The following is a 72,089-nucleotide window of genomic DNA, read 5'->3' as shown; positions in this document are numbered from 1 at the left end:
TCTTTTAATGCAAAATAATAGTTATATCAAAGTCTCAGAATCTAATTTTTAACAGTGCCTAGTTGTCTGGAACTGAGTATTTGCTAAGAATTATTTTCTTAGTACAACACAGTTGGCACATCCTGCACTGTCTTACTTGGGTATTCATTGATGTTTGGAAATAATTGCCTGTAAAGCTCCCTAGCTATGCAGCTATTGCTTCTTTCAAACACAAGACCATCTGATTTGGGCTTTTTAAAAGACTTTGAAAGAAAAAAACAAAGTTCCAAAGATTAAAAGTTTGTTGCTTCTGCTCAACATTCCTTTATTTAAATGAAAATGTATTTGAAATGGCATTTCAAATAGATGAAGAGATAGTTGAAGGATAATGCCTACAACCTTGATGGATTTATCAGCTGATGACATTGTGCACACATGCAAGTTTACAAATGATGACTCCCAGCATTTAATAAGATTGTCCTTGTTTAAGGACTCTGTCTTTAGTCACAAGATTGTTATTCCAAAATAAGCCATGGGTCTTAATGAGTGCTAATCACAGAGAAAGCCACAATAGTGTAGGGATTAGAATGCTGTACAAGGATTTTGGAAATCAAGGTTCAGATTCCCATCTGTCACTATTTCTTAGCCTAAACTACCTCATAGGGTTGTTTTGAGAATAATAAGCAGAGGGAATAATGTGCACTGCTTTTTGAGTCTTGGAACAAAGACAGATGATGAAACATCTGTCTCCTACAATTGACCTAGGAATGTTTTGCTATAATGTTGGCTACCTTTTCTGAACACCTAGGCATTGGGTGCTATTCAAGGCCCTGAAAATATTACAGGGTTGAGGTTCAGCACTTGGGACAGCTCCTGTAAAATTCAGGCTAAAATCTGAAGTGGATTTTCCTGGCCCATGAAATTGGAGTTGCTGTCAGGCCAAGAGAAGAAGGAGCGAATTCCCCCCACTTCATGCACCAACTTCCTTGGAACTATCTCCCAATGTTCTGGAACACATCATGAGGATAGGAGACAGAAAAAGCTGTGAATATAGTAAAAGGCTGCTTCTCTTTCCTTTGGTTTTGGAGCATTCATTGTCACAATTAATAGGAATATATTTAACCCATCATAAGGACTCAGGATGGGAATATATGTGCAAACAACCAAAGCACTGGGTCTGGATAGATGAATCTGACACATTCATTTTAAAAAGTCCATTCTGAAAAATGATGAAATCTGCAAATTTAGCTAAATTGATATAAAAACAAACTGAAACAGAACTCTTATACCAAACACACAGAAAGACAATTGTTTCCCATCTTGTTCAGAGCTTCCAAATGGATGATGGAATACATGTGGTTTCTGTTGTTTCTCAGGTAGGAAATGAGTTAGGTAGGACCTGAAGAACTTGCTTTTTCAGTGGTATGAACTTTTTCAGTGGTGGGACAATGGGACAACAGCCTGTCTTAGGAGTGATGGTTTCCACTCTGCTATATTTTAACACAGAGATTGAATGACAGGGGAAGGAAGCAGATAAGTATAGAAAGCTGATGTATAATGAATCAGACCATTGTTCCATCTAGTTCAGCATTGTCAACACAGAATGATAGCAGCTTTCCAGGAATTCAGACAGAAGTTTTTCAAGCCCTACCTGCAGATGATGGGAATGAACTTGGAGACTTCTGCATCAAACATGTGCTCCACCATTGATCTACAGTCCCTCCCTTCCAAAGATGTTTCAGCAGCAACTACTCTTTATCAGTTGAGAGCTGGGCTAGAGAATCTTTGAAGATTCTCCCAACTCACTAATTTTAAGTGCCGCACCTTTAAAGCCATGTTCAATAGAACCATTTGATCTATCTTCTCTGTCTTTTCCCATCTTGAATGATTATTTATACTTGTTTATTTTGTCTGATGTACGCCGCCCAGAGTAGTCGAATGACTAGATGGGCGGGATATAACTATAGCAAACAAACAAATAAATAAATAGAAGAAATACAGAGACAAAAGGGAGAGCAGAATTTCTGTATTTTAACTGTCAAGATCAAAAGTGTAACACTCTAATAATTCATTTATTTATTTACAAGATTTTTTTTAGCTGCACCATTATCAATGGTCTCTGAGCAATATTAAAACTTTAGAACCACATTAAAAACCATTAAAATAATATCCAATATTATATTAATACCCAATATTAGAACAGTCAATTTACCATTAATAAATCCTGCTGCTCATACGGCCAGCTAAAGGATACTATTTAATTAAAATGCTGGCTAAACAGAAAGGTCTTTGCCTAATAATGAGTTCAGAGCACTATAAAACTTTATAACACCTCTTGGTAATTTGAGTCTATGAAGGTCCGCCACAGCTGACATTTCTCCCTGAAAGGGTTAGTTCCAGTGTTATATCAGATAACCCCTATCAATCATTTCAACATTCATCTGGGTATCAAGGACAAGGTATAAATATTTTCGTTGTTGGACTGATGTCAGATAACATCAGCCTGCCTGTTTTTATAAGCTTTATTCATCTCTACATTGCTTCTATGCATAAAGATCCTAGAGTTATTTTAAAAATGTAACTTTCTGAGAGATTGGAGGTACATTTCAATTATACATAAATCAATTTTATAGCTATGAAAAAATGTAGGTACAAATGCTTAAAAGTACATGAAAGCAGGACTTAAGTTGCAGACAAATACTTGAACTGTATTGTAATCAAAAATGCAGGAGCACAAAAGGTACAATAAAAATACTAAAAAGACTGTTTTAATTATGTTCTTAAAATGCAAGGGCTTATAGTCACAAAAGGCACAATCAAAAAGCCACGTACATATTTCTTAAAATATTAAAGTTCCTAAAAGTAAAAATATATACAGTGGTGCCTCACACAACGATGTTAATTGGTTCCAAAAAAATCAACGTTGTGTGAAACATCGTTCTGTGAAACACCATTTCACATAGGAATGAATTGAAAACCGGTTAATCCGTTCCAATTGGAACGGATTGTCATCGTTCAGTGAAAATCCCCATAGGAAACATCGTTGAGTGAAACAATGTTTCCTATATTGGAATGTATTGAAGCCGACTCAATACATTTCAATGCCTTTGCGAAGTCCTTTTTCGCTCCTGTAAAAGTGTCTTACAATGTTTGGACGCTGTTTTAAATGATTGCAATGGTTAGTCCACCTCCTGAAACCTATGCAAACTGATTTTGGTGTTGTTCTGACACTTCGTTAATTTATGATGATTTTTTGTTTTTTCTCCATAGGAAACCATTGGACGGTCTGTCTAATGGTTTCCAATGGAAAAAAGAAGTGGGACAGGTGTGCCAGCCTTTTCGACGTGACCAGCCCATTCTGCTTGGTGGGAAGCAGTGGCGCTCCGGCCTGCCCCTTGTCTACGCAGAGCTCACACGTGCAAACTTGTGCTGTAGTGCCGGTCACAGGGAGATGCAGGGGCGGGCTGGAGGCGCTGCAGCTGCGCTGCGGCCGTACAATGGTGACAATGAATAGCGGCTGTACAATGGTGACAATGAATAGCACCTTCTATTTGGTGTGTGGAAGGTGTGCGGAAGAGGGGGTAGTCTTATACGGCGAGTATATAACGAACGCTGTATTTTGAGCGGAAATGTTGGGGGGTCGTCTTATATGACCAGTCATCTTATACGCCGGCAAATACAGGTAAAGGAAAATACATTTCTTAGCCTTTAAGCATATTCAGACATACAAGAAAATTATTTAACTATCTTGTTACCCAATTATGCCAGCCATGTGTCAGTTTTTGTCTCTGGAGGAAAATTTATGATTTCTTTATCTGTGTGTGTTGCCAGCTGCTGGAAATAACATGAGACCTAGTGAGGTGCAGAGGATAGATTGACAGACTGAGACTCAGGAGACCTTCGTTCAAATCCTGACTGGGCCATGGAAACTCACTGGGGAGCAGCTCTGGTAAAGCCACTCTTTAAATATCTCACATAGTTTGAAAACTCTATTAGGGACACCATAAGTGAGATGGGACTAATAATAATGACGTGTCATCAAGTCACTTCTGGCTTATGGCTACCATTTTCAGGGTTTTCCAGGTAGAGAATATTCACAGGTAATTTGCCATTCTCTTCTTCTGGGGGCGGAGCCTGGGACTGTGCAGTTTGCAAAAGGCCACACTGGCTGGCTCTGTTCATAGGAGGCACAGGGAGGAATCAAACTCCCAATCTCTAACTCTACAGATACCTAAACCACTGACCTAAACAGCCAGTTCCCTAATAAATAGTTGTTTGCCTTCAAGTCAGTTCTAAGTCTGACTCATGATGACTCTTTCCAGGGATTTCCAAGTAGAAGAGGTTTACCATTCCCTTCTCCTGCAGCACCCTGGGATTATGCAGTTTGCCCAAGGCCACACAGGATGGCTTTACTCACTAGAGGCACAGAAGGAATCGAACTTCCAACTTCTAGCTTAGCAGCCGGATACCTAAACCACTGAGCTATCCAGCCATGTGAGATGTGACTTTTTGTTGTTGTTTAGTTGTTAGGTCGTGTCTGACTCTTCATGACCCCATGGACCAGAGCACACCAGGCCCTCCTGTCTTCCACTGCCTCCTGGAGTTTGGTCAAATTCATGTTGGTAGCTTCGATGACACTGTTCAACCATCTCATCCTTTGTCGTCCCCTTTTCCTGGCCTTGTTGTTAGCCATGCTTTCTAAGTCCCACTTGACTTCACTCTTCAGGATGTCTGGCTCAAGGTCAGCAACCACACTATCTGGGTTGTCAGGACATTGAGATCTTTCTGGTATAATTCTTCTGTGTATTCTTGCCACCTCTTCTTGATGTCTTCTGCTTCTGTTAGGTCCCTACCATTTTTGTCCTTTATCATGTCCACCTTTGCACAAAATGTTCCTTTAACAGCTCCAATTTTCTTGAACAGATCTCTGGGTTTTCCCTTTCTATTATTTTCCTCTATTTCTTTGCACTATTCATTTAAGAAGGCCCTCTTGTCTCTCCTTGCTATTCTTTGGAAGTCTGCATTCCATTTTCTATATATTTCCCTATCTCACTGGCATTTTGTCTCTTTTCTCTTCTCTGCTATTTGTAAGGCCTCATTGGACAGCCACTTTGCTTTCTTGCAGTTCCTTTTCTTTGGGATGGTTTTTGTTTCTGCCTCCTTGTACAATGTTACGAGCCTCCATCCATAGTTCTTTAGGCACTCTGTCCACCAAATCGAGTTCATTAAATCTGTTCTTCACTTCTACTGTGTATTCATAAGGGATTTGGTTTGGATTATACCTGACTAGCGCAGTGGTTTTTCTTACCTTCTTCAGTTTAAGCTTGAATTTTGCTATAAGAAGCTGATGATCAGAGCCACAGTCAGCTCCAGGTCTTGTTTTTGCTGACTATATAGAGCATCTCCATCTTTGGCTGTAGAGAATATAATCAATCTAATTTTGGTATTGCCCATCTGGTGATGTCCATGTGTAGACCCGCCTCTTGTGTTGTTGGAAAAGAGTGTTTGTGATGACCAGCTTGTTCTCTTGGCAAAACTCTATTAGCCTTTGTTCTGCTTCGTTTTGAACTCCAAGGCCAAACTTACCTGCTGTTCCTTTTATCTCTTGACTCCCTACTTTAGCATTCTAGTCCCCTAGAATGAGAAGAACATCTTTCTTTGGTGTCAGTTCTAGAAGGTGTGGTAAGTCTTCATAAAATTTGTCAATTTCAGCCTCTTCAGCAGCAGTGGTTGGTGCATAAACTTGGATTGCTGTGATGCTGAAAGGTCTGCCTTGGATTTGTATTGAAATCATTCTATTATTTTTGAGATTGTACAGCTTTTCCCACTATTTTGTTGACTATGAGGGATACTCCATTTCTTCTACAGGATTCTTGCCCACAATAGTCGATATGATAATTGTCTGAATTGAATTCACCCATTCCCATCCATTTTAGTTGACTGATGCCGAGGATGTCAATGTTTATTCTTGCCATCTCCTGTTTGACTACATCCAGCTTCCCAAGGTTCATAGATCTCACATTCCAGGTTCCTATGCAGCATTTTTCTTTGCAGCATCGGACTTTCCTTTCACTTCCAGGCGCGTCCGCAGCTGAGCATCCTTTCGGCTTTGGCCCAACCACTTCATTAGATCTGGAGGTACTTGTACTTGTCCTCCGCTCTTCCTCAGTAGCATGTTGGATGCCTTCCAACCTGAGGGGCTCATTTTCCCGCATTATATCTTTTAGCCTTTTGTTTCTGTCCATGAAGTTTTCTTGGCAAAGATACTGGAGTGGCTTGCCAGTTCCTACTCCAGGTGGGCTGCGTTTAGTCAGAACTCTCGACTATGACCTGTCCATCTTAGGTTTCCCTGCACGGCATAGCCCATAGATTCTCTGAATTACTAAAGCCCCTTCCCAACGACAAGGCAGCAATCCATGAAGGGGAGATGTGACTAGATGGCACATAATGAATAAAAGGTTTATCACCTACCAGTGAAGTAAATTAGAGGATTGGAAAAAACACTGAATTGAAAATGTGCAGATTTCATTCCCAGGCAAGACTTAAAGAAAGAGGAAAGGGAATGGCAGAAAATATGATGGGGGTCGGGAGAGAGAGAGAGAATGAGAAACAGAATTTCATAGTATTGAAGCCTAAAACCTCAAATAAGCCAAAATGCTTACACAAGAAATATTAAACCCATTTGTCATATTGCAATAGTTGTTTTTCCTGTTTTTGCTTCTATGCTACTAAGAAAAATACAACATGCTTAAATTTAATAATGTCCCCATGGGAAATATGCCTAGAAAACATACACTTAAAAATGGGTTCTAAAATAATCCCCCTGTTGGAAATATCCTCAGAAATACTGGGGCACATTGCCAGGGAATGGATTTTTCTGGTTGTCCTTTGATTTCAGAAATGAATTTAAATGCAAGGCTGTTTGACCCACGTAGAACATGTGTGCCCTTACACATATGATGCTGACTCATAGCAGTGCTGCATGGAGCATGTTTGCAGCAAGAACCAGAGAGATTAATAAAGAGGTATATAAGGCAGTCTTTAAGGACCTCTCACACTCAAACGATGTTAATTTTAGCCTTTGAAGCTCAGGTTTTTGTAGATAAATTACTCTAGATCCTATCCTATCTGGAGATACTCTAGATGTATGGGGGAGTGGCTATATCTCTGTCCGTATGGCAAAGAAAGTTAAAGTAGGATGTTTTACAGTTATTAATTCTCTGCAAATACATGGCACCCTGGAACCATGCCCCCTTTCCAAGGTCTTATACATGCTAGGACATGTAAACCTATCAGCCTTACACATGCTGGGTGATGCCAATTAGCCCCCGTCCCACCTTATACAAAGGGATTCAAACCACTGACCTCTGTGCTCCAGTCTGCTGAACTATACCTCGGTATAAATCCTTCCTAATTCCCTTCTCCAATAGTTGTTTCCCAGCAATGGGTTGTATTTAGTAGGGAAAGAGATTCATAACAGGCCTTGAGCTACATTCTTTTTGGACTATTCCATTCCAAATCTCTTAACCAGAATAGTCACTGACCCTGTTGGGTGGGGGATTCTGGGAGTTGTAGTCCAATAAAGTAACTTTGTCACTCTCTGGTTGATAGAAAGTACAAATGTGTTGACAGAAATCCTGTTACAGAAGTTATGCCACATAAGGCTGATATAAAGTCATCTTGGTGGAAACAATTTTTGGTATGTAAAGTCTTCTCCCTCCAATCCCAAGGTCCTCTATGACTCCTGATAATGAAAGGAATTCCAAGATGCTTTGGGACTTTGGGGAAAGAAACTGCAAATATTTTACTTCTGAAAAATTACAACAGCTGATTGACATCATTGGCCTTACGCAGTGTAATTTACAGTAACAGGATTTTATCCAATAATTTCCTATGCACATTTACTGACATGTAAGAGCTATTTAATTTAGCAAGATATATGAGAAGCAGTTCAAAGAGCCATACCACACTCCAGAAACATGGCTCTTCACAGGTTTGTGCATACCTAGGCTTTCTGCCAGAGTCTGGGAAACTGCCTTGCGCAATAAGGTTAGCTTTCTGGGGACTACATAACATGGCAGATCTCAGTTTACATAACACTGGGCCATCAGAAGAAGTGCTCACCACAGGAAAATGGCCACCTAATTTCTTAGTGTGCTGTTTGCATTAGGTCACAAATAAGCATGAGAACTGGGTCTTAGTTGAAACTGATCCTACCCGAATCACCTGACATAGCCAGCAGGGGCGGCTGAGGGGTCTGACGCCGAGAGAGGCCCGGAAGGAAAAAACAAGAAACCGGGTCTTCTCGGCGGTGGCTCCTCGGCTGTGGAACACCCTTCCAACAGAAATTAGGCTGGCACCCTCACTGAGTGTTTTTAAAAGCCAGTTAAAAATTTGGTTATTCAAGCGGGCCTTCCCTCCGGTCAATTAAGTCTTTCTCCTTTTTTCTTTTCTTTGCTATTCCATCTTGGTAATCCTCTCTTTAAATTAATTGTTTTAAATTGAAATTGTAATTATAAGTTTATGATTTTATATATTTTTATACTGTTCAGTTTTATTTTGTAAGCTGCCCCGAGTAGACATGGTCTAGAGGGGCGGGGTAAAAATCAAATCAAATCAAATCAAATAAATAAATAAATAAATAAATCCTGTTACAGCACAAACAGCAATCAAACTGAGGGATGGTAGCAAAACCTCACAACTCTGCATGCTAGTACAATTACTTTTTTAGGAGAGGTAGTTTCCATTTTGGAGGTCTATGAGTTTCTTTCTTCCTCACCATACAGACAAATAGGTTTCCCCTCCTGTCACTTTTACCACTTGCTATTAACCTGGATCGCCATGACTGGAATTGTCACACTATATCAGTGCTGTCTTTGTGAACAAAGCATGTCCTGTCAAAGCTGAGAAAAGCAGAATGAGGGAAAAAATAAACTGTTCTTTTTAATTGTCCTCCATTCAGACTGACAAGGAACCGTTGTCTTTAAAATTCTGGGTTAAAAAATAAAACAAACACCAACTGTTTCCCTTGTAGAGAGAGGAAATTTCTATCTAAGTACAGGTGTAGCTTCTTTCTCTGTCAAGGCCTATTTTCAGTTTAAGAAGATATTCCAAACCAAAATGCTTCCTCCACAGACAATTCTGGCTCGAATATCTTTCTAAGTGGCTTTACATTCTACTACATGGCTTCTTCATTTATTATATTTATGTTAGAGATGGGCACAAATTGATTTGTACACACACCACCAAATCTGCCACACATTCCCTCCTCTACCTGGCTGGCTGGCTAGCCCACTCACAATCTGCTGCATGCCACCTGGATTCTCCTCCTGTCCAGTCTGGTCAGGAGCTCGGGTTTCCCTTCCCTGCCTCCTCTGGCAGCTGACCACTCAACGACTGCAGAGTGAGAATCCCCACCCCGCCTCCTTGTCTGAGTGGCCAGCTGCCAGAGGAGGTGGGGCAGAGAAGCCCGATAACCTGCCTGGGCTGGACAGCTACCTGTGGAAGAGGCACACGGTGATTGTGAGTGGGCTGGTAGGCGGGGAGGGGGAGGAAAGGAAACGTGCAGCAGCTGTGGTTCCATGCATTCAAGTTTAGATGAAGTTGTTGTTTAGTTGTTAAGTCGTGTCCAACTCTTTGTGACCCCCTGGACCGGAGCACGCCAGACTCTCCTGTCTTCCACTGCCTCCCAGAGTTTGGTCAAATTCACGTTGGTAGCTTCGATGACACTGACCAAGCATCTTGTCCTCTGTCGTCCCCTTCTCCTCTTGCCTTCACACTTTCCCAACATCAGGGGCTTTTCCAGGGAGTCTTCTCTTCTCATGAGATGGCCAAAGTATTGGAGCCTCAGCTTCAGGATCTGTCCTTCTAGGATCTGTCCTTCAGGGTTGATTTCCTTTAGAATGGATAGGTTTGTTCTCCTTGCAGTCCTATTTCTTTCTGAGCAGCTCTTCAAAGAGAAGAGTGTTGCTTAGTTCTTCGGTGTAAAGAATACTCCCTCAATTCCTCATTCTCAACTTCATTATAAAACTCTTGTAAAACTCTTCCTAAGCATACACAGCAAGCAGAAAATGGCTAGGTGATTGTTAAGCGAGATGCAAGCAGCCTATCCAGAGCTAAAATAGGCATGAAAAAAAAATTGCAGGCCATTCCAGTTTGCTTCATTTCACTGCTTTATCCTTTACTGTGTTATTACTTCATACTGTATACCCAAAAGCTCATCAGGAGGAGTCTAAAACAATCAGGTACTCCTGGAGGAGCAAGAAACTGATTGGTTTTAAGACACCCTGAATCAGCATAAAGGTGCTTGTATGTGTGTTGTTCTCATTATATCCTATTAGGAGGTTATGCAGGAAATCCACATGGGCTGTTGCCCAACTCAATCACTTAGTTTTCACGTGGAACCCACATGTGATGAAGGAAATAGGCTAACTCCACCCAGTTCCACTCTTAAGCATCTCTTACCATGCGGATGTTCCTGCATTTGTTTAACCCAAATCTATTAAATATCCACACCCTGATTCCAATCACACCTTGTGGAATAACAGAAAACAAGGTTTGTATTCTAATTCTTTTTCTTTTTAGAAATTACATAAACAACACATATATATCCCACAACACATTTGTGCAATATTACCCTCCACCCTCAGGATTATATAACAATACATTTACTAGATGTACCTACAATTGTTTTCAAAATTTTGTTTCTTGTTTTAACTTGTGCAGCCTGTCTCATTCCAAAACTGTATTGATTCTTCTGGTGCGGTATATCCTTTGTGTTTTAAAAATACATGTTCTATAAATTTGCTTCAAATTTATTTTATTTTATTTTATTTATTTACAAGATTTTTTAGCTGCGCCATTTACCAGTGGTCTCTGAGCGGCGTACAACAATATTAAAACTTTAAAAACATTAAAACCATTTAATGTTTTAATATATCCTATACTAAAAACAATCATTTGATTTAAAACATTCTCTTTCACTAGTCCTTTTCTAACTTTCAGTTCACATGTCAGTTTGTCATTGATGGCTAAATTCCACATTTCATCATACCATTCTTCTAAACTCAACTGCTTATTATTTTTCCATTTCTTTGCCATTATTAATCTTGCAGCTGTCACCATAATTATAATCAGTTCCTTTACCCCCCTTTTTCTAATTGACAGTTTCTAACCATGTTTAACAAAGCTATCCTTGGGCATTTTCTATATTTATCCCTATAATTTATTTTATCTTACTAAATACTGTTTTCCATTTCTTTTGTTTTTCTACACAAGTTCATCACATATGATAATATGTTCCTTTTTCCTTCTTACATCTCCAACATAGACATGTTACCTCTTTATTAATCGTATGCAATTTTGCTGGTGTTAAGTACCATCTCCATATAACTTTGTAGCAATTTTCCTTTACTCTCAGTGACATGATTTTCATTATTCTTTTCTCCATATTGTATTTCACATTACTTCCTTGAATTCTTTGTTGAAGTCTTCTTGCCACAACTGTTTTAATGCTGTTATTTTATATTCATCCTCAAGTCACATCTTATATATTACACTTATTATCCTTTTTCTTTGGTAATGATCTTTCATCTCTTCTCAATAATTTCTTTGAATTCTGTCATTGCCCTACATTCTTTTTATTTTTTAATCCAAACCTTAGTCCAGTTATCTAACTGTCTTATGTTTAGCCAAGTAAATCTTTCCTTTCTTAATACAGTACTTCATTTATTCTCATTGTATCAAAGATCTTTACCCAATCTTTAATTTTAATTGCTCTCTGTTCTGTCAAAACCTTGCTTAATTTTTATCCCTCAAATTTTCTGGGAAATTAGGTAAATCTACCACCCTCATTGGTGGGGAAGTCTTTGGACTTAATATTCTTTTATACTTCTTCCAACAGGCCAACATGTTATTTAAAAATGGGTTATCTATATTTTTCATAAATTCTTTTAAATTTTCCTTATAGAACATATTTGCTACACTATCCTGAATCTTAGGAAGTTCTAGGTCACTCTACATTAATCCTTTACTATTTATTATAATTTCTGGGACATGTCTTAATTGGTTAGCTATAAAGTATACAGTGGTGCCTCGCTTTATGATTGCCCCGCATTATGACGAATCTGCATTATGACAATGGTCTAAATGGGGGAATTTCTCTTAGCGATTATCAGTTCCCTGCTTCGGGAACCGATTCTTTGCAAAATGACGTTTTTTAAAAAGCTGATCGGTGGTTTCAAAATGGCTGCTGGGTAAATAAAATGGCTCCCACTGTGTTTAAGGACGGATTCCACGCTATACAGGCAGCGAAAATAGCTGCCGTATGGAGGATCTTCGCTGGACTGTGAGTTTTAAGCCCATTGGAACACATTGAAAGGTTTTCAATGCGTTTCAATGGGCTTTTTATTTTCGCTTTACGATGTTTTCGCTTAACGGCGATTTTCCTGGAATGGATTATCACTGTTAAGCAAGGCACCACTGTAATTTAATATCAGGTATACCCAATCCTCCTTTCTTTTGAGGTATATACCATAATTTTTAATTTATTCTTGCTCTTTTATTTTCAGTACAATATCTATTAATCAAATCCTGCAATTCTTTTAATTCCTTATCACTTATCTTTATGAGCAGCATCTGTTCAGATTTTGATATGAAAATGTATTCAATGTTAATGTTGTATAGTTAAATGTAAAATAGCTGATTTTATCTGAGTCACTGTACTGATTGTATTCAGGTGTGGGTATCAAGGATTTTTCCATGTATAAGATGCCCCCATGTATAAGACACCCCTGACTTTTCTTTTTAATTCCATTTTCATAGTCCATACACCCACTAGAATGATGCTCTGGGCTTCATGGTTGAGTAGAAGATGAACTGGCACTTCACGTCTGCCTTGCAGGGTCTAGTACAAACAGTTCTACATCCAGTTTATTCAATGCCGTGGACTATGCAATCAGGCTGTTAAGAGTACCAAAAATTGCCATTAAAAGCTACCGTACTTTTAGACCCGTTCTCAAATATTTTCCAAATTGCCCATCAGTGGTGCTTAAAGTGTGTAGTGAAAAGTGTGAGATATTAAAGCAATTTTGCATTGATCTTAAACACTAGAAAATAAATTTGCCCTAAAATCATCTAGTTACAGCATGCTTTTAGTGCTTTCTGAGAAATTAACCATGTATGTGCATGACCTTTTGCCAAGCGAAGAAAAAAAAAAAGCAGGAGTAGCATGAGGAAAAAGGCACAAGACGTTAGTTTCTTCAGAGCAGAGGTAATGAAATATTCAACAGGAAAAGGAATTCAACTACATTTGATAGGCCCTTTCTGGGTAGTGCTTAGTGACAGACTGAGGACATCTTGGTTCAACATTCCAGTTGTCCATGAAGCTCATGGACATGACTTGAGAGTTGGGTCAAACCACCTACCTAAGATCATTTTGAAGATAAAAGGGACAAGCAGTTGGAATGGTGGTAGCAGAAAACCAAATATACCCCGTTGGCCAGGAAATATAATGAAGTCTAGCTTTACAGTCTTCTGACTTGAAAACAATTGTCTTTCTTTGTACAGAAGGACCCCGTATCCACAAGATCAGTATCTGCAGATTCACTCACCCTCTGTCAAAACACATTAAATTAAAACACACACACACACACACACACACACACACACACACACACACACACACACACACACACAAATCTGTATTCATACATATTCCCAGGCTGTATTTACCTGAACTGGCCACTAGCGGTAGCCAGAGACCATGTTACACATACTGTTTGTTAATTCTGTTATTCACCATCCATGGTGGGGAGGGTCTTGGAAGTGATCCCCTGCAGATACAGTCTTACTATACAGCTCACAGTAGGGGTAAGCACCATGTGGTCCATGATCCACACAGTGTCTCCATGGGACAAAAGGCAGACCCTGAGCACTCATACACACACTTGAAAATGATGGGGGGAGGGGGCATTTTTGGCTCAAAATCCCCTTATGTCCTTTTTCTAGCATAGAGGATAATTCTACCATATTCTGAAGACCCTCCTGCATATCTTAGGCTCCTCCCCCATTTAAAATATTTTTGCCACTAGGGGGAGCAAGAAGCCTTCTTCAATGTTAGCTTTTTAAAAACAATAATATTTTTGTAAAAATTTGGAGGAGGGCGTTACAGCAGTGGTCCCCAACCTTGGGCCTCCAGATGTTCTTGGACTACAACTCCCAGAAGCCTTTACTGCCACCTCTGCTGGCCAGGATTTCTGGGAGTTGAAGTCCAAGAACATCTGGAGGCCCAAGGTTGGGGACCACTGTGTTACAGGAATGGGTGCAGCCCTCCAAGGTCCAGGCATTTAAGGGCCCTGGACCTCTGGGGATTGCCCACCACTGGCTTATAGAAACCTTGAAGGTGACTAAGGCTACCTCAGCCATTAAATTTGGTGGGCAGCGTCAAATGGCTGGATGCCAAGAATAGCAATTGTAGTCTTATTCCTGCACCCACATCTCTGCTGTTCCCACTCATCTGTTTATGCAGCTGCTCCTCCTTACTTTGGTTTCTGTGTAAAGAAGTCGCTGGGACATCTTAAGAGGGAGTTGGCAGGAGTAGGAACGTGACAAAAGGAGGCAAAATGGAGGAGGTAGAGAAGGTAGCAGTAATGGGTGGTGCTTCTTGGGAGGAAAGCTTGGGTCGCTGCCAGGAGTTGACGAAAGGTGGCGCTACACGATGTTGAGCATCTCATGGCATGAGACGTCATGTGTTTATGAATCATAATAATGGGTGAAGAGGATGGATGACTATAACAGCCATCCTGAGGGTTATGCACGATCAAAAGCCTCTTCAGGTCTATCTGTAAGGAACAGCTCTTGGATCTAACTAAGGTACGGGATTCTCTTCTACAATGGTTGGCAATTAATTTAGGCATCGCTTCTCACAGAAGATTTGTGTGCTGCAGGAATCCATTCTGCCCCTGTAAACAACATTTCTAATTTGATTCACAACTATGAAACAGCTGTTCCCAATCGGAAAACAGGTCTTCCGCTGATTCATTTTTTTTCTCCCTACATTCCGTTCAGCTCATTATACAGTATCAAACCTCTTGTTTTAGAAAAGTCTTCCTTCTACAGAAGGTGTTTGGTGCTCTCTTTGCTGCTCTTCAGAGATGAGGATGTAGTTTTTTTTCAGATGGGCTTCAATATAGAAGATTATGCTGTGACTTTGCCTTCAAGAGATGCCTTTGCTCTTTGTTCTGTGGTCTACCCACATGGGCTACCACATGTTGTAACCAATATATGTAGTCCTAAACGGCTTGGGTCCAAGCTATCTAAAAGACTGTATTTCCCATTATAAGCCATTAGGAGAGGTATTAATTAATTAATTAATTAATTAATTAATTAATTAATTAATTAATTAATTAATTAATCAATCAATCAATCAATCTATCTATCTATCTATCTATCTATCTATCTATCTATCTATCTATCTATCTATCTATCTATTTATTTATTTTATTTTATTTTATTTTATTTATTTTTTTTATTTATGTCTTGCCTATCTAGCCACTTAAGGCCACTCTAGGCGGCTTACATCAAGGATAATACAATATAATTAAAACAATTTGAAGTAAGGGAAAAACTTAGAAAAATTGAAGCGAAAATAAGGAGAGGAAAAAAAAAACAAAATAGGAAAGGTCAGGGATTGGCTGAGGGGAAGGCATGCCAGAACATCAGTGTTTTTAATTGATTTTTAAAAGTACCCAGTGAGGGAGCCGCGTGAATGTCAGGGGGGAGGTTATTCCAGAGTCTTTCTCTTGGTACTGCCACCTTCACAGGTGTGTTCAGTTGGGACACAAGAGAAGACAAAGATCTGTTTCTTCAGGCATGCATTCCTTTAGATAACTGGTTGACCAATGGGTTTTTTTTAAAAAAGGAAGCATTTTATTTTGTTTTACTTCTATTTCATTTGTGTTTTTAATATTCTTACAGTGGATTTTAATGTGATATTTGTTTAATACGATACAGCGGTACCTTGACTTACGAACTTAATCCGTATTTGAACAGCGTTCATACATCAAAAAGTTCATAAGTCGAGGTAAAGTTTCCCATAGGAATGCATTGAAAACCATTTAATTCCTACTGGTTGTTTTTCGTTCTTATGTTGAGGCACTGTTCGCAAGTAGAGGCATTAGTTCCCATAGGAACTAATGTGAAGCTGCTTAGTCCATACTCTACCACTAGGGGGAGAATTATTTATTTTTTCTTATTTTGACCTAAGATGAACTTAGGTCAAAAAAAGGGCAGGAAAGTTTTTTTTCGTTTGTAAGTCGGAGCTCCGTTTGGAAGTTGAAGCAACATTTTGCAAACGGAGCTGTTCGTCACTCAAAATGTTCGTAAGTGGAGACGTTCGTAAGTCAAGATACCACTGTATTTGACAAATATATTTCTTTTAATATTGTAATTTATTATTTGGTTTTGAACTTTGTTTCTTTTAATACTGTATTTGTGTTTTCAATGTCGTAAGCTGCCTTGGGTCCTTTTCAAGGAGAAAGGTGGGATAAAAATAATTTAAATAAAGAAATACGAATATATGTATTCTGTTTTTCTTAATGGCTCTTATTGATTTTAAAATATTGATATGTTTTAATATTGTTTTTATTCTACTCTGGTATTACAAGAGGCAAGTCAAAACATATGTGTGATCTAACAAAAATAATTGATAAAAGAAATGTTCTGGCATCTATTCTGTTTTTTTTAATAAATCATATATTTGAATATATTTGAGTATTACTCCTTCCGCTGCACAGGAGAAGCACCACAATAGTAGGTTCAAGATCCCAACACTTAGGGGGCTTTTTGTGTATAACACCATATATGTGGGACTCCGGTGATGTCAAAAGGGGGGATCCTGTGACATCACAGAGGGAGTTCCTCCTTATGTCACAGAGGCAGGATAGGCAGGGGTATCAAGGACAATACATGAACAAAGTAACTTCGTTTTGGTACTAGTGAGCCTTGGAGTGAGATGGAATTTGGGAGTCCAGGAGGAAGCCAACATATGTTGGAGTTATTGCAACCTCACATGCTGCCTCTAGTAGGTGTGGCTGATAGGGATATGGGGTGACTGTCAATCTAGCAGTAACCAATCGTTCTTTCTCTGTCTCTGACTTCAGAGACACGCCTCTCTGCTCTGTATTTCCCCCCTCTCAGCAGTCTGTTGAAAGCAGTTAGTCTGTTGAGGTCTGTTGCTCAAAGCAGTCCTGTTTTGGCCTCAGTTATCTTTTGTTGTAAGTCATGTAACATTGTATTATTTCCATCATTCTATCTCAGAGTGAATTACCGAGACTGTAAGTGCCAGCTGATGAGTAAAAAGGAGATGACCTAAATCTGAGGAGCCTGAAGCTCTTCTGCTCTGTCACTTCCTGCACGTCTGCTGCACAACTGGAGGAATTAAACAAACCTTCAAAACTCTGCAACACCACACACAGCAGAATTAAACCACCTCCTCCTTGAACACCCCTTGCTCTGAGATTTGTCTCCCCACCTGGCGACCTAAAAAAAACACACGAATCTTTGAGGTTATGGTCACTGTCTGAGATCTAGCACTCATGGTGGCAACAGAACTGATGGCATGGGCATGTTTGATGCTGATCTCACACATCCAAGTGGCACAGGCATCATCGGCATGCTGTTTAGCTCTCTAACCTAATTTAACCCAATATTAACCAGATGCAGGCAGTGTTTGGAATGGCAAGGGACCAATCACAGAGACAACTTAACACGGAAGGTAACGCGCAAACGAAGCCTAGCTAGGAAATGCATAGCAAGTTCAAGCGGCTAGAGATTTTGGCTAAGTAAAAGTCAATTAACGGCAGTTTTACTGTAATCCTCTGTCAGAGATGTAAGGCAAGGGGGAGGGAAAGATCAAAGCATCCTCTCTCACAAGATGCTTGAAAGTCTACCGGAAATTATATTTCTGCAGTCATTTATGACCACTGAGCAACCTTGGGAATTCAAGTAGAAAATCAATTTCAGGCGTTTGCAGATGAATGCATAAGACTTTCTGTTAGCCACATTAAATAGCCTTGCATTCTGGAAGAAAATAACATTTAGGAAGAAGAAGAAGAGACTGTAACCTTCAATTGTACAAAAAATTATTCATGTGGTTAAAGCAGGATTTTACCACTGACCTTTTAATGTGGAAGCAGGAGTATGGAGAACACCTGATGGGGGAAGAACAATGGGGTGCAGTGTGCTCATATCACATGCCATTTAAATCTCTCCATTACCTGCTCGTAGTAAATCAAACCTACAGAAAACAACTCGTACTCTCTAAAAACAAAGTCACCATTTATTTTCCTAGACCAGATTGTTATTCCTTTGTGTGTTGAAATTAGTCTTTGAAATTAGTTCATGAAAATTACTGACCTAGAAAATGTTTTGCTGTTCTGAGCTACAGTATGTGCATTATCTATGACTGCATTTTTATAGTTTGGCACCTCTTCCTGTGACATCCAGGGAACACAAATAGTTCTTCACCCCCTTTTATCCACACAACCCTGTAAGGATGTATGGTTTGAAACCATACTCTAGGGCCTTTTTAAGGAGAAGGGGGTGGTAGAGATGTAAGGAATAAATAAATAAATAAATAAATATGTAAATAAATGGAACTGATCCAAAATTGCCTTGTGGACTTCATGTCTCAGTATAGACTTGAACCAGAGACCTACATTCCAGTCCAACAATTTAATCACTACAATACACTTTGTCTCATATCCCTGTGTTAGTTATGATACAGTGAAGGACCAGAACTCAAGAGACCTGGATTCGAATCCCTGCTCAGCTATGGAAACTCACTGCTAGGAGGGAGAAGTGGCACTCATAAAACCACTTCTTAAATATCTCACTTTCCTTGAAAACCCTATTCGGGTTCCTAGATGTCAGATGCAACTTGAGGACACATGACATGTAAAAGAATAAATCAATGGTCTCAAATTTCAAACTCTTCCTGCCTTTCATTCTGAAGATTTTAAAAAACAACACACAGTTACTTTGTTTTGGAGAGTTACATCTGACGTTTAGGAACCCTAATTCCCACTTTCCAGAGTTTGGGAACACAGGTTTTTTTTTTAATGATAACCTCTACATTTTTCAGCCATCATGAACAGAGGTGTGCTTTTTATTCCCCCCCCCCCTTACTAGGTGATTCTTGGATTATTTATTTATTTATTTATTTATTTATTTATTTCATTTCTATCCCGCCTATCTGGCCAAATTCGACCACTCTAGGCGGCTTACAATCAGCAGTAGTAAATATTAAAAACATTACAAATACACGAAAATAAAGACCATAGGAGTATAGAAGAAAAAGTCGTCAGGAATTAACTGTTGGAATTAGCTGTTGGGAAGGCCTGCTTATACATAAATGTTTTTAGTTGTTTTTAAAAAGTGCCCAGCGAGGGGGCCGCACGAATCTCAGGAGGTAAGTTGTTCCATAGGCGAGGAGCCACCGCCGAGAAGGCCCGATTTCTGGTCTTTTCCTTCCGGGCCTCTCTCGGCGTCAGGCTCCTCAGCCTTACCTCCTGGCTTGCGCGAGTGACACGGGTAGATCTTGGTGGGAGGAGGCGTTCCGCCAGATATTGAGGTCCTAAACCGTTTAGGGCTTTATAAGTAAGCATCAGTACTTTGAAGTCGATGCGGAATCGGATGGGCAGCCAATGCAATGCGGCCAGAGTGGGGGAGATATGTTGGTATCTTCTCACTCCACTGAGTAGTCTGGCCGCAGCATTCTGCACCACCTGAAGTTTCCGCAGCAGCCTCAAAGGTAGCCCCACGTAGAGCGCATTACAGTGGTCTAATCTTGAGATTACAAGCGCATGTACCAAAGTGGTGAGGGCCCCCACGTCAAGGTAGGGTCGCAGCTGGGCTATCCGCCTGAGATGGAAAAATGCGGTACGGACCACAGACGCCACCTGGTTTTCCATAGTGAGCGCCGGGTCCAGATGGATACCCAAGCTGCGAACCCCATCGCTGACAGGCAGGGTCACGCCCCCAAAAATGAGGGAATCACCCAAATCCCCAGCTGTGGGAGCGCCCACCCTCAGTACCTCCGTCTTGTCCGGGTTCAGCCTCAGCCCGTTCTCCTGCATCCATTCCCGTACGGTCTCCAGGCAACGCTGAAGGGACAGAACGGCATCTCCTGCAGTTGGAAAAAAGGAGATGTAGAGCTGCGTGTCATCAGCATATTGATGGCACCGAGCTCCACACCCCCTGATGATCCTCCCCAGCGGCCTCATGTAGATGTTAAACAGCATTGGGGAGATGATCGACCCCTGTGGAACCCCACAATTGAGGCTCCACGGGGCTGAGACATTCTCCCCGAGCTGGACTCTCTGGGGTCGGTCCTCCAAGAAGGAACGGAGCCAGGCAAATGCCCGGCCACCTATTCCTAACTCGGAGAGCCTCCCCAGGAGGATACCGTGGTCAACGGTATCGAAGGCCGCTGAGATGTCGAGGAGGACCAGCAGAGACATTTTGCCCCTGTCGGCCTCCCTCAACAGGTCATCGCACAGGGCGACCAATGCCGTTTCTGTTCCATGGCGCGGCCTGAATCCCGACTGGAATGGATCCAGGGCATCTGTTTCATCCAGGAACGCCTGAAGCTGATCGGCCACCACCCTCTCAACTACCTTGCTTAAGAAAGAAACATTGGCGACGGGCCTATAATTGCCAATTTCGTCCGCCGCCAAGCTCGGTTTCTTTCTTATGGGCCTAATGAGTGTGTCCTTGAGGGCAGAGGGAAATCTGCCCTCAAGGAAAGACCCATTAATTATTACAGTGGCCCATTCCGTTGTTGAGGACCTGGCTGCCTTGATTAGCCAGGCCGGGCAAGGGTCTAAAGAGGAGGTGGTGGCACGACAGCGGTCAAGCGTCCTGGCCACAGTGTCGGGCGAAACGGGCTGAAAAGAGTCAAAAGTCACCGGGCAAGACGGAGCGCTGGACATCTCAGCTCGACTCACTGTGTTCAAAAAAGGGGAGAGGTCCCGGCGGATGGCCTCCACTTTAGATTTAAAAAATGCTGCAAATTGGCCTGGTGTAAAACTAGGGGGAGGCCTATCTCCCGGGCCAACTCCGGATAGGTCACGTACTATACGGAATAGTTCCGCCTGCTGATTGGACGCCTCGCTTATCCGGTTAGCGAGGTATGTTCGATTGGCAGCCTTTACCTTAGCCTGGTAAAGGTTAGTAGCGACCTTAACAGCTATACGATTAAAAACCGTCGGGTCCTTTCTCCATTTGCGCTCTAGCCGTCTCCTGACCCGCTTCGACGTCCGGAGGTCCTGGGTAAACCAGGGCGCCGGGCGATCTCTGCGGCGGAGAGGGCGTTTAGGTGCGATCATGTCTACGGCACTAGTCGCGGCAGTGGACCAAGCCTCGACCAGAGCCTCGACAGGAGCGCCAGCCAGGTCAGCCGTAATCCCTCTCATGGCATCCTGGAATCCAGTCGGATCCAGTAGCCTTCGAGGGCGGACCATAACAATAGGTCCGGGCTCCCTGCGAGGGGGGAGAGCCATCTTGGTGGTACATCTTATTAGGTGGTGATCCGACCATGACAAGGGTACCGACTCAAGGTCAGTCACCATCGGACCACTCTCGCTCCCATTGGTAGAAAAGACCAGATCTAATGTATGGCCGCCCACGTGTGTAGGGCCGTTAACATGCTGGGACATGTTCAAGAAGGCCATGGTCTCCAAGAACTCAAGAGCTGGACCGGAAGACTCTGCCCCCGCACGCACGTTGAAGTCCCCCAGTACCAATAGCCTCGGGGAGCCCAACAGTGCCGCGGAGACAAAGTCCACCAGCTCCGGTAGGGAGGTGGCTGGGTCGCGGGGAGCACGGTAACCCAGCAAGATCCCAATACCGTCCCTAGCCCCAATCCACACGTGGAGAGCCTCAAGACCCGGTCTTACCACCGAGGAGCGCCTAATTACCTCTAAGGTGGACTTATAAACAATGGCAACTCCCCCCCCGTCCCTCCAGTCTACCCTGGTGTTGAACAGCATAACCGGGCGGACAGATGAGAGCTAGGGGGGGACCCCCCTCTCCGCCAATCCATGTTTCGGTTATACAGGCCAGGTCTGCATCTTCCTCCAGAATAAGGTCATAAATCAGTTGGGTTTTATTAGATACAGACCTGGCGTTCAACAACACCAGGCGTAGAGTGGAGGGCTGGCTGCTCTGGCTACCTCGATACTGGGGGTTGATCTCCGTCTCAGAACAAGGAACAGCCTTTAGACATCTGTTCGTAGTTCTTCTGACACGTGTAGGGATGGAGTCAACGCCATATCGCCCTCTACCCGTTATCACAGAAATGTTTTGTGGCCCCTCGCTGGGAAGGCAGGCCCCCCATTCCATGACGAAGAAGAGAAGAGAAAGAGAGAGAGAAAAAATAATAATAATAATAATAAATTAAATAGAAAGAAAAAAGGAACTAATAACTTAATACAAATATACTAAAAAAAAAAAAATTATACAGTACAATACTAAAATAAATTTACCAATAAAGAACATATAAACCGACAATATCAAACTTAATAATAAATAAAATTAAATAGTTAGTAAAAAAAAGAAAAATTATTAATAACAGAGGATCATAATAGCTGTCCCCCCCATATGTTCAAGTTTTTCAATCTTCCAACCTGTGGCCTTATCGTTGGTCTCGTTGGTGGAGCTAATTTGTAGTTCTTATGCATGGGATGAAACTTGCAGTTTTTAAGTATTAGTTCTGGGCCCACATTGATGATGTTTCCAGGCCTGGACTGAAGCACCAGTAGCGCCAGAAGCCAAGGTGGAAAAAGCTTGGTCTGAGAAAGCTACTTTTCTGCCTGACAATGCCCAGAATCTTATGACTTGTGCCCCCAAATGCAAGGTCATTGATGTAAATCACAGTTGTGAATGGCCACAAGTTAAGAAGTCAACATAGGCATTTGCTATCACTCACCAGTCATATGACTCAATGTGTGACAGCAAATGCCTACACTGACATCTTATTTTAGGATAATCTCCAGCTGAGATCAATGAGATGGATTTATGCCAGCATACATTTTCAACTAGAGTCTGGCTGTTGTCAAAAGGGTGAACAAATGATTATAACTATTTTAATTTGTAATTCACATGACTTGAATTTCAGTACAAAACATCTCATCAAGAATTTGGAAGTGATACCTGGATGGTTATAGAAAAAGGCTCAAGAAGATTCTCGGTAAATGGTCCTGAAATCTGGGTAAAACCCAGCTAACTGTACAGCAATCCACAGCCAGAGTCAGGTATAAAAACACTGTTCTTCAGTGACTGCCCATGGTAGCAAAAAGTGCTTAGCAGTTTCAGTGGTTGTCACCCTTTCTGCTAGGGCTCACATTCTGCACTACCCCAGCTCCAGCATATGGGGAGTTTTCCCAAGCTCTGCATTGCTGCTAGGACCTCCAGAAAGCTCATCCCCAGCCCCTAGGGGATTTGCCCCACTGCTGCTGCACAACAAGGGGATCCATGAGTTCAAATGCTAGTGCTCCACTCGCTGCCTTGCTCAAAATGGCATTTCTCCCCAGTCTGCTCCTCCCTCTCCTGGCATTTCAATGTGCTCTGTTGCACAAATATAACATGGGTTTTTAACAAAAGGTTTCTTACTGAACCAGTGATCTCCTAATGCCAACTGGGACTGGATGGAAATGGGCCTCAGACCATCACCAGCTCATGCACCAATATCAGACTTTTTGCTCTTCAGCCACTTACCTTGAGGTTTATCTTTCCAGCCTGGAGAAGCATAGCAATTCCCCTGGACTCCAGCTGGTGCTCTGAGACCTGGCACTTCTAAACCTAAGCTATCTCGTATTCTGCACGTGTCAAGCGAATGAGCTACGATGCCTTGGCTTTTGTCAATAGACGCCTGTAAGTCTCTTTAGAAAACAGTTGCATTTGGGCATGAATACATTTAATCTGTTTGGCCTGATAACATTTTAAAGCTGACCTTGCGTTTCTTCATTAATGGCCTCAGCTCCTGGGTACATAAAGGCAAACAGACTTTTTCGAACTTTGTTGTAGTTGGGGTAAGGGAAAGCTGATGAATTGAGGAGCCCGTAGACTATTTAGATAAGCACTTTTCATTCCGTTATAGCTGCTGTCCCATAAATGATGCATACAACTTTTTATGAATTAGGCACTTTCAATGTGCAATATTTATAACCCAAATGGTGAAATCGTCCTTTTTTGCACATCTGCTTGCGCAGGGACAAAAAATGACACATTTTGGAACACATTTATTAGGAGAACCTGCAGGCCTTTCCCCAGCTCAGCTGATTGCTTTAGAGTAAGGATTTGCACAAATGAGATTGCATGAAATTTACATCTTCAGTATGGCTTTTCAGTGCATTCATTTTCTCCACATCTGCTTTACATAATTACATTCCATGTAGAACACAATAGCAAGCTCATACGGTGCCATGATTCATTCATATTACTGTAGATGCCAGAAATGAGAACACTATTTTTTGGGACTACAACACCCAAAATCTCACAGGCAGCACAGCCAGTGCCATATTGGCTATATCATTCTGGGAGCTGGTCCAAAATAAAAGCAACTTTACCCATTTCTGGTAGATGCTGTGGGTTCATAATTTAATGTAAGTTTGCCGCTTCTCCCTTTGGATGGCTTTCCAACAATATGGCCATCAGGTTTGATGGACAAACGTACACCTATCTGTTGAAAAGGATACTCGTCTGTCAAATTGTTCTTCGGAAGGTCTTGTTCTTCTCTTTTCTCCATTCTATACAACAGGGACAGCTTGAAATATCTAGTTTCTCTTTCTTCAGTCTAGGCAACAAGGCCAGTTTAAGGCATCCTGCTGTCAGAAGCAGAGAAGTAAATAGTGTACCTTCTTGTCCGCCATATGGAACCCAGTTAGATTGGCACTTGAATCTTATTTAAAGATTGGTGATGTAACACCATGAAGGCTGGGGAGCTAAGTGAGGGCTTATCTACACGTGGCAATTGGAGCAGGATGGAGTGGACTGAATAGGAAGTCTTGAGTATTCCATTTGCTGCAATCCTCACATCCAAATGACGTATGCAACATTAAGTAACCCTCTTTGGTCCACCCACTGCTGTCAATTTGCCAGTGTCACTAAGCTGCTTAAGAAGAGAGACACTTCACAATATCGGCAAATTAAACACTTTCTTGGAGGTGTAAAAAAGTGCATACAAAAAAGTGAGGAAGTGTAAAAAAAGTGTAAAGAAAAAGGTAAATGTGTAATTTTTTTGTTTATTATTGTTTTTTAAATAGAGGAGCAAACATATGCTGTATCACTTTAACATCTGTTCCAGCAGACGTGTCTCTGCCAGATCTTAAAGATCTGATATTTCAATCACATTGCCAACGAGGAGGTGCTCCTAAGGAGCAACTCATGTAAACGTCATAACACTGTCAAACGGAGAAGACTCCAACTGCCTGGCCATATTTTTCATTTGGAGAACAATTAGATCCCTGAGATAGCAATTAGTTTCCGCCCCCCTCGTGCCGAACGACAATGAGGACACAATTGAGTAACATGGCAGAGAACACTGGACGTGCATCATCAAGATCAAGTATCGCTTTAGGTATGTGTATTACAAGTTACCATAGTTTTGTGTATATAAAATGATGCTTTTTCCTTAAATAATTAGACCAAAAAAATGAGGGTCGCTTTATACATGGAAGGCAGCTGCTTTTCCTTGCCTTTTGCAAAGCTACGGGGCTTAGCAAAAATGGAAAGAGGGCTCCCTTCAGATAAAGCAGAGATGAAAGGGCTGCATGATACCCTTCGGGTAAAGCAGCCATGAAAGGGCTTCAGGATCAAAGTGCTGCGATTGTGCAGCCCTTTCAGGGCTCCTTTAGCTGAAGGGAGCCTTCCCTTCCTTTATGGTAAGCCCCATGGCTTCGCAAAAGGCAAGGAAAAGGGGTGGTCAAAGGGAGCGCTTTGATCCCTGTTTTCCCTTCCTTTTGCTAGGATCCATGGCTTAGCAAAAGGAAGAGAAAAGCAGTGATCAAATGTTCTAATCTGGGGTTGGAAAAAAAAGGGGGGGTGTCGTCTTATAAATGGAAAAATACGTTGGTTATGTTTATTAGGTAATAATAATTGTGTGCTGTCTGACTTGTTTTAATTATGACTTATGACAGCCCTTTCCAGGGTTTTTTAGGTAGAGAACACAAATACAATGGTTTGCCATTCCCTTCCTCTGGGGGCACCTGGGACTGTGTAGGGTTGGCTCTTCTCCCAGGAGGCACAGTGGGGAATCAAATTTCCAACCCTGGTTCCACAACCAGATATTTAAGACCACTGAGCTATCTAGCCTTCTGTATTAGGTGTATGTACTTAATATACACACCTAACTCATAATACACCTACCTAATGCTGGTTATAAACTGACACAGTGCATAATTACTGTTTTAATACACACTTAATTTTGTTTATCAGGCTCAGTTTGGTTCATTTCCCATGATCACACATGCTGGAAATGGACCAAAACCAACCTATCCTCACCAAAAAAGTAAAAGCCCCCATAGAAGCTAGAAAGGTCTAGGTAGGAACATTCTTGCAATTACATCATGAGATCACTGTCAAAAAGAGCAAACCATCCTGTCTAGCCATGCTGAGACATTCAGTCTTAACTGCAATCTCTAGCAATGATAAGATTTTCTCACATCACTAGAGAACAATGGCAGATTTGCAGTTTATGGTCCAGGGCTAACTTTAAATGTTGCCTGTTATTCTTTACCTATATGCCTATTTCTCATCTCCTCATTATCCTTTCCTTCCCTAACAGCTCTTTTTTCCTTCCGTTTCTCTTCCTCTTTTATTAAGAGCCTCTTCTGGTGCTGCTAGCATACCCGCTATGGATCAGAATCTGACCCTGGTTTGGTGGACTATGATTGACTAGAATCATAGAATCTTTGAGTGATTTGGAAGGAGCCTGTAAGGCCATTGAGTCCACCCTGCTCAATGAAGGAATCCAATCAAAGCAGATCTGATAGATTGTTGTCCAATTTTCTCTTGAAGGCCTCTTGCGTTGGAGCACTGACCATCTCCCAAGGTAATTGGTTCCATTGTTGTACTGCTCTAACTGTTAAGATGTTTTTCCTGATATTCAGCCCAAATCTGGCTTCCTGTAGCTTAAGCCCATTATTATGTGTCCTGCATTCTGTTGACTAGTTGAGGACGACAACACTGACAACTGAACAAATGGAACAAATCCTACCAGCCATGCATGGTTACTGACCAGAAGCTTTGTAGACTTCCTGTCCTGATGTAAGAGAAAAATAAGAGCTGGATTATCAAACTCTTTGCCACAGTGTATGACTGTATTCAACTTTGGATGAAGATAGCTTGAACAAGCCCTGCACTATCTGAAGACCAGTGGATTAAATTCATGTTTTCAATTTTGGTTCCCTAGGTGTTGTTGAACTTCAACTCCCAGAAGCCCCAGCTAGTAACAATCTATGGGAATCTAGAAGTTGAAAACCATTGAAGTAAATTGCTGGAGAGATGAGACATGATTACTAACTTCAGCCACTTCCAGAGATATGGAAGTGGATTATATTACATTTTTCGATTATAACTCCCAGAATAAGTGGAAGTCAGAATCCAAAAAATTTGGCTTTTGTCAGAGTCCTCTTACTGACTGAGTCTATAGTGCTTTTCAGATGAATAAACATATTGAACACCCTAACTTATTCTGTTCTGAATAAAAGGTGCACAAATCAGAGAAAACTTACCTTGTGTCCCTTTGGAGACTCTGAGACACGATCTTTGTCCAGGTCAATGACGGTATTTGTGCTGGTCTCATTCTTCATTTCTTCAAAAAGAAAAAGGCAAACCCGGAAAGTGGCAAACATAACAGCAAGGCTGTGTCATATACTGAATGGTGCAGGCAGGGCAGAAAGGCAGACCTGGAGCTGGATAATTTATTTTTATTTTTATTTTTCCTCTTTGTTTTTCCAGATGAAGGGAGGAAGTCCCGAAGTAGCTTCTTAAGACAGCAAATTGTTGGTGTTCAATATTTTCTGGTAGGTCTAGTTTTACCTGAGAGGAGGGAGGGAAGGTACCACACAAACCACAATAACCTAAGTCCAGAAATGTTTAATTAGCTTGCAAGATAAGAAGAACATAATGGACTAATGTTCAAAGCTTATGTCTCCTCAGATACCACATTGCATCCATTTTATGCAAGGTTTCTGTTACGTACACTGGTTAATCATTGTCTTTGCAGGCAACCAGACAAAAATGTTTCTTGTAATTAGTATTTGTTCTTGCCTACCAGGAGGCCGCACATCTACACTGGCTGTCTTTCTCTCTTCCCCCACCCTTCCTGTTCCTCAGACTGAAAATTAGTGGTGCCTTGACCGCAAGACTGTGATGATTTAATGAACCACTCTGCAGCATGAAAGACAAGGCAAGGCCATTTCTTAAGAACTTACTCTGCTTTGTTTTCCTAAGTTTTTTTCTTTATGTTTTCCCAGTACTAACAGCAGCATGTAAATGCTGGGTTTAATTCAAAGGATCCATGGGTATGCGGGTCTGCCTCATTACTGTTTCTGGCTTCTTTGCTCTGCCCTGTTTTGGCCTTGAAAATACACAGTTATCCTTGTGATTCAGTTCATTTTTACACATTAGAAAGAAGAGAGCACGCAGGCTTTGCCACAGCCTTCAGAGTTATGAACCATTTTTACCTCAGTGAAAAATTATTTTACAACTTCGAATACCGCAAATAACAAGGCAGTGTCTGAAAACAAATCTATTGCCTGAGAATCTTCTTAAAAAGCAGCGCTTAGCAACACAAAAACCATTCGAACGGCCCCACCGGCTGAACCTTCCTTTCGGTGATTGCTTTGGATCTCCAAGACATGTCAATATTTCTCTTAGGAATAGATCAGGAAAGATCAACTTGTAAAGCCCTTTGTCATTGAACAGATAAGATGCAGGCAAATAACTCCACTTGTACGATCAATCGCACATGCGCTGTCACCCTGCAAAATAAGCAGGAAGGTCAGAGGTCATCCCTTCTTTCCTTCCCTCACATTTGAAAAGGAATTGTTTACTTACAACAGTATACATAGCTCTTGTTTGCAACCAACCTTCCAAGGCAAAAACAAATGGCTTCTCCAAAGAGGTGTGAGTAAGATACGTAAGCACTCTGTTTCCAAGCTCCTTGCCCCGTGTTTCAAAGGCATTTCACTGACAGTAAATTTGAGTTATGATCATCTTCTCAATAGTGTTGACTAGCAGCTGTTTCCGGATCAGCAAAAGGAGCAATATCTTCACACAGTGTATAATCAATTAATGGGAGCCACCAAAACAATAAAGCAGTGAAGGCTGCTTGCATAGGTCACAATGAAGGAGGATGATTAGGAGCCCAGAGCATGTTCTGCTGTAATCCATGGTGTGCACATTCTCTGCCACCTGCCTCTTTTCCATTCCTACAACTCACTAAAGGTAGGATAGATTTTTGGTTTTGGTTAGACTTTTGGTCTGGAATTCGGGAGATCCAAGTTTGAGCTCCATTCAGCTTATTGGGTGATATCAATCACTTTTTCTCACCCTGTCCTATATTATAGAGCTGCTGGGAGGATAAAATGGCGCAGAGAGAGGAGCAATGTATATTGCTGTAAGCAATTTAGAGCAAAAGTGAATATAAATGTAATTCTTGTTGTTGATGCTGTTGCCACCGCTTCAATTTATATATACCACCCCATTATGCTTAGTGGCTATATCCACTCATGGAAAAGGCTTCAGGAGTTAACCTCGAGGCAAAATCCGGAGCTGGAGTCCCGAAGGCAGCATGTGTCGTTCTGCCAACTCCTGTGACATTGCTGGAACCAGTTGTATTGGCTCTTGCCTTTCCATTGGACCATTTCAGCAATGTGGAGAGAGGGGATCTGCTGCTTGGGTAACAGCCTATCCTCCATATTACCTTACCCGGGCTTCATGCTCTGGAGAGGACACTCCTCAATTCAGAGCATGTTACCATAGTCTCTCGAGACTGAAGGATGCCTATGCCTATGCCTATGTCTCTGGGTGGTTTACAACATAATTATGCAAGCAACATTTTGCCCCCCATCAAGCTGGATACCAAGTTTACTGACCTCAGAAGGATGGAAGGCCGAATCAACCTTCAGCTGATTATCTGATTCCATTGTGATCAAACTCATGTTGTGCATAGAGGTTTGATTGCACTACTGCAGTTTAACCCCTGTGCTATGAGTCCCTATAATAGCTTTCAAGCGAACTAGTCTGCCTTCTCTTCCTACTATGGACAACGGAAAGCAAAGGATACTTGAAATTACCAAATAGGACCCACCAACATGGGTGGAGGGGTGTGGCTAACTCCAGCTCTCTCTTCTTATTTCCCTTGTCATTACCATCCTCACATCTCTGCCCATTAAGAAAAGTGGTTCGAAAATATTTTTAATAAGTAAAGTTCCATGCACAGTCAAATCTTGATGGCCTCAACATCTCAGTTGTTCATCAGAAGACACCCAAGGACAAACAGAGGAAGAGTTTTGTAGGAAATTGGTTTCCAGATAATTAGCTTCTCTGCTCATACAACCTTATATGATTTGTACTTTTTGCAATTATTAATGATGTTCATAGAACCTGATGAGCAAATTGTTCAGCCAATTCTTCCACTTCCCTCCCGCCCCGTGCCACTTTGTTTCTGCTCTACAAAGTGTGGGAAAATAAATAAGGGGGAAGAAAAATGATTGTATCATTTAGATGGTAAACAATCTTGCCATTTGATGAATAAATTATTCTGCTATTCTTATATGTCACCTTCCTCTTCTGGGTCAGTGTTGGTGAGTTAATGATGGTGATCTATGTGTGAAGCAACTCTCCACACAACAGGACACAAAGGACATTTTCTCACACCTTCTGATGCAAAACAAAGCAATCAGCCCAAGGAAGTGCTGCTTAAAGGCTCATCTAAGAGTCTCCCTCCAACGCAACCACAGGGCTGATCTTTTTTATTCATGCTTCCTTTGGAGTTTCTGATCTGTTGAGCCACATCTTGTATTTGCCTCATTGTATTTGGCTTCTACACCCAAATACCAGACCTAATTTGGCCTAGATGGGGACTTTATTCTCCAAACATCCATTCGCAGAAGAAATAGTACTTTCTCCTGGATGTAACAAGGGCAGAGTGTCCAAATGTCTTCTTTTAGAGAGGGCTCTCTTCCATTTGAAGTACTTTCAGAGAACAGTCCTCCTTTTGAGGGTGCCCTGCACTTGAAGGGCTGTCTATTCCAAGTCTGACTCAAAGATTTTGAAAAATGCATGGAAGGAGAATAAAGATTCAGGAGAATAAAGATTCAGGATCACACAAAACTCAACCGGGCACACAGGTTTCCTGGTCTCAGTTTTTCCCCACTCAGGTGTGATGCACAGTAATTCTCTCAGGGTAGGGACAACCTCTAGAGGTTCTGGGTCCACACATTCCTGTTCATGGATGTTGGAGCTCCAACACCCACTTCCATGATCCCGTTTCTTCCCTTTAAAAATGATTTTTTTTAAAAAATTGAAAATGCCCTCTTGCATGCCCAAACTTAAAAAAAATCAATAAAGATTATTTTATTCATGGGGGGTTGGGGGGAACTCAAGACTCTCTCTCTCTGTGTGTGTGTGTGTGTGTGTGTGTGTGTGTGTGTGTGTGTGTGTGCGCGCGTGTGCGTGTGTTGTTCAAAAATGACAAAATTGCCATCCATATCTTCTAGAAAGCACAATATGACTTTAAAGTCTTTTTAAAAATGGAGGGAAGAGGTGCTGAAAAGAACCAGGGATATTTATGCTTCATTGGAGCCCTGAACCTTATGGTTTATATGTAATATCATTTTTAATTTCACATGCTAGCAAGGTTATGCTCAAAATCCGACAAGGTAGGCTTCAGCAGTATATGGATCGAGAACTCCCAGAAGTACAAGCTGGATTTCGAAGGGGCAGAGGAACTCGACACTAAATTGCTAACATGCTCTGGATTATGGAGAAAGCCAGAGAGTTCCAGAAAAATATCTACTTCTGCTTCATTGACTACACAAAAGCCTTTGACTGTGTGAACCACAACAAAGTATGGCAAGTTCTTAAAGAAATGGGAGTGCCTGACCACCTTATCTATCTCCTGAGAAATCTATATGTAGGACAGGAAGCAACAGTTAGAACTGGATAATTTTGAACTGATTGATTGGTTCAAAATTGGGAAAGGAGTATGACAAGGCTGTATAATGTCCCCCGGCTTATTTAACTTATATGCAGAATACATCATGCGAAAGGCTGGACTGGAGGAATCCCAAGCCGGAATTAAGATCGCCGGAAGAAATATCAACAACCTCCAACATGCAGACGATACCACTCTGATAGCAGAAAGTGAGGAGGAATTAAAGAACCTCTTAATGAGGGTGAAAGAAGAGAGTGCAAAAAATGGCCTGAAGCTGAACATCAAAGTAACTAAGATCATGGCCACTGGTCCCACCCAAAAAATACTAAGATCATGGCCACTGGTCCCATCAAAAAAACCTAAGATCATGGCCACTGGTCCCATCACCTCCTGTCCTATATTATAGGGCTGCTGGGAGGATATGGAAGATATGGAGGCAGTGACAGTGCATGATCACTGCAGATGGTGACAGCAGCCATGAAATTAAAAGATGCATGCTTCTTGGGAGGAAAGTGATGACAAACCTAGACAGCATCTTAAAAAGCAGAGACATCTTCACATCCCGCTGTCTGAGGAAGTCACACAGCATCCTGAGAGACTCTTCCCATCCTGCTTATAACTTTTTTGAACTGTTACCGTCTGGCAGAAGATATAGAACAATTAAGACTCGGACCACACGTTTTCTAAATAGTTTTTATCCTAGAGCTATAATTGCAATTAATAATGAGCTTAAAGACCACCAGTAGTGAATAATTAGTCGGACTGTGTTACTTGGCCTGAGGTGTAGATGTTTGTATTTTTAGTGGGGGACTTCTAGTGGGTGGGGAGTGTTTGGGGAATGTTATTTGTGTGCATGTGTCTGGTCTCTGGGTGTCTGTGAATTTCATTGTATGGTATACTGTGTATATACTTACAATGACAATAAATTATATTATTATATTATTATTATTATTATTATATTATTATTATTATCACCTTGCCGACAAAAGTCCACATAGTCAAAGCTATGGTTTGTCCAGTAGCGATGTATGGAAGTGAGAGCTGGAACATAAAGAAAGCAGACCGCAGAAAAATTGATGCTTTTGAATTGTGGGGCTGGAGGAGACTCTTGAGAGTCCCCTGGATGGCAAAGAGAACAAACCTATCCATTTTGAAAGAAATCAACCCTGAATGTTCACTGGAAGGACAGATCCTGAAGCTGAGGCTCCAATACTTTGGCCATCTCATGAGAAAAGAAGACTCCCTGGAAAAGACCCTGATTTGGGGAAAGTGTGAAGACATGAGGAGAAGGGGACAAGACAGCGGACAAGATGGTTGGGCAGTGTCACCGAAGCTACCAGCATGAATTTGACCCAACTCTGGGAGGCAGTGGAAGATAGGAGGGCCTGGAATGCTCAGGTCCATGGGGTCACAAAGAGTCGTACATGACTTAATGACTAAACAACAACAACAACAACAACATATTTTTGCATCTTTATGCACAAATCAGGGATTTCATGCAAATCAATAAAATCCTTCCTCCGTCTTGTGGTACATCTCTTCTTTTGGGGTGATGTGTGAGTAGCTGCTCTAAACAAGTATGCCTGAAGCAGTTAAGGATGATGGTAAAGACACCAGAACCAGTAACTCTAAATATTTCATATAAGAGAGATGTACTGCTTGTGTTTCAAATTCATGTGTTTACACTGGGATGTGTCAGGCCATCTTTTCCTCATGGACCTGTCCTACTAAATTCATAAACCATTTCAAGGACTGCTGAAAGAAGCTGAATGCAATTGCCATTTCATGGTGACAAGAGAAGGAAATCATGCCCCGAACATTTAATTAATTACAAAGCATTTTCTTATACAAATCCCACTGATCTGATGGCTCTGTTGTACGTGGAAATCTGGTTGAAATCCATACTATAACTTGGAGCAAGAATATAGAGTACATATACAAAATCAGACCATTACTGGGAACTAGTTCTCCATGGTTTCACAAAGAATTCTTATATGGAGATGAGGAGGCTTAAGCTTGAAACTAATGCAAAGTAGGTACTTTATCATTTTGCTGCATTCCTTGTTGCCAAATGCCACACTCCAGCTTTCGAGTGTTTTCAAGGGCTACTTTAAAAGGTAAAGGTTCCCCTTGACAATTTTTGTCCAGTCGTGTTCAACTCTAGGGGGTGGTGCTCATCCCCGTTTCCAAGCCATAGAGCCAGCGTTTTGTACAAAGACAATCTTCTGTGGTCACATGGCCAGTGCGACTTAGACACAGGACGCTGTTACCTTCCCACCGAGGTGGTCCCTATTTTTCTACTCGCATTTTTACATGATTTCGAACCGCTAGGTTGGCGGGAGCTGGGACAAGCGACGGGCGCTCAATCTGTTGCGTGGATTCGATCTTACAACTGCTTGGTCTTCTGACCCTGCAGCACAGGCTTCTGCAGTTTAGCCCACAGCGCCACCACATCCCTCTAAAGGGCTACTTTAGTGGGGACTAAAACATCATCCCCATTGCTACTGTTGCTATCCTGACTGACAAGTAAATAAAAGGAAGGGTGAGTTGGGTACATTAGGAGATCCTGAACCTTCCATCACCTAAATAGTCCAGATTGGCTCTGTTAAATCATCCAATCTTATTCCACTTTTTAAAAACAATTTTGCTGGAGAGGTTGTAGGAGCAGAGTTTCATTGCACTGCATGTGGTTGGAATAACCCCTAATACTTAACTTTTTAGATTAAGTAATTAATCCTCTTGGGTAAATGAAGGGGCAACAAGTAATTGATCAAGAGCTAGCTTTACCGCCATATGTTTTGGCTGGAAACAATGAAGTCATGGAGATAAAGTGGAAAAACTTGGAGGCTTTCTGTATGTTCTTGGCTAAACAGGGCTTGGCAGATGATCCTAATGGAAAAGATGACTTATCAAGTCAAACCACAGGTCATGAAGTGCTCCAGAAATGTGATGCGTCTGAAGTTTGGTACTCCTTTATTTCATAAATGAAGAGAGTCTCTGTGTCCACTGGCCAGCCAGCATGATGTGCAAACTTTCAGAATTTGGTTTTTAAAGCCACTGAAACAATGAGCAACACATTTCTAGATTAAAAAAAACTTTCAATAGTCATCATGCCTTTTGTGATCCCTATTTGTTAATTATTGAACTATTTGTTAATTCTAGGGTACTCTCACACTGACTTACATTAACTCTTATTCCTTGTGATGCTTATTTCTGTTCTGTTTTTTCTCCTCCCATACTATTTTGAAGTAATTTTGGTAAAGAAGAAGAGGAGGAAGAGGAGGAGAAGGAGGCGGGAGGAAGAGGAAGAGGAAGAAGAAATTCCAAATTTTTGGATCAGTCCAAATATTTACTTCTCAGGAGAGTCTACCTTCTTCCATTGTTGTAGTGCATGCAATGAAATGTGGCATGGTAAGCTTCAATGGTCTGTGGTGTAAGAGAGGCAGGCCCCCTTTGCACCACAGTTCATATAGATTTGGGTTTAGAATAAATTATTTGATTGCACTCTTCAGTTCATCTGTACTAGGTCAAAGCTGTACCTTTGTTCTCCTCAAGTAAGCAGCCAACTTTGCAATTTGTTGTTTAGTCGTTAAGTCATGTCCGACTCTTCGTGACCTCGTGGACCAGAGCACACTAGGCCCTCCTGTCTTCCACTGCCTCCCGGAGTTGGGTCAAATTCACACCAAAGCATATTTGCGCAAACCCCCACACACTTTGTCATCATTTTCCGTTGCTTTGTTTTTCAAGCAATATTTCTTGTTCATGCTAGTATGGCATGATGAATTCTCATGTTATTTATGTGAAATTCTTTTTATATATAGAAAGTTGCAATATGCAGAGCAGTGGGATGCATCAGCACATTACTGAGTCATTTTTCATAGGACTGAAAAGAAGGGAGCCAGAAAGGCTGGAGCATTGCGGGGCTGCTGATAAAGATTCCTAATCCTCATAGCTTGGAAGAAACTTCCTCAGTTGTTTAATTCCCATGTCATCTTCTGATTAAAGAATGCAGCTGATCTGCTGCCAAGCTCTGAACGTTCACACCTGATAAAAACAAGATTGGTTTCAAAAAGACCTAGGAAATGAAATGCTTATGATTCAGGAAGCTCAGTTCTGTGATTTCTCTTCAGTTGAAAATCCTGAGCAATTCCCATTTGGAAATTTAATGAATGCATCCTGGTGGTTCTTTCTTGAATTAACCCTTCACTATAATATTGGGAGCTGGCTGGATAGCTCAGTGGTTTAGATACCTGTATAGGGTCATGGTGGCACTGTGGGGTAAACCGCAGAAGCCTGTGCTGCAGGGTCAGAAGACCAGCAGTCATAAGATCGAATCCACGCAATGGAGTGAGCTCCCATCACTTTCTCCCAGCTCCTCGCCAACCTAGCAGTTTGAAAGCACGTAAATGCGAGTAGATAAATAGGTACCATCTCAGTGAAAAGGTAAAACAGCGTTCCCTAGTCACGCTGGCCACATGACAACGGAAACTGTCTTCGGACAAGCGCTGGCTCTATGGCTTGAAAAGCGGGATGAGCGCCGCCCCCTAGAGTCGGACACGACTGGACTAAAAATGTCAAGGGGAATCTTTACCTTTACCTTTCTGTGAAGTCAGAGGTTGGGAGTTTGATTTCCCATTTTGCCTGGTAGAGAAGAGTCAGCCTGTGTGACCTTGGGCAAGCTGCAGAGTCCCAGGGCACCCCCAGAAGAAGGGAATGGTGAATCCTGAATACTCTCTACCTGGAAAACCCCAAAAAAGGTAGCTATAAGTCAGAATTGACTTGACTAAACATGATGATGATGTTGGAAACATGGTATTGCAATATTATTCATGGGTAAAGAGAGTGAATGAAGCTGAGAAAAAAAATAAATTGTATGGTGTCACTCTGACAAAGTTCACTAGTTTCAGTGAACTTGCTTTCAGTCTTCAAATGTGCTTCTGATTTCATGTGTTGATCGTGGTCTATGGGAGTACAGAACTCTTACTGTCTTCTTAAACTTCATTTGTCTTTCTTTAGAATCCCACAGATATTTAATCTCATGAGAAATCATACATTTTCTTCTGATATACTGATGAAGTGGAAGCAACATGCTAACAATGAAAAGGCACTGTGTAGTTTTTCCATCTTTTTCTTCTTAATACCACTGTAATAAAAAGGATAGCAGAAGTAGATGGAAAGCAAGGGATGGCTATGATATCACAGGGATAATTGTACAGACGTTTCATCTGGAACCAGGAAAAGCCATTGCTAAATCCTTGGCTCACGATCTATCATGAGGATAGCAACACAAACGTTTCATCTAGAGTAATCATAAATCATTACTCAAGTACACAGGAAGGGGGAAAAGATGACGTAACTGCACAGGACCAAAAAGAAGGTTCTAGAGAATGCCCAGAAAATGTGTTGGTTGAAACAGTCCTTCTAGGCAGAAAGATCCCTTTTTTTTTGGTTAGCATCTCCCAGAATCCTCCAGCCAACATGGTCCAGATGTAAAGGTCTTCTGGAACACAAATGGTGGTGGTGGGATAGTAGGAACGTGCTTCTGATTAAGCCAAACCCCAACCTGAATCAATGTCCACTTCCTAGTCAGATGAACTCAAGTGGTAGTGTCAGTCATGTCTGGGGTTAGAAAAGGCTAGACAAGAAACTCAATTCCTATTCCAGAAGAGGGCAATCCAGAGAGACCAGCACAGATCAAAAGCAAGTCCAACCAGACAACTTGTCAGTTCCAACAGGGGATTCCATGGTTGGCATTAAAACAGTCCAAAGCCTATGCCAGCAGAACAGAACCATAACATGACAAAGAGTAGATCTCTTGAGAGAGGGAGAAGACAAGAAAGTGGACCCTCTCGGTGGTTGCTCCTTGGCTATGGAATGAGCTCATTTCTGCAATTCATTTGGCCTCTTTGCCGTCAATTTTTAAAAAGTCATTAAAAAGCTGACTGTTTAGGTAGGCATTGCAGAACCTTATACCTGTGGATCAAGCTGAGCCTAGAGAGGCTACTTGATTAAGTCTGTCATTTTAAATGCTTTAAATGTTCTAAAGGCTCCCCCCCCCAATATATGCTTTGATGGCACTGTTCCTTTGTATTTTATTGTTTTTATTTTAATTTTTCTTTTGTCAAATTGTATTTATATGTTGCAAACTGCCCAAAGGGACCTTCGGCCAATTGAACGAATGAACGAATAAATGAATGAACAAATGAATGAATGAATGAATGAACAAATGAACGAATGAACGAATGAACGAATGAATGAATAGAGCTCTAGACCTGGGCTCTCAGTTTCTTCAGGAAGAGATTAGACCACCCTTTCTGAAGGCCAAAGGTCTTCAAAGGGAGGGTGCTCCTCTGTGCCATCTGGTGCTAGTGGGTCTGTATCATCTTCCGAAGATGATCCCTCAAGCAGGAGCATGCCAAGCCAGCTGGATTGTTCTAAATAAGAGTGGGGCTTCACTAAAGTGGGACAAATCACAAGCTAAGCCTTCTTCTTCATATTCGGAGGGACTCAGAGATGCAGAGAGTGTTCACCTCCAAAATGTGATTTCTCTTAATAAAAAAGTAATGTTGTGATTTTGTGCACTCAGATCCCTAGTGGTCAAACCAATAACATATTACAGTGAGACTTTGATCAGAACTGGAAGAAAGGTTGATATGAAGAATCCCTGGAGTCTCCACACTGGCCAAATAACAAATGGGTCCACTCCCTTGTCTGTGTCTTCTGCAAAACCCAAAACATTTTGGCCTGACTAGTTGTATCTCTGTAAGCTCAACTTTCTGTATAAAATAGGACTTTTTGAGCAACAGCTTCTATGGGGACCATGTACAGTTAAAATAAATGATGTCTGCTATGTCACTGAGTGGTCAATCCACTCCAGATGTCAGCCTGAATGTTAACAGAGCTATCCAAAATGCTGAATCAATTTGTGAGATATGCTTCAGGACCTTGGATAGTTCCTATAAACCCTGCAATCTATCCCCAATTCTACTGACTACAGAGACAACAGTCTCCACTGAGAACACATGAAACTGCAGTGGCACCTTGCTGTCTTGCAACAGCTATCTAAACAGAGAATTGAAAATACTCAGCTGGCTAGATAGTTCAGTAAGTTAAGTATCTGGTGGGGAGTCCAAGATTGGGAGTTCAATTTCCCACTGTGCCTCATGGGGGCAGAGCCAACCTGTGTAGCCACTTCTGATTATTCTGTATCTAGAAAACCTTGGAAAGGATCACAATAAGTCAGAACTGGCTTGATGGCGCATAATTACTTAATCTTTTGATAGTTCCAGGCAAGGAGAAAAATAGATCAAATTTATGTCAGGCTGTGATGCATGGTAGTGCTTGTGTTTAGCCAGATGTATCATAAACTCTACGAGACCAGAGGATGACAGAATGGTTTCTCACATGGGCCATGTTCAGGCATTGTATAAACTACTTAAGGTAAACTCATGAGAAGAGCAGTGCAGTGGCCCCACCTTCTCTGCCATTTACTCTCCTCATATGGGGAGACATGTTTCAAAAGGAGAATTTTCTCCACCTATGAAGATTCTCTACACAGAGACAGTGATGGCAAAAAGGTGTGGTTAATATGACATACATATGCAGCTGTAGGGGATGTGGTGGGGATGTGGTGGTGCTGCAGGTTAAACTGCAGAAGCCTCTGTGCTGCAAGGTCAGAAGACCAGCAGTCATAAGATCAAATCCATATGACGGAGTGAGCTCCCGTCACTTGTCCCAGCTCCTACCAACCTAGCAGTTTGAAAGCATATAAATGCAAGTAGATAAATAGGTACCACCTCGGTGGGAAGGTAATGGTGTTCTTTGTCTAGTCGTGCTGGCCATGTGACCATGGAAACCATCTTCAGACAAACGCTGGCTCTATGGCTTGGAAACGGGGATGAGCACTGTGCCCTAGAGTCGGACACAACTGGACTAAATTTCAAGGGGAACCTTTACCTTTACCTATGCAGCTGTGGTGCAAGCCTTTGCAAATGGAGGTATGTTTAGAAAGTGACAAGCTTAGTGCATGGAAACACCCTCCTTCAGTTCATTATATGATTTAACCAAATTTAGCAAAAATGCTAGGCTTTAACTGTGGGAATTATACAAAAATTTAAATCCCTATAAAAATTCTTCTGCTCTACACGGTTGCTGCATTTTTTAGAAGACGTTATAAAGGGAATCAGAGAGAAGGTTGAAAGTTAATGTTTTCCCCTAAATAGAAGAGTGATCAAAATGATGCAGAGGCCTATTTTGAAAAGTGAGGCAATGAAATAAAAATTGCATTCATATTGCACACTTTGCTGTGATAGCTGTACAGGGAATTCAGTACCGCACTGAGTGATATAACTGTGCTTGCCAGAAGAATTTCATACCAAATCTCTCCATCATGTGTGTGTGAGAGAGATATCCCATATGTTTTATAGAACAGGCATTCTTGAAATGTGTCCAATATTAGAAATGCACTAAAACGTTTTAAACTTACGATAAACTCAAATGCTCTAATATTATTTAGAAGAATTAAGTGGCAGAATGAACACTGAACTCCACTTAATCAAAGACATGTAATTGTGTTCCACTATTTTTGAGCAGGCTGGTCTTTTCACTGCATTTCTCAATGCAGCTTTATTGTGAGCCACTGGAAACAAAGACCAAGATCATTCATTCTTGTATTTCCGATTATGATGTATGGGTGTGAAAGCTGAAGAGTAAAGAAAGCTGTCAGGAAAAAAACAACACACATTCATTTGAAATGTGGTGCTGGAGGAGAGCTTTGTGGATACTCTGGACTGCCAGAAAGACAAACAAGTGGGTCCTAGATCAAATCAAGCCTGAACTATATCTGTAGACAAACACGTTGAAGCTCAGGCTGGCCTACTTTGGCCACGTCATGAGAAGGCAGGATTCTTTGGAATACACAAAGATGCTGGGGAAGTTTGAAAGCAGCAGGATAAGAGGAAGACCAAATAGAAGATGGATTGGCTCTCTAAAGGAAGTCACAGGATTGAGTTCGCAAGAGCTGAGCAGGTGAGGACAGGACATTTTGGAGTCTGCTCATTCATAGGGTCACCATGAGTTGGAGGCAACTCTATGGCACCTAACAACAAGAACATCTTTGGTCTTGTTTCTGAGAAAAGGACAGGGGGAAATCAACTAAAAAGACAAACAAAACATGCGTCTGGCCAGCTAATGATGGAGATAACGCCCCGCTGATGCTGTTGAGCTCCCGTATCCATCAGCCTGAGCTTGCCTAGCCAATGCCACTGTACAATGGAAGTAGCAGTTTACCAACATGTGAAGGCCCAAAGGTTTTCCCACCAGTCGTATGCCAAGTGGAAGTTTGGAAGAAATATCTTTGTATTATCAGAAGCTGAGAAAAAAAAAATCTCTTTGCCTGAAGGTAACAAAATGCATTTAGAGACAATGTGGGTGTCCATGTGGCTCCCTGCTAGGCCTTATCAACTGGCAACTTACAAGCTGTTTATAGACAGGCAATTTATTCTTCCTGTTCATTACTGTCTCTACTCCAGGATTTTAAACCAGAGATTTTTTTTCAGCTGTGTAAAGATGTTACAGGTTTTACCAGAGGTCTTATGCATGCCATACGTGGAGCTGACTTCAAAACTGTGGAGAAGGATGCTATTATATCCAGCTACAAAGATGCTGGATAGCTCAGTGATGTAGGTCTTTGGCAATGGAGTCAGAGGTTGGGTTGTCGATTCCTCACTGTAACTCCCTGACAGGAGCCAGACTTGATGGTCCATAGGTTTCTTTCCAGCTTTTCAGTTCTAAGATTACAGTGGTGCCTCGCTAGACAGTTACCCCGCATGACAGTGTTTTTGCTAGACATTGACTTTTTGCAATAGCTATAGCGATTCGCAAAAGTGATTCCTATGGGGGAATTTCGCTGGACAATGTTTGGTCGCTGCTTCGCAAACCAATTTTCGCTAGACAACAATTTTGACAGCTCCCTCCGCGCTTGCAAAACGGGTGTTTTGGGGACCTAAGCTTCGCAAGACAGCTATTTAAACAGCTGATCGGCGGTTTGCAAAGCGGCTTTCCTATGGCCGATCTTCACTAGACAAAGACAATTCTTCCCCATTGGAATGCATTAAACAGGTTTCAATTCATTCCAATAGGGAAATGCTTTTCGCTAGATGATGATTTCGCTAAACAGTTATTTCAGTGGAACGGATTATCATCGTCTAGCAAGGCACCACTGTATAATGCCTCCTATTTCTAGTGAGTTGGGTATTTGCCTACGTGATTTCTGACTAGGCAGAATTGTCCTTCCTGTTTGTCTCGTGCCTGCCTTATTTTGTTATATAACTTGACAGGATGGCCTCAATAATATGGCATGAAAGTGAACAGGGGGCCATTTGATCGTCTAAATAACTAAATGCTAAATAGGTGCTTTAATTCAGGGATAGATATATTGCACTCAGATGTATGTATGTGATCCGACACAGCTACAGCGGATGTTGAGGGATTCCGCGTGGCTCCTTCCGCATATACAGCACACACTCTAGCACAGTGTTTTTACTCCTTCCTTATCTGTGCTGCTAAACAGATCAAGGTGGGCACAAATTAAAGCAGATATAGTGGATATAAAAAGTTTACACACTCCTGTTAAAATGTCAAGTGTCTTGATGTAAAAAAAATGAGACAAAGAACTTTTTCCACCTTTAATGAGAGCTATGAACTGTACAACTCAGTTGAACAACAAACTGAAATCTTTTAGGAGGAGGGAAGTAAAAAATAAAAAACTGAAATAATATGGTTGCAGATGTGTGCACACCCTCTTATAACTGGGGATGTAGCTCAGTAGTAAACAATCACATTCAAACTCATTTTGAATCTTTGTCTCTTTTTTTTTACATCAAGACACTTGACATTTTAACAGAGGTGTGTAAACTTTTTATATCCACTGTACATGAAAAATTCTTTTGGATGATCACTGAAAGAATTCCTAAGCCACCTCTGTGATTACTTTGTCATTATTGTTATATGCCATTCAGTGACCTCCGACTTATGGCAACCCTATGAAAGAGTCGTGTCCTCAATGGCCCTGCGCAGGCCTGATAACTCAACCCTGTGGCATCCCTTAAGGAGTCAATCCATCTCCTATTTGGTCTTCCTCTTTTCCTACTGTCTTCAATCTTTCCCAGCATTATTAGGATTCTTTTACCTCATGGCATTTACTCCACAGCTCAGCATCTGCTGAAAGTGTACTGAGAATGTCTGGTTATCTGGCTTGAAAAACAACACGGTTTCTCAGCGCTCAGGAAATTAGGAAGAACAGTGTTATAAAATAAAACATGAGGAAGATTCAGGGAAAGAAAAAAACAGGACTGGGAGCTTGGTTCATACTGAAAGAAATTACTACATGCTGTATCTGTAGGATAAGAAAGGCCTTGAAGAAAAACTGTTTCTTCTCTAAACAATGCAGCTGATGCTCTCCTTCCTTGAAAACATATAATTTAGATACTTGGCTTTTGGGAAAGTATACATATATCTGGCATCTGTGTATCCTGAAAAATACTTGTCTTGAGGCAATTTAGCAGTCACTTTTGTCTCCCTCCAGAGAGTAAGAGAGACTGAAGAAGAAAATGGTCGGGGGAAGGGCATTGGGAAAAGATGAAGTTACCACAGTGCTTTGGTCAAAATGAAAAACAGATGAGACAAGATTTATGACTTTTCATTTAAAAGGAACAATTTGGGTGCTGTGGAAAAGGCTGTGTGTGTTACTGAAATTAAGCTACTGATCTCCCAAGGCTACAAAGAACATCTGCTTGGATATTTTGAGTGAAACAGGATGTAAAATGAAACATATATAGAGAAGATATTCTGCAGGGACCAAGATAAATTTGTTGCAATCATGCTAGAGATCCTAGATAGCTGGGAGGGAGGGGCAATCAGACCTTAGAAAAGTTAAATTTGGTACTACAAGCCCTACAATCCCCAGCCAGACTGGTCTTCTATTTATTATAAAATATCTATTTATTTATTTAAATATGTATTTATTTCCAAACTGTTGATAGGCAACCTTGAGTCCATTCCTTTCTTTACCTAGTCATTAAGATGCTATTACGGTAACTAAAGACCAAACTATGAAAAATAAATAAGACTTAGAGAAATCAGGTCTAGCAACAGATTGGTGGTCAATGCTGAAATTAGAATCATGATATTAAAAGGACAAAAATATGGGCTTTTTAGAGGGGTAGATCTACACAAATGAGAAAATAACAATAATAAAAATGTATACATATCTATTAGAGTATGACCTAGAAGATGAGAGGGTGCAGGAGGTGATGGTCGAATAGGTACAAAACTTTGGTTATAATATCGATATTAATGACTGGACAAAAATGTGGAAAGATAATTAGGTGCTGATTAAACCAGTCAATCTTAGAGAAAACAACCTTAAAATGTTTCATAGATGGCATTTCACTCTGGTAAGATTGGCAAAAATGTCAGAAGGGATCAGCAATATTTGTTGGAAATGTAAAAAAAAATCCATACATTATCATCTATGGTGGTCATGTGAAAAAGCAAAAATAAAAAAAAAATTAAAAAAGGGTTACAGGTTTACGAAACGTCACAAGGAATTGTTCAGACGAAATTAAGTTTTAAACCTGAAATGTTATTATTGAATATAATACCAGAGATTATTGATAAAAAAATATTAAAATATAGTCTACTGTATATATACACAGCAGCGAGGTAACTCTGGGCCCAAAAATGGAAGAATGAAGAAGTACCAACGATGGAGGAGCTATTAAAGAAGCTACTGGATTTTCCAGCACTAGATATGCTTTTAGAGGCAGTACGGGATCAACCAAGATACTTTGTGGCTGGAAGCTGATATATAATTGGGCCCAGAAACAAACAGGAACTCAGGGGAAGAAACAGCCATGGCGAATCAATGCTCACAAGAACCATTTGATGATATTAAATGACCCAGACGATGGCAAAATCTCTGGTCCATATATGTAGTATGAATGCTTAGCTTTGTTATCTTTTATTATTTGTATTTTTGTTAGGTCTTATTATTGTCATTGTGTATGTATGTATGTATGTATGTATGTATGTATGTATGTATGTATGTATGTATGAATAATAACAATAACAATAATAACAACAACAATAACAATAATAATAACAACAACAACAATAATAATAGAATATATAAAAAAGAAAAAAGATGCTATGACTCTTCTGTTTTTATTTTTATTATATTTTTGTACATTTTTTTGCTGTATATCATCACCGTAGGGAAGAGGAAATAGATGTATTCCTGCTTTGCTGAAGCCATTTGGGGTTGAACTAAGTGATGTCATGATGGCTCTATGGCTGTTGAGCCGAAGAGTGACAAATGAAAGAATGAGGGGTGCATGTGCTTGGACGCATCACAGCTGGCAATGAGAGAGGTTATGTTACATAGAGTTAGAAGAGAATCCACAAGGCAAATAGAAAATCCAATCAATCAATCAATCAATCAATCAATCAATCAATCAATCAATCAATCAATCAATAAAAAATTGAAGGACTTGTTCTTGTGATGGTTGTTCCCAGGCATAGTGATTTTTGGCAGGGGATCTCCTTGCTCCCTTACGGGTGGTTTGCAGCTTCATCATTTTTGAAGCTTTATCAGGCTGTTTCTTTTTACCACATATGAACTCAAGAACTTTTCCACTGTAAATGATGAGATCACATCTTCCATTCCTTTTGTTTCCACTGTGTTGCTTTTGAAACCGATGGTGAAGTTTTCTTTGGAGCCCATGCTAATGTCTATTTGCTATTTCAAGAGCATGTGAGTGCAAGCTGTAAAGAATTATAGCTGGGAGCAACTCTTCCAAGGAGTTGCCACTTGCTACATTTCAAGTTTATCAAGAGACATAGCAGCAGGGACATCGACAAATGTCCTCATCTAACTCAGCGGGGAGCAAGATCCGAACCTGACAGCTTTAAAATAGCCCGCCTGCTAAAAGAAAGAAAACAAGAAAGAAATGTAACACACTCTGTAAGCAATGTGTTCTAATTGATGGAAGTTATAATTTCCTTTTTTAAAGACTGGATGATATGTGACATAGATGATAGGATAGGGTGGGAAAGAGCTTCAGCTAATCTGCATTACATTATGGGAAACAGAAATGTCACACCTCTTGAGACTGACAACAAGGTGGAGCCCATCATGCTTTGGAAATCTGTACATTTGGTAGGTCTGTGATACTTTTTGGTCAAGCAAAGGCACCAAAGAGTACTACATTAGAAAAAAAAATATTGATTAGCTAAAAATGTTGATTGAATGAAATGTGTATATTGGAAAAATGTACACAAATATGTTTTAATGGAAAAGGTGTATAAGCATGCACCATCTGATATTGGGAAACCGATAGACCTCTATACATATTTATGTGTTTCCAGGTTTTACCCAGAAGATATTACAAAAGGTTGTGTCCCCATCAAGCCTTATGATACAGCCTGGTCTCTTTGGACCCTCGAAAAGCCTCTTAAATAATGCATCTCTCAAACTACAATAATCACTCAACAAAGTGTGTGTGTGTGGGGGGACCAGATCAGCAGGGCTAAACTCTGGAACAATTTTCTACAGCAGTACTTCCCAACCTTGGGTAATCTAGGTGTTCTTGGACTGCAACTCCCAGAAACACTGTCCAAGACAGCTCTTGATGAAGGCTTCTAGGAATTGCAGTCCAGGAACACCTGAATTACCCAAGGTTGAGAACCACTGTTCTACAGGACAAACATAGAACACACCTTCTGAGAGGGGCATCCAGAACTCACAGTAGATGGCCCCTCTCTTGAACTGATAGAGGCACATGCAGGATCAATCTCCTTCAGATAACTTCAGCAGAATTTAAGGCTTGTACTAAGCACATATGAGGCAATGTCTAAAGAGGCAAAGTAGAAGTTCTGAGATACAAAAGAGGGCTCATCAGCCTAGAGCAGTGGTTCTTAACCTTTGTTACTCAGGTGTTTTTGAACTGCAACTCCCAGAAACTCCAGCCAGCAGAGCTGATGGTGAAGGCTTCTGGGAGTTGCAGTCCGAAAACATCTGAGTAACAAAGGTTAAGAACCAGTGGCCTAAAGGACTCCTTGTGAGAACTCTTTCTAGAAATCTCTGATTTGCTACAGCTGGAAACTGAGGGAGCTTGGCAACCACTTCATAAAAAGGATTACTTGGCAGCTTGAAAAACTGGTGAAACTAGCTATTCCTTACTTAATATCTGTCATTTCCTTCAATTCCTGAAATATCTGATTGCCTGATATGTGTGTTCGGCTGGGCATCAATCAATTTATTGCACTTTATATTTATTTTATTTATTTATTTTATTTATTTAACTTATATGCCGCCCACACTACCCGAAGGTCTCTGGGCAGCTTACAGCATTTAAAATACAATAAAAAGGCAAAATAAAAGGGCAAAATATTTATATTTATTTATTTATTTATTGAATTTATATCCCGCCTATCTGGATATAAATTTTAATGCAATTAAAATATATATTCTAAAAATTGCCATCAGACCTACAGCTGATATTATTTCAGTTAAAAGCCATTTGAAACAGGAAGGTTTTGACCTGGCGCCAAAATGTCATCAGCATCGGCGCCAAACGAATCTCAGTCGGGAGGGCATTCCATAGTCTGGTGGCAGCTGCCGAAAAGGCCCTTTCTCTACAAGCCCTCCCTCTTATCTCCTTAAGGGATGGCTTTTTCTAAAGGGCCCCCTGGTTAGATCTTAACTGCCGGGTAGGTTCATATGGAAGGAGGCGGTCCTTCAGGTATCCAGGGCCCAAGCCGTTTAGGGCTTTATATGTCAAAACAAGCACTTTGAATTGGGCCCGGGCAGCAACTGGTAACCAATGTAAATTAAACAGAATCGGCTTGATGTGATCTCTAGCAGCTCCACCACTCACCAGCCAAGCAGCTCGATTCTGGACCAGTTGCAGTCGCCGGACCGTCTTCAAAGGCAGCTGCACGTAGAGCGCATTGCAATAAACTATATGAGATGTTACCAGTGAAGCATGCTGTGTGGCACCGTCCTCACCCCCCCCCCCGGCTGACTGGCCCACTCACCATGCATTGCACTCAACTGGGTCTACTTTCTCTGGCAGTGATCCAGTCCGGACTGGAGCTCGGCCTGCTCCTCCTAGCCTCCTCCAGCAGCTGACCACTCCAATGAGGAGGCAGTTTGGGGGTTCCCCTTGCACAGCCAGGGAGTGGTTGTCTGCTAGAGGGGGCGGGAAAGGGCAGGCTGAACTCCTGGCCGGACTGGAGCACCACTGGAGAAGGAAGACTCTGGCAGGTCATGACACATGGTGAGTGGGCCAGTCAGCTGGGGTGGGAGTAGGCGATGGTGCTGCACGGCAGCACGACAGAGTGATTCATGCCCATCTCTACTTCTGACCCTCAGCTCATAACACATCTTTGACCTGGCTCCCTTGCCCTTGGCCTGTTGATTTATCCACTAGGATGTTAGCTGCTTGGCTAATTGGCTTTCTTTTTCACACACGACTGTGGATACTTCTCCACTGATTAGTTTGCAGGCTGTGTGTGGTGGTGATTCTGGTGTGAGGAAGGAGCTTTCGTGGTTGGACTTCAGACAAACTACTGCCTGGACTTGCCCACTTGAAATACTTGGCTTTAACAAAGACTTGTCTCCATCATTTATTTATTTATTTATTTATTTATTTATTTATTTATTTATTTATTTATTTATTTATTTATTTATTTATTTATTTATTTATTCATTCATTCATTCATTTATTCATTTATTCATTTATTTATTTATTTATTTTGATTTTTATCCCACCCTTCTAGACAGGAGTCTACTCAGGACGGTTCACAATATATAATATACAAAACAGATTTCAAAACAACAATTAAAATCTACAATAATAACACACGTGCTAATTGTTATGTTTATGGGTAGCAACTGCTGGGCTATATCCTCAAAGCCAGTATAGTTCCAAAGAACTGTAATCAGTGTCCGTGGGTCAAGCCCAAAATGTCTGGTGCTGGTATTTTTTACCTGAAATTGCAGAGACAAAGCTGAAGCCTGTTGTCAGATAGTCCAGGTTGTAAATTGTTCAGAGGAATGCAAGCAAGCAGTTAATGAGTTTCTTTCTAGAAACTAACCGATGAAGCCCATAGAATTTACAGTTCTAAGCATGTCTATACAGGTTTTCACTTGTTTCCAAACAGGTATGAACAGACCTTGAGACACTGATGCTGCTTTGGCTTATATCTTCTGAGCCTTCATCTTGCTCTCACATCTGCCAGACTTTCCTCATTTTCTGACACCTTTGTGGCAGAACTGTCTTCAGCCTTTCTCCCTGAGGCTCTGTCAGTGGGATCACTGAATTCCTCCTGTTCCTTGGTACCCTCCAACTGTAAGATATTCTCTTACTCTTCTGAAGATGACTGATCAAGTTGAGTCTTGACATTAGTTTACTCACGTATGCTCAAATTACTTGTTGCCCACTAATGAAGAGAAGTCACATCCATGAGTTTGCAAGACCTGAGCAAGGCTATTGATGATAGGGCCACTCTGAGGCCAGTAATCCATAGGGTTGCCATAACGTGGAAGTGTTTTGATGGCACATAACAATAACTATGACTTTTGATGTATCACCAGTAAGATCTGAAATTGTTACTTCGCAAAGACTTGTAAACATCTTTTAATGATTGTTAAGACTATCACCAGAGTAAACCTTAAAACTTATATCCCATCTACTTTCTGGGTATGTGTTTAAGTATCCATTGTTCAGAGAAATTCATGCAAAGAGTATCCAAGTATTGGGGATAAGAAAAACATATCAGAAATTTTTATCAGAAATGTATCTTCTGATTTCATTGGAATCACCTGACGGGAAGGAGAAATATTCAAATTGCTGTCGCATCGGAACGACTCTTTGATTGCTCCCACAGCTGCCCATCCTCTGTTTCCCTCTAGGCTGCTTTTTATCAGGAACATTGGCAAGTCTTTGGTTCCATGTTCCAAATCTGAATCTTTGGTCCCAAGTCCTGAATTCCAAGCCCCAAGCCTGAGTCCCTGTTAAAAACAAGCTCTCTTCCCCAGAAAAAAGAAAAGGGTGGGTGGGTTCTGAGTCACAAGTCAATTCTGAGTTATTGAAAACAACAAACAAACAAAAACCACTGAGTCAAGTATTAGCCAAGTCCCTGGTGAGACTTAAGCCCAACTTGATAGCGACTCAAGTCCCCATCCTTGCTTTTTATGAAACCAGCCAGGCCCAAGCATCTGGCTCTGTGGGTTCCTTCCATTACCACATCTAGAGATCCATGTTCTGGTTGTTGTGGGACTCTTTGGGTTAAGAGTGGGCCTCACAGTGGGGTATAAGTATGACTTGTCACCCCTTACTCTTTACTGCCTCATACAGGAGCTCCACACTAGCCCTCCTGGTGAGAAATTTTGCCTCAGTTCTAAGCCAACTCGACCTGCCTCAGCATACCAGAGTGTCCACTATTTTATATGCAGCACTGCCCACACGCTGACTCAGATAGGAACATTTGTTCAGGGCATAATCTCACCAAGTTAATGGTAAAAAGGGAGGAAGAATATCCTGTGGTAGAAATGAATATCAATTCTCAAGGAATTAATGAAACAGAGTTACAAATTGCTGAGCAATTAGAGATCAATGAATACGTTAATTACCAAACAGAGAAAAAGGAATATTTGTATCAAAATGGCTTCTTCGAAGCCTTTCAAGTGTAAGGCTGTGAAAAAGTGATTAACCAGTTAAGGTCAAAGCTTGCTAACTCAGTGATACTGGAAGAGTAACAAATAGAATAATTAATTTCTTGCCACTGGTAGTGCAGCCTGGCATGGAAATCTGTTTTTCTGAAGAACAGAATGGGGGTGGCGGAGAGTATGCTAACTTGAATTGACCTCCTTTAGCTCCTTTTTATATTATTATAGAGTTTTTTGTGGTTAAACCTCTGCCAGCATGAATGACTCGCAGCTTGGAAAATTTCCTTTTTGGGTGGCCATGATGGCTGGGGGAGTCTTAGCTCAAGAAGTAACTTAGGTGACTCCAGGTAGGGCAGGCTGGGGTAGAACTCTGATGTTACTGTAGCTAAGGCTATAGGGCAAACTTGGATTACATCATCCACTACCTCTAGTCTCTTGGAGATCTCCCAAAGCTTCATGAAGAAACTCTGATATGGCACAGCTTCTTAACTATGAAGACTTAGAAGCTTCCTTGAGCTGATTTCTCAAGCTGTATAGTCCCAGAGCACCACCAGAAGGAGGAAGTGGTAAACCTAGTGCTGAGTACTTTATACCCATAAAGCACTGTGAGGGACACTGTACACTGTTGAATAAAAAGGTAAAGGTAAAGGTTCCCCTTGACAATTTTTGTCCAGTTGTGTTCGACTCTAGGGGGCAGTGCTCATCCCCGTTTCCAAGCCATAGAGCCAGCGTTTTGTCCAAAGACAATCTTCCGTGGCCACATGGCCAGTGCGACTTAGACACGGAACGTTGTTTCCTTCCCACCGAGGTGGTCCCTATTTATCTACTTGCATTTGCATGCTTTCGAACCGCTAGGTTGGCGGGAACTGGAACAAGCGACAGGCGCTCACTCCGTCATGTGAATTTGATCTTACGACTACTTGGTCTTCTGACCCTGCAGCACAGGCTTCTGCGGTTTAGCCCGCAGTGCCACCACGTCCCTTGAATATTGAACACTGTTGAATACTTGATGTCAAATAATTATTATTATACTCATTAAATTCCATTTTCTTATTCATTTCAGCTGCCTTGACATGATGCAGCACCTCAGTGAGAAAATTTAAACCACTGCAAAATTTCTTGTTTCCAGCTGAGAAATAGGCCTCTTTATCCTGAGGTTAATACGTGTAAAATATCTCTAGTACTCTTTCTTTTTGAGAAGCAAAGCACAGAGAGGGAGAGCAAGATTGTATGGTTGCTAAGAAAGAACACTTCACATCCTTAAATAAATTCACATCTACTGCTCCAAATTCTTAAATAAGATACCAGTCATCCTAGCTGGGCTATTCACACATGAATTGCTACAATTTTGTACTGAACATTGTTCTCACCAGTGAATAAACGCTAATTCTTTTTTTTTTAACTGCCAAAATTCCTCACCGTTTTCATGAGTGGAAGAATCAGGTTTTCCCTGCCCCATCTTACCTGTGAACCCCCTGCAAAATGACTAATTTCAACTGAAATTTGAAAAGAAATAATATTTAGTATGACCTTCATGATAACTAGCAAAAACATGAGAAGGAAAAACCTGGAATCATATGTATGAATGCTGAATAAAAGGCAGTCCATTGCATATAGGCAGTGATACAGGCAGTCCATTGCATATTATTTTTTACTCTATGGAGCTGAAAAAAGGGAATAGAACAGACACACTGGAGCTATCAATAACTACTAATCACAGAATCATAGAAAAGTGAAGTTGGAAGGGGCCTATAAGGCCATCAAGTCCAACCCCCTGCTCAGTGCAGGAATACAATCAAAGCATATCTGCCAGGTGATTATCTAAATTTTTCTTGAATGCCTCCAGTGTTGGAGCACTCACCAAATCCCAAGGTAACTCGTTCCACTGTCGTACTGCTCTAACAGGATGTTTTTCCTGATATTCAACCAAAATCTGGCTTCCTTTAACTAGAGCCCATTGTTGCATGTCCTGCACTCTTGGATGATCGAGAACAGATCTTGGCCCTCTTCTGTATGACAGCCTTTCTAATATTTGAAAAGTGCTATCATATCACCCCTCAGTCTTCTTTTCTCAAGGCTAAACATCCCCAATTCTTTCAGTCTGTCCTCATAAGGCTTGGTTTCCAGCCCCCTGATCATCCTTGTCGCCCTCCTCTGAACTTGTGCCATTTTTTTAGCATTCTTCTTGAAGTGTGGTGTCCAGAACTGGCCATGCTACTCAAGGTAAGGCCTAACCAGTGCTGAATAGATGGGGACCAGCATCTTGTGAGATTTGGAAACTATACTTCTATTAATGCAGCCTAAAATAGCATTAGCCATTTTTGTAGCCACATCACACTGTTGGCTCATATTTAACTTGGGATCTACGACAATTCCATGATCCTTCTCGCTTGTAGTTTTGCTGAGCCAGGTATCCCCCATCTTGTATCTATACAATTGGTTTATTTTTCCAAGGTGCAGTACTTTGAACTTATCCCTGTTGTATTTCATTCTATTGCTTTCAGCCCAGTGTTCCATCCTATCAAGGTCAGTTTGAATTTTGTTTCTGTCTTCTAAGGTATTACCTATTCCACCCAATTTGGTATCATCTGCAAATTTGACAAGGATTCCCTGCACTATTGAAGAGCGCCAGGCCCAGGACTGAGCGTTGCGTTACCCAACTAATTACTTCCTCCCAGTTAGAGAAGAACCCATTAACCATCACCCTCTGAGTACACTTCTGTAGCCAGTTGTGTATCCACTTGATCTATCCAGCCCACATCTAGTTAGCTTGCTAATCAGGATATCATGGGGCACTTTATCAAAAGTTTTGCTAAAGTCAAGATATACTATGTCTACAGCATTCCCTCTGTCTATCTGGGAGGTGACTTGATAAAAAAACAAGATCAAATTAGTTTGGCAGGATTTCTTCTTGACAAATCCATGTTGTCTTCCAGCTAATACCGCATTGTTTTCTAAGTGCTTGCAGAATGACTGCTTTATGATCTGTTCCAGAATTTGGCCTGGGACTGATGTCAGGCTGACTGGCCTGTAGTTCCCAGGTTCCTCTTTGTTTGCCCTTTTTGAAAATAGGGACAACATTGGCCCTCCTCCAATCCTCTGGCACCTCACTCGTTTCCCATGATTTCAAGAAAATAATGGATAGCGGTTCTGAGAGTTCTTCAGCCAGTTCTTTCAGTACTCTAGGATGCAGTTGATCCGGCCCTGGAGATTTGAACTTGTTCAAGGTGGTAAGGTATTCCTTGACTATTTTTATCTATCTCCAGCTACAATCCTGTCCCCCCCACTTGCACTTCCAAATTGTTTGGAAGTTCATAGTCTGTCTTATGGGAAAAGACTGAACTAAAATAGGAATTGAGCACCTCTGCCTTATCTTTGTCCTCTGTTATCATTTTTCCATCTCCATTGTGGAGCTGTGCCACTATGTCTTTTGTTTGTCTTTTGCTACTTATATACCTGAATAATGCTTTTTGGTTGTTTTTAGTATCTCTAGCTAACCTCAGCTCATTCTCAGCTTTTTCCCTACTAATGCCATTCCCGAATTTCCTTGCTACTTGTCTGTACTCTTCCTTGGTGGCCTGGCCTTCTTTCCATTTCCTGTACATCTCTTTTTTGGTTTCCAGGTCCTCCCTGAGCTTTTTGTGAAGCCACACTGGCCTTTTTTGCCATCTACCCCCTTTTTTTGTTGGAATTGTTTGTAGTTGTGCCTTTAGAATTGCTCTTTTTAAAGAAATTCCCACCCTTCTTGGACTCCCTTTCTTATTATGATCTCCTGACAAGGGACCTTACTTATCCTTGTTTTGAGATTATTAAAATTGGATTTTAAAAAATCCAGCAGACCTGTGTGACTACACTCTGCTTTCGTTTCCTTTGAAATCAAGAATTCTAGAAGGACATGGTCACTCTCACCTAGAGTTCCCCTTACTGCCACTTCCCCCATCAAGTCATCTTTGTTGGTCAGAATCAAGTCAAAGATAGCAAATCCTCTTGTTTCTTTTTCCACTTTTTGTAGGAGAAAATTATCAGTCACACAAACCAGGAATTTCTTGGAAGGGCCATACTTGGCAGAATTTGCCTCCCAACATATATCTGGATAATTGAAATCTCCCATCACTACTACATCATGTCTCTTTGAAAACCCTGCAATTTGTTTTTCAAAAGTTTCCTCCACTTCCTCTCTTTGATTAGGCAGTGGGTAATAGACTCCAACTACCAAGTTCTTTTGTTTTTTGCCCCAGCTAGATTGATCCAAATGCTCTCAATGGGACAGCAACTCTCCTACTCACCCTGTATTTCTGTGTAGGAATTTGTATTTTTATATATATATACTGCAACCCCATCTCCCTTTATATGTTCTTTTTGATAAGTTTATATCCCTCAACTTCTGTATTCCAGTCATGGGAGTCATCCCACCAAGTTCCAGTTATTCCTATAAAGTCACACTTACCCTCCTGAATTAAAATTTCCAGTTCGTCTTGTTTGTTTCCCATACTCCTGGCATTTGTATACAGACACTGAAGATTGTGTGATTTGCGACCTGTTTGTCTTTGTACATTTTAATGAATATTTTAATGAATATTATTATGAATATTATGATGATTATTATTGTTGTTGCTGCTGTTATGTTTGTTACTGTGGTTTTTATTGTTCATGTTATTATTGTTGCCCTTTTGATAAATTTGGTCCATTTCTCTTATTGTGTGCAAGGCTTCATCTACCCTTAACTCTGTGCTTGCATCTCCCTCCCCCTTTCAATTCAGTTTATGATGAATGTTGACTCCATATTGCACCACAGAGAGGACGCTTCTGTGTATCACTTGCTGGGAAAGAGTTGGAGGAGACTCTTGCACTCTTGTCTTGCTTGTGGGCCTCCCATGAGTATCTGGTTGGTCACCATGGCAGCAGGTAGTGCTAGGTAGAGTGTTTGGCATAATCCAGCAGTGTTTTGCTTATCCTTCTCTTCTCATCCCTTACAGCTCAGGATCTGGGGTGAGGGGAAACACAGGTTCCCACCCTGAAGTTGCCCTGGGATAAATACTCTTTCCTTGGTCTAGTAGCTGTCCATGGTACTCATGTTTTATGATCATACATTGTTCATACGGTACATTTTCTAAATATTTATGCTCCATCAAGCTGATTCTGACTTACAAGAACCCTTTCCACTGTGGTATTTTTAACTTCACATTTTATTATATTTATTTGGCTGTTTTCTTTTCCCTCTTCCATATCTGTGACTGTATGGCCATGATTTTCTGTCTCTCCCTTGCTGGTCTTGATTCCAGTTATAATTCAAGCACTTTGATATCTTCAAAATGCTTTTCTAAAAAGTCTATATTCACCATGATGGCAAGCACAGTTTAAGGCTGTACTTAAAAGGCAAGCATACATGCTTTCATGGGTAAAAAAGCGTGATCTTAAAATAGTCCCGGCAATTTCAGAGGCATCTTTTAATAAAATTGTTCTGCTCCTAAAGTGATTGGATATCATGCTGATGGGTGTCATAAGAGTCCCTCCATGGATAGACAGAGAAGTAATCAGCATCCTGTCGTTTTACTTTAAATCTTCTACATGCAGTTGCTGAGCAATATCCACTCTTGATGTTAGTTAAGAAGTAGTTAGGAAATTAAAATGTGCACTGTCTTTGGATTAATAGACAAGAGTAAACCAATTCAGGGTATTCTGGCATGAAGCAAAGAGCGCAGGGGTAGAGATGGGCATGAACCACAGAATCAGCAGATTATGCCAATCGGTTTTCCGGTCAAACAGGTGTTCGGTGCTTCCCAGCACTGCCTACTCTGGCAGGTATCAATTGAGAGGCAGCACCTAGAGGAGATGACGCAGGGAAGCTGAGCCTCTGAGTGGGTGCCAACTGAGGCACGGCCGGGAAGAGTTGAACACCTGTTCGGCTGAAAAATGATGGTTCATGCCCATCTCTGCCAAGGGGCACTAATGAGGGTACAGCAGCACCCCTAACAGATCTCTTGTGTTAAATCTGACATTCACACATTCCACCTAGAGGTAGGGAAAGGGAAAGGAAAACTAAAGATGCTCAGGAGGAATGGAGGAGAAATGCACTTTCCTTGCCTTTCCTGCGGTAATGTCATTACAGTCTTATGGCTGCAGACTATTTATTTATTTATTTATTCCATTTCTATCCTGCCTATCTGGTCATATTCGACCACTCTAGGCGGCTTACAATCCGACAACAATAAATTTAAAAAACATTACAAGTAAACAAAGATAAAGATAAAAGAATATAAGAAGAAAAAAGATCGTCAGGGATTAGCTGTTGGGAAGGCCTGCCTATACATAAGTGTTTTTAATTGTTTCTTAAAAATGCCCAGCGAGGGAGCCACGCGAATCTCAGAAGGTAAGTTGTTCCATAGGCGAGGAGCCACCGCCGAGAAGGCCCGATTTCTGGTCTTCTCATTCCGGGCCTCTCTCGGCGTCAGGCTCCTCAGCCTCACCTCCTGGCTCGCATGAGTGACACGGGTAGATCTTGGTGGGAGAAGGCGTTCCACCAGGTATTGAGGTCCTAAACCGTTTAGGGCTTTATAAGTAAGCATCAGTACTTTGAAGTCGATGCAGAATCGGATGGGCAGCCAATGCAATGCGGCCAGAGTGGGGGAGATACAGTATGTTGGTATCTTCTCACTCCACTAAGTAGTCTGGGCGCAGCATTCTGCACCACCTGTAGTTTCCGCAGCAGCCTCAAAGGTAGCCCCACGTAGAGCGCATTACAGTGGTCTAATCTTGAGATTACAAGCACATGTACCAAAGTAAAGATAGCAGCTGGGCTATCCGCCTAAGATGGAAAAATGTGGTACGGACCACGGACGCCACCTGAGATTCCATGGTGAGCGCCAGGTTCAAATGAATACCCAAGCTGCGAACCCCATCGCTGGCAGGCAGGGTCACACCCCCCAAAATGAGGGAATTTCCCAAATCCCCAGCTGTGGGAGTGCCCGCCGTCAGTACCTCCGTCTTGTCCGGGTTCAGCCTCAGCCCGTTCTCCTGCATCCATTCCTGTATGGTCTCCAGGCAGCGCTGAAGGGACAGAACGGCATCTCCTGTAGTTGGAGAAAAGGAGATGTAGAGCTGCGTGTCATCAGCATATTGATGGCACAGAGCCCCACACCCCCTGATGACCCCCCCCAGCGGCCTCATATAGATGTTAAACAGCATTGGGGAGATGATCGACCCCTGTGGGACCCCACAATTGAGGCTCCATGGGGCTGAGACATTCTCCCCAAACTGTACTCTCTGGGGGCGGTCCTCCAAGAAGGAACAGAGCCAGGCAAATGCCCGGCCACCTATTCCCAGCTCGGTGAGCCAGGAGGATACCGTGGTCAATGGTATCGAAGGCCGCTGAGATATCGAGGAGGACCAGCAGAGACACTTTGCCCCTGTCGGCCTCCCTCAATAGGTCATCACACAGGGTGACCAATGCTGTTTCTGTTCCATGGCGCGGCCTGAAGCCCGACTGGAATGGATCCAGGGCATCTGTTTCATCCAGGAACGCCTGAAGCTGATCGGCCACCACCCTCTCGACTACCTTGCTTAAGAAAGAAACATTGGCGACAGGCCTATAATTGCCAATTTCGTCCGCCGCCAAGCTAGGTTTCTTTCTCATGGGCCTAATGAGTATATCCTTGAGGGCAGAAGGAAATCTGCCCTCAAGGAAAGACGCATTAATTATTACAGTAGCCCATTCCGTTGTTGAAGGCCTGTTAATATCAAACTGACGGAAGGCTGGGAGCAAAGAGAAAAAGTAGTACGTGTAGAAGAGCAGGCTCTTTGGATTGCGGCTTGAAGTGCTGGAACGCACAGTTTGGGACCTCAAAACCTAGACCTCAAAGCCTTCTTCCAATGAGTTCTCCTCTCCCTACTTTCTCATCCCAGTCAGGTGGTTGAGGCCAAAAGAATTCTGGAAGGAAAAGACCAGAAATTGCACCTTCTTGGTGGTTGCACAATGTCTGTGGAATCAACTCCCACCTGATATCAACCTGGCCCTATCACTGGCTACCTTTAAGGGGTAATTAAAAACCTGGTTATTTAGACAGGCCTTTGAAAATGTTACACCAACATTACACAGAGTACTTTTTTTGTTTTTGATTAGTTGTTAAGTCATGTCCGGCTCTTTGTGACTCCATGGACCAGAGCATGCCAGGCCCTCCTATCTTCCACTGCCTCCCGGAGCTGGGTCAGATTCATGTTGGTTGCTTCGGTGACACTGTCCAACCATCTCATCCTCTGTCGTCCCCTTCTCCTCTTGCCTTCACACTTTCCCAACATTAAGGTCTTTTCCAGAGAGTCCTCTCTTCTCGTGAGATGGTCAAAGTATTGGAGCCTCAGCTTCAGGATCTGTCTTTCCAGTGCACACAGAGTACTTACCAACCCCTAAGTCAGAGATTCCACCATCCTGATGGCTTTTATTAAATGTTATTTTTCGTGCGGCATTTTTACGTTTCTAATTTATGTTAAGTGTATTTTACTCTTTTATATCACTTTGATGTTACTTTATTTTAATTTATCATTGTTGACTATTGTTTTATTTTCTGTTGTGAACTGCCAAGTAGCCAAATGGGTGGTATACAAAAGAAAGAAAGAAAGAAAGAAAGAAAGAAAGAAAGAAAGAAAGAAAGAAAGAAAGAAAGAAAGAAAGAAAGAAAGAAAGAAAGAAAGAAAGAAAGAAAGAAAGACAGACAGACAGACAGACAGACAGACAGACAGACAGACAGACAGACTGGTATACCAACCTTGCAAGGTAGAACTACCACTGCATCCACAAAAATACCAAAGCTGGTCAAGGCAAGACCTGATTTTAGTACCATAAACTGTCTTAACTGAGATCCCAGACAACTGGATGGACATTTTAAAAAATATTTTATTAAATATAGTAAAAAAGACAAAAAGACAAAAGTTCCAAAATGTTTCCCAAAAAGATTATAAAAAATACTCTGAGCAAACTATCAGTTTGAGACTGAGGCAGTAAAGAGAAACACACTAGGGAAAAAAAGGCAGCTAATCTACCTAATATTTTCACATTAAAATAGCATCAGCATGGTCTGAGAGCAAGCACAGAGTGCATCCATGCCAATACAGCATAAGACAGCAACTGAGCAAAGTACCTCCTAAGAGGTAGGCTAAGTCAACTAAAGCAACTTTTGAGTCCCTTTTATACACCAGGCTTCACATTCTGGACCCTTCCAGATGGTGTGCCAACTGGGCTTCGAGTTCACTTGAATGCTCACAAGACAAGAGAATTTTCTGCCTCTCAATTCACACAGCTGAAGTCATTTTCAATAAGCACAGTTCCAGGGAACAAGCCAACTTAGCCTTTAGGCTCTGTTTGGAAAAGAAAAGCTGCAGGAGATACTCCCTTCTTGTTACTGGCAAAGACTTCCCTCCCCTCTCCAAGACAGCTGTTCCCAGTCACTGAATGAAAATCCTGATTTTTTCAGAAAAGCCCATATCCTATGGTCCCCAATTTCTCAGTTTCACAGTTTTGTTTTTCTTTGTTTCACTTCCATGGAATTAGCTTGAGGGAGTAAAAGGAGAATGTCTATAAATTTATTAAAACTTACAGGAAAAGCACAACAGTTGCACATTCCCAGAAGAAAGGAAGAGCACCCAAAGACGTGCCCTAAATAGGGAAAACAAAGAATTAACTGAAGAATTAACAGGGAAAAGAAAGACTTAATTGAAGAATTAATTCATCAGTTTTAATTCGTATTTATTTAACTATAAAATCAAACGGGAAGTCAATGCTTGTATCATCTTGAACTCATTCGACTCGCTTTATTTTAGAAGTTAAACCTCAGCTGAGCCTAGAACTTGGAAAGGAGATCATCAGGAAATATCTCCAGCCTGTTATAGAATAATTCCATCTGAAACTCTGAGCAGCTGCTGCCAGTCAGAGTCTACAATGCTGATTTAGGAGAACCAAGTCTCTGACTTAGTATAAAGTAAGTTGCAGCTAGAGTAGGCTCGATGGAATTAATGGAACTTACAGAAGAGCGGGCTCACTGGATATCCACTGAATCTATGGGCCTACTCTAGTGTGACCTGCTACACTATGCAACAGGACCAGAGATACTCATGAACCACTTCATCCCAGTTTGTCCCAGTTCATAAAGGTGGCAACACAGATGGTGCTGCACCCATCCCCATCTCCTCTGGCTCAAACAGCCATTCACTAGACCCAGCTTGCTTGTTTTTTTTCCCACCTCCTTGGCTAATCTCCCAGTCAAAAGCAAGAGCACAGATTTCTCTGCCCTGCCTTTTGTTTTAATGGGAGATCAACCAAGAAGACAGGGGAGAGAAATCTGAGCTGTTGCCGGAACTGGAATATCAGTTGAGGAGGTACAAGAAGCTAGCATGCTGGGCCTGGCGAGTGGATGATTGAACCAGAGGAGGTGGGAGAGGGGAGCAGCAGCACCTGTGTTGCCGCCTTTACGAAGTGGGATAAACCAGTACGAATGAGTTTGTGCCCATCTTTAAACAAGATTTACCGTAAGACAGTAAATTTCAAGGGAACGTGCATTTGTGCTGAAAGGCAGAACTGCCATGACTCCTTCAATCTAGTTAAAATCTACTGGTGGAAAAAAACCCAAAGCATGCTGCTTATATACCATCCCATATTGCTCAAACCACTCTCTGGGCAGTTTACAATTTAATTATGCAGGCTCGGAAGCTGAACACCTTCCATATGCATTGGCTCTGACGGATTTTTGGTATCACCTGGCAGGACAACGTTCCAAATAGAGTAGTCCTAGAACGAGCTGGAATTTTTAGCATGTATACATTACTGAAACAGCGACATCTACGTTGGCTTGGGCACATTGTGAGAATGGGTGATGGTCAGATTCCAAAAGATCTCCTATATGGAGAATTAGTGCAGGGAAATTGCCCCAGAGGGAGACCACAGCTGCGATACAAAGACATCTGCAAGTGGGATCTGAATGCCTTAGGAATGGACCTCAACAGATGGGAAACCCTGACATTTGAGCGTTCAGCCTGGAGGCAGGTGGTGCATCATGGCCTCTCCCATTTTGAAGAGACCCTTGTCCAGCAGGCTGAGGCAAAGAGGAAGTCACAAAAGCAGCAAAATCAGGGAGCTGGACAGGGGACAGATTGGATTTGTCTTCAGTTGGAAGGGATTGTCAGTCTCGAACCAGCCTCCTCAGCCATACTAGACGCTGTTCCAAGTCCTCCATACAGAGCACATTACCATAGTCTCTCGAGACTGAAGGATGCCTAACTATGTAGGCTACATATTGCCCCCCTCCCGCAAGCTGGGTACTCATTTTACCAATCTTGGAAGGATAGAAGGCGGAGTCAACCTTGAGCCAGCTCCCTGGGGTTGGACAGTTTTGGCTGCAGTACAGCATTTTACCCACTGCACCACCAGGCTCAGAAGAGCCAGAGAAGGGAGGAGAAGGGGCAGACTGAAGGAGGAATCAAGCAGCATCAGGTCAAAATGTTTTCCAGCCAAGGGTTACAGCCAATAGTGCTAGTGGAAGTCATGTCAGGGTGATGGTACTTCTAATTTCCTATCTCCAGTACTCCTAGGATGGGAGGGCTCAGGTGGACCATCGCCATCATAGACAATTAGGATTGAACTATTTATTTTATTTTATTTATATGTCACCTTTATACCTATAGGGGACTCAAAGTGGCCCACAAGAAACAAAACTATAAAACAGATGACAGTGTTAAAAATGCCGTATAAATATCACATTAAAAATAATTAAACATTTATTAAGATTAAAAAACAATATTAAAAACAGTTTAAAAACTCCCATGCCAACTACACCAGAGCACAGAGTGCTGTCCTCTGAAGATGCCGGCCATAGAGACTGGTGAAACGTTAGGAAGAACAACCTTCAGAACATGGCCAAAGAGCCCGAAAAACCCACAACAACCAATTTAAAAACTTTTTAAAAATCTGTGAATTTATGAAAAAGCATTCCTGTGACACTTACTACTTAAAAGCCTGCCTGAAGAGGAAGGTCTTTGCCTGAGAACAGAAGGAAAAGAGGAAGAGGGGCCAACCTGGCTTCTTGGGGCAGCACTTTCCACAGTCTGGGAGCAAACACTGAAGGCCCCCTCTCATGTCTTTGGCAAATGAGCTTGATAAGGTAGTGGAACTGAGAGAAGAGCCTCCCTAGAAGATTTTAAAAGCCGAGAAAGCTCATATGGGGTGTTATGAGCCTTCAAACAGCTTGGACTAGAGATGGGTATGAACTGTTTGCCACCCTACCCCTTCTGGCAGGTTCCTACTCAAAGGCAGGGTCTGGAGGGTGTGGGGCAGGGCACTGTCTCTGAGGGGGCACCTGCTAGAGGAGGCAGGGCACCAAACCACAGAAGATCTGTGTGTCCATCAGCCAAACTGGCACAAAACGCCAGACTGCCAGTTTGTGCCCATATCTAGCCTGGACCGAAGCTGTATAGAGCTTTTTCGGTAATAACCAACATTTTGACTGCCGTTCGTTTGTTTGTTTAGCCGTTTAGTCATGTCCGACTCTTTGTGACCCCATGGACCAGAGCACACCAGGCCCTCCTGTCTTCCACTGCCTCCCGGAGCTGGGTCAGATTCATGTTGGTTGCTTCGGTGACACTGTCCAACCATCTCATCCTCTGTCGTCCCCTTCTCCTCTTGCCTTCACACTTTCCCAACATTAAGGTCTTTTCCAGGGAGTCCTCTCTTCTCATGAGATGGCCAAAGTATTGGAGCCTCAGCTTCAGGATCTGTCCTTCCAGTGAGCACTCAGGGTTGATTTCCTTTAGAATTGATAGGTTAGTTCTCCTTGCAGTCCAGGGGACTCTCAAGAGCCTCCTCCAACCCCACAATTCAAAGGCATCTATTCTTCGGCGGTCTGCTTTCTTTATGGTCCAGCTCTCACATCCATACATCACTACAGGAAAAACCATAGCTTTGACTATTCGGACTTTTGTTGGCAAGGTGATATCTCTGCACCTCGTGGTGCAGTGGTTAAACCGCTGTACTGCAGCTAAAACTGTGCTCACGACCTGGGGTTCAAATCCCAGGTAGCCGGCTCAAGGTTGACTCAGCCTTCTATCGGTAAAATGAGTACCCAGCTTGCTGGGGGGGGGCAATGTGTAGCCTGCATAATTAAATTGTAAACCGCCCAGAGAGTGCTTGAAGCGCTATGGGGTGGTATATAAGCAGCACGCATGCACGCTTTTTAAGATGCTGTCAAGGTTTGTCATCGCTTTCCTCCCAATTTTGACTGCCAGCTGGTTTTAAAAAAGCATTACATACTCCCTATAATCAATACTAGTCCCCAGTTTTCCTGCAGCTGCAACTACTTAGGATTGTCGAACTTTGTACCAGCGTTATGTCTTTTTCCCTGAGGATGTTTTCATCTAGTGTCATACAGGACCTTCCCTGCTGTGCCCCATTTTTGGCTCTTTGTCTGGTGTACTGTAACCAGCCAAGTAGTTCTAATGGCTGTTCACTCTGCTGGCAGATTTCCCAGATCAGCCCGAAGAAGAGCGTTCTGCCAGCAGAAGGGCCTTGCTGTTGGCAGGACATTTCCCCCAGTGGGTTTGTGCCTAATCCTAATTCCTACCTCTGCATCTGATACATTTTAATCCACTGCTCCCAGATCCTCGGAATCAGCACAGCTCAGACTGGCTATTGACCATTTGGCTAGCTGTCATTGCACTGCTGATCTGGATTCCACCCAATGACACGGGCCAGATGGATTCCTAAAGGCTCCAACAAGGTAGGGGTTGCTGGGAACGTTCTCATCAAGCTTTTTTGTTTTCCATTTCTTGCTCCAGTTTAATAGGATGGCATCTGGTAAATGGATGTGCTATCTTTTTTAAAATAAAACAACAGCAATTGAATTATGTGTATTATTGTAATGGGGTATGACTGAATATTAACCACTGTGAAGACTGTTGCTTATATTTGATTACAGTGCTAATCTGTTTGGGTGAAAATGCAAATTTAGTTCTTTCAAAGGACTTGTGGGAATGTAAACATATATTGGGCAGCATCTGTCCTTTGACAACATGTACATTTGTTAAGGCTCTAAAGCTCTACGATAATGAGCTTTTTTAATGGGAAGTAAAGGAGTAAAACTATTATAAACAATGGAGGCTAGAACTAGACTGCAAAGATGTCTTTTGAAATAAAACCACAGTCACAATACCAAGCTTGGAAAACCTCTGCATGCAAATTTCAATTACAGATTATAATGCATTTAAGAAAATGAATGCAGTTCTTCTAGAACAGGGGTCTCAAACTCAATTTACCTGGGGGCCACTGGAGGCAGAGTCTGGGTGAGGATGGACCACATTTTCCGCCAAGCAGAGCAAGAGCCCGAGGAAGCTGCCTGGGAGTTTCCTTAGGCCGGCTAGGGCTCCAAGGAGGAGGATGAGCGCAAGAGCACTCATAGCCAGCCATGACCCCCTCCGGCTCCTTCCTCACTATCACCAGCACCAGCAGCAGCAGGACGAAAAAGCAGAGAAGGAAGGGAGTGCCAGCAACCGCCTAGCCGGGGGGAGGAGGGCACGATGTAAAATTTAAAAATGCTCACAGAATTCGCCTTGCTGAAGGAGAAAAGCCCCCATCGGTACCTGCGAAATTAAACAGAACAGGGCGAGCCCCCTACAGGTGCATGCGCGCACACAAACACATACACATGGAGGTCCGGCAAACTTCCTCTGAGGGCCCCCTCAAAAAAAAGGCATACTCAGCAGCAGCTACGCCCACCATGACAGGGGAGCAAACTTTGTGAGGCAAGCCCAGACACCCTCCAGAGCCAAGGCAGCTGAAGCAGGTCGAAGAGGAGGCGGAGGAGGAGGAGGAGGAAGCACTGCCAGGCACTGAAGCTGGTGCTGGAGGCGCCAAGAGAGAAAGAGAGCCACAGAGCCACTTCCTTGGAAGAGGCGGTGGCAGCTGCTGTTGGTGGCTTGGAGGCCCTCTTCGAGGACGGGCCGGGAGCGAGCTCCGCTCTCAGGCATCGTTCAGCAACGGCTCGGGTGCTCAGGGAAAAGGGCCAGCAGCATGCCTCACTCACTGGCTCTCCCCCAAGACAGCGCCTCTTGCACCCTCCATCCGGAACTGCAGCCTGCCAGCTGGCAGACAGGCAGGCTGGCTGGCAGGCTGCAGTTCCGGATGGAGGGTGCAAGAGGCACTGTCTTGGGGGAGAGCCGGTGAGTGATGCAACGTTTTTTTTTTTTTTTTACTATTAACAGCAGAGGACACATGGCATTTCAGGGGGGCAGGCAAGGCAGGGGCAACAAACTATCATCCGGCGGGCCGCAAATGGCCCCCGGGCCACATGTTTGAGACCCCTGTTCTAGAAGATTAAATATAAACAACTAAACTCATTGAATGCAGCATGGTTTCTTACTTGTTGTAGGTATTTCACATGGATTCCCAAACCCTTTATAAATGTCAGATATTAGAGTCAAACCCAAGACTTTTTGCTGCTAGAGGCAAATGACAAGATGGTTCCCACTCTTCATTCCACATCGAGAAGCTAACTGACGTACCATTGAATTTTACTCGAACCCTTGTCCTTAACCACTCCTGAGAAAGCAGGCTAGTTTCAAAAACCCAGGACATGTTGTGTGGTATACACAGCTCTCTTGTCCAACACAATGGAACAAAGGGGTGTCTAGAGAACAGCCAGAAGCAACCGTTGATTGCCTTCCTCACCACTTCCCACCAAGAGGCCACTTCATCTTCACCAACAGTAGAGTATGTTCTGTTAGCGTATATATCTGTTTCATATCTGACTCTAAGGGCCTTTTCTAATTAGCAAATTAGCATCCTTCTCCCATGTTTTTCACACTCCTAGCTGTAAGGTTTATAATTGCTTACCATACAATGGCTGGTAACTATCATGAGCAAATGTGCTACGCAAGAGCAGAATAATAAATCAAAACAAATGGATTTCGTTCATGAGTTCCCTCTTCAGTTCTGTGAAAGCCTTTGCCCACCTAGTCCAGAAATAAAAAGACAACACGTAGGTTGTTTGGGTTAAATTTGGGCCACAGCTTTATTAACTATTTAACTAATTCCCCAACTACAAGGGGGACTGACTGTAGTGCAAAGTCCTATTATAGGCCAGAGTAACCTATACCTCTGGATGATTCAATAGAGCAGGGCGAGCTCCTATTTCTGAATCGTGCAGTTCGCTGAACAGTACACCTTCAGGTGCTCAGTGCTAAAGGTAACCCACCTTCTCAGCCCACTGAGTCTCGTGACCCTAAGTGGGCTGCTGCTCGGGAGGTTCCCCTATATGGAACCACCTCTCCTCAGATGCTGGATTGGCTGTATCTGACAGAAAGATGGCATAATAGTCTCATCACGTGCTAACCGTGAACTGAGCCCATCTCTGTCTTCGCGCTACCCGCTGCTGCGACCAAATGACTTCAACTATTCCACAAGTTTACTTTTTTCACCAACCCATCAGTTAAGAATGGCATGGGCGAAAACGCACACTCTCATCCTATGGCCAATACGGGATGTTAGCCAAAAATTCCCATCTGGCTCCAATAGGCAACCAGCTAATCTCATTCTTAAATTAGGGTGGGTGAGAGGGATTGCTGGGAAAAACAGCAAAGAGGCTGAGCTAGGACAACCGAGGCTTATGAAGCCTCCATCCCTCCTCCCCTCGGAAGTGTCATTGTTCAACCATGATGCCGCCTTTTCGAGCGGGAGGGCAAAGCCTCCCCATCAGTGTGACTTGGCATCATGGTGGAGAGGTCAATTTACATCCATTACATTTGATCCCTAAACAGCCACAAAGTTTATACCAGCATTCACTCTCTTTCCTTTCATCATCAGTGCAGATCCACAATGACATCCAAGCAGACTAACCAATGAATGCAATAGGCTGAGGCAGGCAAGGAAGGATGTAGGTAATGAGACCAGTGTAGATCAAGTGTGGGCCAAGTACAACCAGTGGACCGTACATATCCCTAGAGGCGCTTTTGCAGCCCTAAGGGCCATCGCAAATCCCCAGAGAAAGAGAGAGAGAGAGAGAGAGAGAGAGAGAATAACGTTTGTTTGTATACTATACTAAAGCACTATTCTGGGCAGTTTACAACATGGTAGAATCAAGGCACAAACAAAAATAATAGAACCATAAAGAAATCAAACAGACCAATAAAAGAACATACAGTGGGGTCTTGACTTAAGAACAGCTCGAGTTAAGAACATTTTGACTTAAGAACCACTCTCATAGGAAAATATTGACTTGACTTACATACTTAGATTTGAGTTACAAACTGAAAAAAAACCATGTGGGAGGCAGGGAAAGTGCAAAATTTGAACTTTCAGTTAACCGTTGGCCAGTGAAAAGGGTGCCTGTCTGCTTACTCACTCCTCCCAGCGTTTAGAGAGTGGATTGGGAGACAGTCTTCGGACTGCCTGGTACTGTACTGCCTGGACTGTCATTTCCCTGCCTTCCCTGAACCTTTCTTGACCTAAGAAAAAAAGAAACAAAATATCCCCCTCTAGTGGTCGAAGGCGGAATAGCAGCTTCCCATTAGTTTCTATGGACGGAAAAGAGCAGATACGGATCAAATGGTTTTCAATGTATTCCTATGGGAAATGCAGATTTGACCTGCAAACTTTTTGACTTGAGAACCGCCTTCCAATACGGATTAAGTTCTCAAGTCAAGACCCCACTGTACTGCAAGAGGCATAATTTCCAAGCAGAAGGCAGAGCATGAGGAATGAGAATCAGGCCGGGTTACAATGAAAGGCCTCCCTGAAAAGCAATGTTTCCAGTAGCCTTCTAAAACACTGGGAAGGAGGGTGCCAGACACAGTTCAAGCAGGAAATGATTCCAAAGTGTTGGTGCCACAGCAGAGAAGACCCTGACTGTCTCCAGAGTAACTACCCAGAGGAACAGTGTCCGTCCAAGAACCCCCCACTAAACAACTTGGAAGTATGCATCACTGATTTTTTCTTTCTTTACAAATTGCCATTTCTGGGACTGGTATGGCACTTAGTGGGGACTGGAGGCTGAATTTTCACCCCCAAGCACTCAGACCTTGTGCACCTCCAGTATAGACGTTTGAAAATACCTACTGCTTATGATCTGGCAGTATTTTAAACCTCACATGTGCTAGATTTAACACCTAGTATCCAGAGGGTGTTGTTCCACCCTGCAAGCATTCCCATGCTCTTTATTCTTTTTAGGAGGCACTTGTAATCAGTAGTTTTAGAGGTTTGTAATCCGATATTTGTAATTTTAAAATTTTAACTATGGTTTTCTGTGAATGTTTCGATATCCCATGAGGATGGGCAGCATGTGAGGAAACAAGAAATCTAGCAGTCTGGAACATTGTTGCATATGCAAAAGCATAGAAAATGTGTGTTTTTTCCTGTAAAAGACAATTTCATTTGTCTATATAACTTCTAGAAAAGCCCAAGCCAGCACAACCAATGGCCACCATAGGCTACTTTTTCAAGCTAGAGAAAATGAAGATTCTTTTATCCAAAGTTTGTTTACAACCAGACTAAAGTTCTTCCTTTTTAAGCAAAGGATCTCTTTCCCTGCCCTTTTTTTTTTTTTTGGTAGATATTGGTAATTATCCTATAAGTAAGGTAAAGGTAAAGGTTCCCCTTGACAATTTTTGTCCAGTCGTGTCCGACTCTAGGGGGCGGTGCTCATCCCCGTTTCCAAGCCATAGAGCCAGCATTTGTCCGAAGACAATCTTCTGTGGTCACATGGCCAGTGTGACTTAGACACGGAACTCTGTTACCTTCCCACCGAGATGGTCCCTATTTATCTACTTGCATTTGCATGCTTTCGAACCGCTAGGTTGGCGGGAGCTGGGACAAGCGACGGGCACTCACTCCGTCGTGTGGATTCGATCTTACGACTGCTTGGTCTTCTGACCCTGCAGCAGAGGCTTCTGCGGTTTAGCCCACAGCACCACCACGTCCCCCTCATCCTATAAGTAGTTTATTTTTTTTAAATGTCAGAATCCAGAATAGAGAAGAACATGAACTGATGGTTCAGTGGTTTGGTGCAGTTCACTTACTGGCTGAATAGCTGATCCGTAGTCCAGTACTGTGCCCTCTCCAGTGGGCACCCTCTCGGCAGCAGCATCCTGCCCTGCCTCCTCCTGGCGCTGACTCCAAGCTGGCACCCACTGCAGGCAGCAGGGGGGCCAAACCCCAATCAGCTATTTGGATGAAAAACAAGCTGCACCAAACCACTGAAAGAGGAGCTCGTGCCCATCTCAAATCCTGAGCAATTCTCTCCAGCAATATCCTTGTGAATTCCAGAAGAAACGGCTGACATTGTAACTGTTGTCTGCTGGCCATAATTTCAGACTTAATCATGACAAGATAATCTCATTAGCTTAGTAGGGGGGGGAGGGGAGCCAGCCACAAAAAGGGGGGCAAACCTAAGCAATATAGACAAAGAGCCCCAGATCCTATCTTCACGTTATATATGAATGAGATGTAGATGCTTCAGTATGAAATGAGGAGGAAGGGTTTTTGACTTAGACTTCTAAAACCAAAGCAGGTAGTTCTAAGAACACTACTTGTCTCAGGCGATTGTCATCAGGCTGACGGCTGGAAGGCAGTACAAGATGCTCAGGGAAGTTGCAATTAGTGTAGACCTTTGGTCTAGATGGGTGGGATAGAAATCAAATCAAATCAAATCAAATCAAATCAAATCAAATGAATCAATCAATCAATCAATCAATCAATCAATCAAAAGCATTTACATACATAGAGCAAGTGAATGGGGTCTAATGGTATTTACATGTGGTGTGGGACTGCTGGAGAACTGTGGTAAAGTGGGTAAGGCAAAATAGACAGCACGCTATCCAGAACATGGTCTTAGTAAGAAAAATAGAGTAGAAAGGGTTCCACTGTGGCCAAGGCCACCTTTAAGGTGGCTGCCAAAAACATATGTCATCTAGTACAGTTTCATTTAGTTACTGATAATCTTAAAAACATGACCAAAGGTGTTTCAAATGTGTTGTATAAACTTTCTTCTCTGTCCCCTATAGTGGGGAGTTTGTGTGTGTTTGAGATGGTGTGTGTGTGTGTGTGTGTGTGTGTGTGTGTGTGTGTGTGTGTGTGTGTGTGTGTGAGAGAGAGAGAGAGAGAGAGAGAGAGAGAGAAAGTGCTAGAAGAAAGGCTAAACTTTCAGCATCTTAATTAGAAAATAATAAACATGTATCCCTGTGGATATCAATTTTTGTCAAAACTGTCCATGCAATGAGTTTGCAAACGAAGTTAGTGACTAGCTGCTGATGACTAGTCACCACACAAAAGCTTGCTAATCTGCATTTATCAGAGCTGAGGAAAGTTCATGTTAAAATAAACAAACGTCTTTAACTTCTTCAGGAAGCTCTGCTTCTAATAGCAAAGCTGGTATGTTGTGTAATCTGGTCTGAAGAGTGGTGGGAGAGAGAGAGAGAGAGAGAGAGAGGCTAGCTTCAACATTCTGCTTGGATTTTCTCTTTACTGCCCTAGATTTCAGCTACTTGGAGAAGGAAGCTGAGACATTGTACAGGAGAACAGAAAACAAATTAAAATAACAAATGCAAATTGTTGCTCTATGTGCTACAGAAAGACTAGGATAAGTGCCAGCTTGTCATTTGCAGAGTTGGACTATTGTTCGCAAAGTTCATGATCCTTGTTGAATTAGAGCTCGAAGGATTTCATAGGCATCTAGTTCCTTCCCTTCACATAATACTGTGCTATACAACTCCTGACAGGTGGCCATACACCATCTGACTGAAACCTTCTGTTGAAGGAAAACCCATTGTTCTTCTGAGGCTGTCTGTTCCATTGCTGAACTTTTCAGGCCATCAGGAAATTTCTCCTTCTATTTAGTAACTGCACTTTACTTGAAACTGCATTTCATGTAATTTGAGTGTGTCATGTGAGGTCTGGTCCCTGGAAAAAAAATATTATCTAGGCAATGTTTTAGAGGCAAGAAAGATATATTAAGATTTAGAATACCCATTGAGTCCCACGAAAAACTGGGCTCAATAAGAAAGTTGCCATTTTATTCTGTAAGTGGTTGTATAAAGACAAAATCCTCTTCTTGGATGTATACCTTAATATGGTGAGGGAGTGTGTCAGAAAAAGCAAAATAGTGTCTGTCGGAAAAGCTGAAAGCAATACCA

The sequence above is a fragment of the Pogona vitticeps genome, chromosome 3 (assembly GCF_051106095.1).
Source record: "Pogona vitticeps strain Pit_001003342236 chromosome 3, PviZW2.1, whole genome shotgun sequence".
Taxonomy (NCBI): Eukaryota; Metazoa; Chordata; class Lepidosauria; order Squamata; family Agamidae; genus Pogona; species Pogona vitticeps.
This window is presented reverse-complemented; position numbering follows the sequence as displayed.